This window comes from Salvelinus namaycush, chromosome 1, assembly GCF_016432855.1.
Source record: "Salvelinus namaycush isolate Seneca chromosome 1, SaNama_1.0, whole genome shotgun sequence".
In the NCBI taxonomy this organism is placed as follows: domain Eukaryota; kingdom Metazoa; phylum Chordata; class Actinopteri; order Salmoniformes; family Salmonidae; genus Salvelinus; species Salvelinus namaycush.
The window spans coordinates 29,622,970-29,695,058 of record NC_052307.1 but is presented as its reverse complement, the minus strand read 5'-3'; the positions used below and the strand labels follow the sequence as shown (position 1 = coordinate 29,695,058).

General features: G+C 45.0%; 2 protein-coding genes across 2 annotated transcripts; both read left to right on the top strand.

The window, feature by feature from the left end:
• The first annotated feature begins 23,921 nt into the window (after positions 1-23,921).
• On the top strand, positions 23,922-30,999 carry LOC120054860 (protein limb expression 1 homolog). The gene is made up of 5 exons (XM_039002540.1): positions 23,922-24,229; positions 25,602-25,742; positions 29,108-29,203; positions 29,735-29,812; positions 30,225-30,999. Exons 1-5 carry the CDS (start codon positions 23,936-23,938, stop codon positions 30,522-30,524), a joined length of 909 nt encoding a protein of 302 aa, XP_038858468.1. The 5' UTR covers positions 23,922-23,935; the 3' UTR covers positions 30,525-30,999.
• A 2,835-nt stretch (positions 31,000-33,834) lies between these two features.
• epg5 (ectopic P-granules autophagy protein 5 homolog (C. elegans)) lies at positions 33,835-61,794 on the top strand. The gene is made up of 46 exons (XM_038974785.1): positions 33,835-33,904; positions 34,596-34,694; positions 34,843-35,544; positions 35,672-35,932; positions 36,055-36,253; positions 36,378-36,514; positions 36,632-36,739; positions 36,932-37,005; positions 37,264-37,372; positions 37,816-37,930; positions 38,328-38,478; positions 38,574-38,723; positions 38,896-39,053; positions 39,232-39,383; positions 39,487-39,627; positions 39,784-39,945; positions 40,024-40,146; positions 40,226-40,488; positions 41,133-41,273; positions 41,493-41,637; positions 41,787-41,984; positions 42,138-42,245; positions 42,421-42,543; positions 42,679-42,845; positions 43,376-43,603; positions 43,676-43,799; positions 50,339-50,483; positions 51,328-51,499; positions 51,595-51,760; positions 53,291-53,433; positions 53,530-53,686; positions 53,869-54,063; positions 54,218-54,431; positions 54,525-54,700; positions 54,801-55,008; positions 55,127-55,202; positions 55,411-55,514; positions 55,598-55,773; positions 55,987-56,190; positions 56,385-56,594; positions 56,754-56,898; positions 56,981-57,223; positions 57,399-57,612; positions 57,699-57,911; positions 59,528-59,642; positions 59,731-61,794. Exons 2-46 carry the CDS (start codon positions 34,647-34,649, stop codon positions 59,911-59,913), a joined length of 7,746 nt encoding a protein of 2,581 aa, XP_038830713.1. The 5' UTR covers positions 33,835-33,904; positions 34,596-34,646; the 3' UTR covers positions 59,914-61,794.
• The last annotated feature ends 10,295 nt before the right edge of the window (positions 61,795-72,089 follow it).

The window sequence follows — 72,089 nt, the reverse complement described above, 5'->3', positions numbered from 1 at the left end:
AAACTGAGCTTCCATTGTCAAAATCCAATCCATAACCAAATATCCCTACCAGCGCTGCCTGAAATTGGCACTTTGGCGCACGTTTTTAAGGACACACCTCTGATATTGCCACCTCTGCCACCTCAGCGCAAGCGAGCTCATATAAGACAGGTAAATTGCCAATCCTGGCACTATGGGTTGAAAATAGAAGGGCGCCGGCTTTTACAGGTCGCAAATAGCAAATGAGCGTGCGTTTGACATTTGCGCTGGCTTCACGCCGGCCGAAAATAGAGCCTTAGGTATGTTCAGGATTTCAGATGGGTGAAGCGTTCAGAATGTCACTCAGCCATTCATGTCTATGGCTCCTCTCTCTGCTCTTGTCCCATTCAGCCCTGACACTATGTTGTTATGGGGATATATTTGGTCCTCCTTCCATTGATCATGGTGACCAAATGCTAATGATGGTATGTTATATTGAACACCAGATTGATGAAAACTACTCCACATTTTCTGAATGCTAAATAGTCTACATAGATTTGCAGAAATGACAATGGGCCAAAACAAAGCCTCAAGTTCCCTCGTACAGTGTGTGGTACGGTGTGTCACAGCGCCATCTAGGAGACAGATATGGTACTGCAGCTGGAGTCCATTAGGCATTACGTTTTTTTAAAGCTCTATATATAGGCTACCTGTGAAAAGCTATGCATGACGTGCACACGCACACACACACAAGCTGCTTACCATCACATAGGCCAACACACATGCCTAAGCTGTCAACACATCATGTGTGCCATGACACACATCACAAACATGTATGATGCAGAGTGGTGCACACTCTCACAGACACACAGACACAAACACCTGGTCAACAAATAGACAACCGATACATGATAGATGTTACACAATAAACAACGCTGCAGTGAGAGGTCTAACTTTAGCACATCAGCCGACAGGTAAAGGAAAGCAAACTAAATACTTAACGCACATTAACATACACACACACACTCATACACACAGAGAGACAAGCAAAGACACACACACATAGACAAACACACACACTCACACACAGAAATACACATATGGTCAATGCATGCCTTGCTCCTCTTGGACAGCCACTTGCTGAACCGCAGAATGTTAAATAAACCAGTGGAGGAATTCTACTAAGTCAACACATCCTGGGGATGAGAGCTCTCTGTGTGTGCATGTGTCTGTCTGTCTGTCTGTCTGTCTGTCTGTCTGTCTGTCTGTCTGTCTGTCTGTCTGTCTGCCTGCCTGCCTGCCTGCCTGCCTGCCTGCCTGCCTGCCTGCCTGCCTGCCTGCCTGCCTGCCTGCCTGCCTGCCTGCCTGCCTGCCTGCGTGCGTGCGTGCGTGCGTGCGTGCGTGCGTGCGTGCGTGCGTGCGTGCGTGCGTGCGTGCGTGCGTGCGTGTGGAACTGAGAACAGAGCTGTGCTTGTAGCAGGGCAGTGAGGTAAACACACACACACACACACACAAGCTCTGTTTAGATTCTACCTCCCTCACACACTCTCTCTCCATCTCACTCACACACACACATGGCTGCCTCTGTTTAGATCCTACCTGCCCATGGAATGCTCAGAATCCCGTGGCCATAGCAACATAACACAGCCAGTAAATCTCTCAGTTTTTTAACACACACAGGAGATATGCCTTCAGAATATATTCACACCCTTTGACTTTTTACACATTTTGTTATGTTACAAAGTGGGATTCAAATGTATTTAATTGTTTTTTTTGTCAATGACCCACAAACAATACTCTGTAATGTCAAAGTGGAAGAAAAATGTCAAGATTTGTTTTTATTAATGAAAAATAAAACAATAATATACTGTATCTTTATTAGTTAAGTATTCAACCCCCTACTCAATACATTTTAGAATCACCTTTGGCAGTGATTACAGCTGTGAGTGTTTTTGGATAAGTCTCTAAGAGCTTTGCACACCTGGATTGTACAAAATTTGCCCATTATTATTTTTTGAATTCTTCAAGCTCTGTCAAGTTGGTTGTTGATCATTGCTAGACAGCCATTTTCAAGTCTTGCCATTTAAGTCAAAACTGTAACGAGACCATTCAGGAACATTCAATGTCATCTTGGTAAGCAACTCCAGTGTACATTTGTGTTTTAGGTTATTGTCCTGCTGAAAGGTGAATTTTTCTCCCAGTGTCTGTTGGAATGCAGACTGAACCAGATTTTCCTCTAGGATTTGCATGTGGTTAGCTCTATTCCATTTCTTTTTACACTAAAAAACTCCCTAGTCCTTGCCTGATGACAAGCATATCCATAACATGATGCAGCCAACATGCTTGAAAATATGAAGAGTGGTACTGTGTGTTGGATTTGCCCCAAATATAAAGCTTGGTATTCAGGACAACATTTTTATTTCTTTGCCACATTTTTTGCAGTAGTACTTTAGTGCCTAATTGCAAACAGGATGCATATTTTGGAATATTTTTATTCTTTACAGGCTTCATTCTTTTCACTCTGTCATTTAAGTTAGTATTGTGGAGTAACTACAATGTTGTTGATCCATCCTCAGTTTTCTCCTATCACAGCCATTAAACTCTGTAACTGTTTTAAAATCACCATTGGCCTCATGATGAAATCCCTGAGTGGTTTCCTTCCTCTCCGGCAACAGAGTTAGAAAGAACGCCAGTATCTTTATAATGACTGGGTGTATTGATACACCATCCTCTAGTTTTGTTTAATCTTGATTATTGTCCAGTCGTGTGGTCCAGTGCTGCAAGGAAATACCTAGTTAAGCTGCAGCTGGCCCAAAACAAAGCAGCACGATTTGCTCTTAATTGCAATCAGAGGGCTGATATAAATATTATGCATGCCAGTCTCTCTTTGCTAAGAGTTGAGGAGAAACTGACTGCATCACTTCTTCTTTTTATAAGAAACATTCATGTGTTGAAAATCCCAAATTGTTCACATAGTCAATTTACACACAGCTCTGACACACACACTTATCCCACCAGACATGCCACCAGGGGTCTTTTCACAGTCTCCAAATCCAGAACAAATTCAAGAAAGTGTACAGTATTATATAGAGCCCTAATTGCAGGGAACTTCCTTCCATCTCATATTGCTCAAATAAACAGCAAACCTGGTTTCAAAAAACAGATAAAGCAACATCTCACGGCATAACGGCTCTCCCTTATTTGACCTAGATAGTTTGTGTGTATGCATTGATATGTACACTACGTGTGCCTTTAAAAAAAATGTATGTAGTTCTGTCTTTGAGATGTTCTTGTCTATTGATGTTCTGTATTATGTCATTCTGTATTATGTTTCATGTTTTGTGTGGACCCCAGGAAGAGTAGCTGCTGCTTTTGCAACAGTTAATGGGGATCCTAATAAAATACCAAAAGAAATACCAAACTTCACCATGCTCAAAGGGATATTCAATCTCAGCTTTTTATGTTATTGTCACGACTTCTGCCGAAGTCGTTGCCTCTCCTTGTTCGGGCGGTGTTCGGCGGTCGACGTCACCGGTCTTCTAGCCATCATCGATCCATTTTTCATTTTCCATTGGTTTTGTCTTGTCTTCCCACACACCTGTTTTCAATCCCATCCATTACCTATTGTGTATTTAACCCTCTGTTTCCCCTCATGTCTTTGTCAGAGATTGTTATTTGTCAAGTGTTGTGTTTATTGTGTATAGGTGTGCGACGGGTCATCGTACCCATATTTGTTTTTCCTATGAGTGTTATGGAGCAGATTACTGGGACTATAATTAAAAAACTCCATTCTACACTCTATTTGACTCTCCTGCGCCTGACTTCCCTGCCACTTATACACGCAACTGTGACAGAATCTCTGACCTTTATATATGAAGTCAGCAGGAGAGGACACGACGCCCATGGAGGTGGAAAAGCGCGTTATGGAACAAGCGAAGGAGATTGACTGTTTGAGCGCCGTCATGGATCGCATTGTCCAGAATATGGATCGCTGGGAGAGACAGGAAGTTTCTCCAGCGCCTCCACTGCCACAACTGGGATTTACCGTTAACGCGTTTTCCCCACCTGAACCTAACAAAATCCGTTTACCCCTACCCACGGGTTACAACGGAGATACTGCCGGCTGCCAGGGTTTCCTCCTTAAACTGAACTTATATCTGGCCACGGTCTCCCCAGTACCATCCGACCGGGAGAAGAGTTCCGCCCTCGTCTCATGCCTCACCGGGAAAGCACGGGAGTGGGCCAGCGCTGTGTGTAGAGAGGAGAATGCGGCGTTGGACCATTTTGAGGAGTTCACCCTTTATTTCAGGAGAGTATTCGACCATCCTCCCGAAGGAAAAACGGCGGGTGAGCTCCTCTATCATCTGAGGCAGGAGACGAGGAGTGCCCAGGAGTTTGCTTTGGAGTTTAGGACCTTGGCTGCCGGCGCTGGATGGAGCGACAGGGCCCTGATCGACCATTTCGTTGTAGCCTACGCGAGGACGTCCGTCGGGAGCTGGCCTGTAGAGACACCACCCTCAACTTCGACCAGCTGGTGGACATGTCCATCAGGCTGGACAACATGCTGGCTACTCGTGGACGTCTAGATCGGGGTCTGGTTGTTCCATCCTCCCGCACCCTCTCTCCCGAACCAATGGAATTGGGAGGGACGGTGCGCCGGGAGACCGGAGGGGGTTCCCGCTCGAGCACCATCTATGGTCGCAGAGATCACACTGCTGGTCGGTGCCGGGTTGGTTTCTCTGGGAATAGAGAAGGCAGGCAGGGCACTCTGGCATCACCCCAGGTGAGTAGGCACCAGTCTCATCCAGAGCCCTCTGTTGCACTTATGTTTGTCTCTGTCACTTTTCCGGATTTTTCCCTGCATTCCCAGTATAAGGCGCTAGTAGATTCAGGCGCGGCTGGAAATTTCATTAATAAAAATTTAGCTCATAGTTTAGGGATCCCTATTGTGTCTGTGGATATGCCTTTCCCTATTCATGCCTTAGATAGTCGACCATTAGGGTCAGGTTTTATCAGGGAGGTCACCGCACCGTTGTATATGATAACGCAGGAGGGTCACAAGGAGAAGATTAGTCTTTTTCTTATTGATTCCCCTGCGTATTCTGTGGTGCTAGGTCTACCCTGGTTAGCGTTTCCTAACCCCACTGTTTCTTGGCCAGAGGGCTCTCACGGGGTGGTCGCGAGAGTGCTCAGGTAGGTGTTTAGGGGTTTCCGTTGGTGCTACTACGGTGGAAAGTTCAGACCAGGTCTCCACCGTGCACATTCCTCCAGAATATGCCGATTTGGCTCTCGCCTTGTGTAAAAAGAAGGCGACTCAATTACCACCCCATCGACAGGGGGATTGTGCGATAGATCTCCTGGTAGACGCTGCATATCCCAGGAGTCACGTGTATCCCCTGTCGCAAGCGGAGACGGTGGCTATGGATACATATATCTCTGAATCCCTGCGTCAGGGGTTCATTCAGCCATCCATTTCACCCGCCTCTTCGAGTTTTTTTTTTGTGAAGAAGAAGGATGGCGGTTTACGCCCGTGCATTGATTATCGAGGTCTCAATAAAATCACGGTGAAATATAGTTACCCGCTACCTCTGATAAATACAGTTATGGAGTCAATGCGCGGGGCACGCTTCTTCACAAAATTGGATCTCAGGAGTGCGTATAATCTGGTGCGTATTCGGAAGGGTGATGAGTGGAAGATGGCATTTAGCACCACCTCAGGTCATTATGAGTACCTGGTCATGCCATATGGGTTGATGAATGCTCCATCAGTCTTCCAATCATTTGTAGATGAGATCTTCAGGGACCTGCACGGGCAGGGTGTAGTGGTGTATATAGATGATATTCTGATATACTCCGCTACACGCGCCGAGCATGTGTCCCTGGTGCGCAGGGTGCTTGGTCGCCTGTTGGAGCATGATCTATATGTCAAGGCTGAGAAATGCTTGTTCTTCCAACAATCCATCTCCTTCCTAGGGCATCGGATTTCCACTTCAGGAGTGGAAATGGAGAGCGACCGCATTACAGCCGTGCGTAATTGGCCGACTCCAACCACGGTAAAGGAGGTGCAGCGCTTTTTGGGGTTTGCCAATTACTACCGGAGATTTATCCGGGGTTTTGGTCAGGTTGCGGCTCCCATTACCTCACTGCTAAAGGGGGGCCCGGTGCGCTTGCGGTGGTCGGCTGAGGCGAACAGGGCTTTTGGACACCTGAAGACTCTGTTTACCTCGGTGCCTGTGTTGGCTCATCCGGATCCCTCTTTGCCATTCATGGTAGAGGTGGACGCATCCGAAGCTGGGATAGGAGCAGTGCTCTCTCAGCGTTCGGGTGTGCCACTGAAGCTTCGCCCCTGTGCTTTCTTTTCGAAGAAGCTCAGCCCGGCGGAGCGAAACTATGATGTGGGGGACCGAGAGCTGTTAGCTGTCGTAGAAGCCTTGAAGGTGTGGAGGCACTGGCTTGAGGGGGCTAAACACCCTTTTCTCATCTGGACTGACCACCGCAATCTGGAGTACATCCGGCAGGCGAAGAGAATGAATCCTCGCCAGGCAAGGTGGGCCATGTTTTTCACTCGTTTTGTGTTTACTCTTACTTACAGACCAGGCTCCCAGAACGTCAAGGCAGACGCATTGTCTCGGCTGTATGACACAGAGGAGCGGTCCATGGATCCCACTCCCATACTCCCAGCTTCGTGTTTGGTGGCGCCAGTAGTGTGGGAGCTGGACGCGGACATTGAGCGGGCGTCACGTGCAGAGTCCTCTCCTCCTGAGTGTCCAGCTGGTCGTCTGTACGTTCCGTCTGCTGTCCGCGACCGATTGATCTATTGGGCTCACACGTCACCCTCCTCTGGTCATCCTGGGATAGGTCGGACGATGCGCTGTCTTGATGGGAGGTACTGGTGGCCCACTTTAGCTAAGGACGTGAGGATTTATGTTTCCTCCTGCTCGGTGTGCGCCCAGTGCAAGGCTCCTAGACACCTGCCTAGAGGTAAGCTTCAACCTTTACCTGTTCCTCAACGGCCGTGGTCGCACCTGTCGGTAGATTTTTTGACTGATCTTCCACCTTCACAGGGTTACACCACGATCTTGGTCGTTGTGGATCGGTTTTCGAAGTCCTGTCGTCTCCTCCCTTTGCCCGGTCTCCCTACGGCCTTACAAACTGCAGAGGCCCTGTTTACACACGTTTTCCGGCACTATGGGGTGCCTGAGGATATAGTGTCTGATCGGGGTCCCCAGTTCACATCAAGGGTCTGGAAGGCGTTCATGGAACGTCTGGGGATCTCGGTTAGTCTTACCTCAGGTTTTCACCCCGAGAGTAATGGGCAGGTGGAGAGAGTTAACCAGGATGTGGGCAGGTTTCTGCGGTCCTATTGCCAGGACCGGCCGGGGGAGTGGGCGAAGTTCGTGCCCTGGGCAGAGATGGCCCAGAACTCGCTACGTCACTCCTCCACTAACCTTACTCCTTTTCAATGTGTATTAGGGTATCAGCCGGTTCTGGCTCCTTGGCATCAGAGTCAGACCGAGGCTCCTGCGGTGGACAATTGGTTTCGGCACGCTGAGGAAACCTGGGAGGCAGCCCACGTCCACCTTCAGCGTGCCATAAGGCGCCAGAAAATTGGCGCAGACCGTCGCCGCAGTGAGGCCCCGGTGTTCGCACCAGGGGACAGGGTCTGGCTCTCGACCCGAAACCTGCCCCTCCGCCTGCTCTGCCGGAAGCTGGGTCCGCGGTTTGTGGGGCCGTTTAAAGTCCTGAGGAGAGTGAACGAGGTATGTTATAGGTTACAACTGCCCACTAATTACCGTATTAACCCCTCGTTCCATGTGTCTCTCCTCAGGCCGGTGGTGGCTGGCCCGCTCCAGGAGGCTGAAGTGCGTGAAGTTCCTCCACCTCTAGACATCGAGGGGGTCCCGGCGTATTCTGTTCGATCCATTTTGGATTCGAGACGTCGGGCGAGGGGCCTTCAGTACCTCGTGGACTGGGAGGGGTACGGGCCGGAGGAGAGATGCTGGGTTCCGGTGGAGGACGTTTTAGATCCTTCCATGTTAAAAGAATTCCACCGCCTCCATCCGGATCGCCCTGCACCTCGCCCTCCGGGTCGTCCCCGAGGCCGGTGTCGACGCGCTGCTGGAGCCGCGCGTCAGGGGGGGGGGTAATGTCACGACTTCTGCCGAAGTCGTTGCCTCTCCGTGTTCGGCGGTCGACGTCACCGGTCTTCTAGCCATCATCGATCCATTTTTCATTTTCCATTGGTTTTGTCTTGTCTTCCCCCACACCTGTTTTCAATCCCATCCATTACCTATTGTGTATTTAACCCTCTGTTTCCCCTCATGTCTTTGTCAGAGATTGTTATTTGTCAAGTGTTGTGTTTATTGTGTATAGGTGTGCGACGGGTCATCGTACCCATATTTGTTTTTCCTATGAGTGTTATGGAGCAGATTACTGGGACTATAATTAAAAAACTCCATTCTACACTCTATTTGACTCTCCTGCGCCTGACTTCCCTGCCACTTATACACGCAACTGTGACAGTTATTTCTACTCATCTACCAATAGGTGCCCTATTTGCGAGGCATTGGAAAACCTCCCTGGTCTTTGTGGTTGAATCTGTGCTTGAAATGCACTTCTCAACTGAGGGACCTCAACTAAGGGACAGATAATTATATGTGTGCCACAGATGAGGTAGTCATTCAGAAATCATGTAAACCACTATGATGGCAAACAGTGAGTCCATGCAACTTATTATGTGACTTGTTAAGCAAATTTGTACTCCTGTTCTTATTTAGACTTGACATAACAAAGGGGTTGAATACTTATTGACTCAAGGCATTTCAGTTTTACATGTTTTATTAATTTGTAAACAATTCTAAAAAACATAATTCCACTTTGACATTATGGAGTATTGTGTGTAAATCAGTGACACAAAATCTAAATTGAAACAATTTTAAATTCAGGCTATAACTCAATGTGGGAAAAGTGAAGGGGTGTGAATATTTTCTGAAGGCACTAAGTGATTTAGGAAGGGAATGTGTGTCGATGCTAGAGGTCGACCGATTATGATTTTTCACCGCCGATACCGATACCAATTATTGGAGGACCAAAAAAAGCCGATAACGATTAATCGGCCGATTTATTTATTTGTAATGACAATTACAACAATACTGAATGAACACTTATTTTAACTTAATATAATACATCAATAAAATCAATTTAGCCTCAAATAAATAATGAAACCTGTTCAATTTGGTTTAAATAATGCAAAAACAAAGTGTTGGAGAAGAAAGTAAAAGTGCAATATGTGCCATGTAAAAAAGCTAACGTTTAAGTTTCTTGCTCAGAACATGAGAACATATGAAAGCTGGTGGTTCCTTTTAACATGAGTCTTCAATATTCCCAGGTAAGAAGTTTTAGGTTGTAGTTATAGGAATTATAGGACTATTTCTCTCTATACCATTTGTATTTCATTTCCCTTTGACTATTGGATGTTCTTATAGGCACTTTCGTATTGCAAGTGTAACAGTATAGCTTCCATCCCTCTCCTCGCACCTACCTGGGCTCGAACCAGGAACACATCGACAACAGCCACCCTCGAAGCATCGTTACCCATCACTCCACAAATGCCGCGGCCCTTGCAGAGCAAGGGGAACAACTACTCCAAGTCTCAGAGCGAGTGACGTTTGAAACGCTATTAGCGCGCACCCTGCTAACTAGCTAGCCATTTCACATCGGTTACACCAGCCTAATCTTGGGAGTTGATGGGCTTGAAGTCATAAACACCTTAATGCTTGAAGCACAGCGAAGAGCTGCTGGCAAACGCACAAAAGTGCTGTTTGAATGAATGCTTACGAGCCTGCTGCTGCCTACCATCACTCAGTCAGACTGCTCTATCAAATATCAAATCATAGACTTAATTATAACATAATAACACACAGAAATACGAGCCTTAGGTCATTAATATGGTCAAATCCGGAAACTATCATTTCGAAAACAAAACGTTTATTCTTTCAGTGAAATACGGAACCGTTCCGTATTTTATCTAACGGATGGCATCCCGAAGTCTAAATATTGCTGTTACATTGTACAACCTTCAATGTTATGTCATAATTATGTACAATTCTGGCAAATTAATTACGGTCTTTGTTAGGAATAAATGGACACAGTTCGCAACGAGCCAGGCGGCCCAAACTGCTGCATATACCCTGACTGCTTGCACGGAACCCAAGAGAAGTGAACAATTTCCCTAGTTATAAGAAATTCATGTTAGCAGGCAATATTAACTAAATATGCAGGTTTAAAAATATATACTTGTGTATTGATTTTAAAGAAAGGCATTGATGTTTATGGTTAGGTACACATTGGTGCAACGACAGTGCTTTTTTCGCGAATGCGCTTGTTAAATCATCACAAGGTGGCGAAGTAGGCTGTGATTCGATGAGAAATTAACAGGCACTGCATCGATTATATGCAACGCAGGACACGCTAGATAAACTAGTAATATCATCAACCATGTGTAGTTAACTAGTGATTATGTTAAGATTGATTGTTTTTATAAGATAAGTTTAATGCTAGCTAGCAACTTACCTTGGCTTCTTGCTGCCCTCGAGTAACAGGCAGGCTCCTCGTGGAGTGCAATGTAAGGCAGGTGGTTAGAGCGTTGGACTAGTAACCGGAAGGTTGCAAAAACAAATCCCCGAGCTTACAAGGTAAAAATCTGTCGTTCTGCCCCTGAACAAGGCAGTTAACCCACTGTTCCTAGGCCGTCATTGAAAATAATAATGTGTTCTTAACTGACTTGCCTAGTTAAATAAAGGTGTAAAATAATAATAATAATAAAAATACATTTTAAAAATCCGCCACAATCGGTGTCCAAAAATACTGATTACGATTGTTATGAAAACTTGAAATTGGCCTTAATTGAATCGGCCATTCCAATTAATCGGTCGACCTCTAGTCAATGCCCAGTAAAAACTCTTTCTCAGCCCAATGTTCTGAATTCAACATTAGTGTTTCTCTGTACGTTTTCACCATTGAGAGATATCATAATAAACACCATTTATTAGGGCCGATCAAAAGTTTATGCGCACCACTGCCCTAACTTCACCCTAGTCACCCTAGTTATACTAGCTAGACTGATGTGAGATTATTGCATGTTAATATGTCTACCGTGTAATCCGTATTGGGATAGAGTCAAAGTCTGCAGTGCAAACCCTGAATGGGTCTCCAGGACATACTGATATTTACGCAGAGATTGAAGAAGCCAACATTGGTGGTTTGTGCCCATGATGAGTAGCTACAATTACTGACTTTGAGCACTAGACAGCAGTAGATAGCAATGAAAGTTGTGGCAAAAAGACTGTGGAAGTGTACCTGTTCTCTGAAGCTTTGGTTGTAGCATGAAAAACATTGTGAATGCCAACAAGCCTGGTTAACTAGCTACCAGTATAGCAAATCTATTACTATGTAAAACTGTGGTTAAAGAGATTCTCCCTGTTTATTTGTGTGATACTGACAGTAGCCTACTGAGATTGAGAACCCTAGTTATAATAGCTAGCTATTCTAGCCTACTAATGTTGCTTACTTTTGTCGAATGCCTGATAGTATTCATGGGGTACTTTACGGGTAATTGTATACCTACTGGCGGTAACTGTTACTGTAAATCAAATTTGGCGGTAGTGCTGATCGAGTAACTGAAATATCTATAATTTTTTGGTTTTCAAACAAATAACTGACCGACTCCGGTTCAATTGCATTTGCTTTGGGCTTTTTCTGTGAGCTCAAAGCGCATATTGCGCAGTTTCTCTAGAGATAAATCAGATCACGCCCGAACTGTGTATTGTTGTAATGAGTTGTAGTTTCCAACAGGCCAATATGCTGCATAGTTTATTGCAGAAAACGTGATAATTAACTACAATGACCATAATCCATTTCGCGCCTTCTGCGTTTCTTTTACACCTGCTATGTTAGGTTAGCGTGGGACAGACATTGAGAGCTAGAGAGGAGACAGAAGAATGCGCGATCGCACATCCGCACACAGTTTCTTCGCAAGGTATTTCCACCAGAAATACATTAACTAAGTGATTGGTTGGTATTCTGCAGTCATAAAAGTATGCCTTATTTACTTACTTTGAAGAACTACTAAAATAAGATTTTGTCAGAAAGCATAGTCAGCGGTCTACAGAGATGAAATGATGACTTTGAATGAAATTATGTCATCAAATGAAACAAATGTAATTTACACATCAACTGAAATATTGTATTAAAGTAAAGTAATGTGAATAAATTATGGTTAATAAGTGATAAGCAGTAATGGGCAGTGACTTACATCATGGGACTTTTATTAATTGTTTTATTCTGTTTTGTTACAGCATTCAATCCACATAATGCCTACCGCATTTAATAAACGAAACCTAAATGAACCTACCTCAAAAATCACTAATCGCTCAGCACTACTTGGCGGGCTGTTGGCAAGCTTTTCTCTCTTGACAGTCTCGCAACAACCAACAACTGTGTTGCAAAAGTGTGTCGCTGGGGTGTATTCATTACGCCAATTCTGTTGCAAAACGTTTCGTCTATTGCGAAACCTTTCACGTCACTAGTACCACAGCGACAAAGTCATAGACCCTGCATATTTCTACAATTTATCTTCCTAAAATGTGATTTTAAACCTAACACTTTACCGTAACCCTAACCTTAACCACACTGCTAACCTTATGACTAACCTTAAATAATGACCAAAAAGCAAATTTTTGTTATCATGAATTCCTACGATATAGCCATGTTTGACTTTTAGGCTGTGGTAACTAGTGGAAACCACAGAAACCATTTACTACAAACGGAAAACGTTTTGCAACGAAAACGAAAGTTTCTAGCGGACAATTTCAAGTAGGTTCGATAGAGATGGATAGAGGACTTATCGTGGATATAACCCTTTTTATACTGAACAAAAATATGAACACAACATACAACATTTTCAATGATTTTACTGAGTTACAGTTCATATAAGGAAATCAGTCAATTGAAATAAATTCATTACGCCCTAATCTATGGATTTCACATGATTGGGCAGGGGCGCAGCCATGGGTGGGCCTGGGAGGGCAGTTTTTCTCCACAAAAGGGCTTTATTACAGACAGAAATACTGCTCAGTTTCATCAGCTGTCCGGGTGGCTGGTCTCAGACGATCCCACAGGTGAAGAAGCCGGAGGGGCTACGGTTGTGAGGCCGGTTGGACCTACTGGCAAATTCTCTAAAACGACGTTGGAGGCGGAGAAATGGTAGAGAAATGAACATTCAATTATCTGGTAACAGCTCTGGTGGACATTCCTGCAGTCAGCATGCCAATTGCAAGCTCCCTCAAAACTGCACATTTTAGAGTGGCCTTTTATTGGCCCCAGCACAAGGAGCACCTATGTAATGATCATGCTGTTTAATCATCTTCTTGATATGCCACACCTGTCAGGTGGATGGATTATCTTGGCAAAGGAGAAATGCTAACTAACAGGGATGTAAACACATTTTTGCTAAACATTTGAGAGAAATACGCTTTTTGTGCGTATGGAGAATTTCTGGGATCTTTTATTTCAGCTTATGAAACATGGGACCAACACTTTACCAACACAGTTGCGTTTATATTTTTGTTCAGTGTAACATGGACATTACCCTTGAGGGCTCCGCCATTTTAAAGTAGTCAACTGGGTGGAGATTCCTATGAGTTGGGAACAATCAGCCAATGAAGAAGAAAATGTACTACTTTAAAATGGAGATAGCCTCAATGGCGCTGCCCATGCTGTCACAGACACTATAATGGCACAGATACAAAGCTGAGTCCTCTATCTATCTCTATGGTAGGTCCCTCCCCGTTTTGTTCCGTTTGCTCTGCTTGCTTCCGTTTGGTTCTTAAACGGTAAACGATGTCCGCTGCAAGACTTAATGAACACCCCTGCTAATATACAACAGATATTCAATTAATAGATCTGCAGATAAAAGATATGGACATACGGTAGATTTAATTTAGACCCACTCTAGAATGACATGTCTATGGTGCGCCAACAAATAGTCCTGTCTGAGATGTACACCGAGTATACAAAAATATTAGGAACACCTTCCTATTAAGTTGAACCCCCTTTTGCTCTAAGAACAGACTCAATTCGTCGGGGCATGGACTCTACAAGGTGTCCACAGGGATGCTGGACAATGTTGACTCCAATGCTTCCCACAGTTGTGTCAAGTTGGCTGGATGTCCTTTGAGTGGTGGACCATTCTTGATACACACAAGAAACTGTTGAGTGTTAAAAACTCAGCAGAGTTGCAGTTCTTGACACACTCAAACCGGTGCACCTGGCACCTATTACCATACCCCGTTCAAAGACACTTAAATCTCTTGTCTTGCCCATTCACCCTCTGAATGGCAAACATACAAAATCCATGTCTCAGTTGTCTCAAGGCTTAAGAAGGTGACATCAATAAGGGATCATAGCTTTCCCCTGGATTCACCTGGTCAGTCTATGTCTGGGAAAGAGAAGGTGTTCCTAATGTTTTGTAAACTCAGTGTCAAAACACTACAACACATTCTCACAACTTATTTGCAGGCGAGGAACTGCAATTATTCTAACATGAACAACAAGGTATAAGTGGCTAGAGCATTTCAATATTATTTTTAAAAAGCAATGCGTCTTGTTTTTATGTTGCTCCTGTAAAAAAAAACATTTAAAAAGCTTTAACAACTAGTAGGCCCAGACGTCGTCATGCTCTCAAAAGGTTGGCGCCCCCGGAGAAGACACGTTTCCTAGGTGAGCAGGACGATTATGAGACAGAGTTACGTCGGGATGCCACCGTGCCGCTAGCAAAGCGGGGAGAAGGGCAATATTGGGACAGAGTGAGATGTCCGCCAGACCGAGCTCTGGAGGTGAAATGAAAGTGAATGAGGGAGATTTCGGAGCCCGTGCCTTGCATCGATGAACATGGTTATGATAAAGATGAGTTTGGTCCAGTGGGAGTTAGATTCTTGTAGAAAGTGGATCCAGTCTTTTTGGCTGATCCGTATGTGGTATCAGGTTGGGTGGAGAAGACATTGGGTATTGTTCAATCGGTGAAGGTAACCCAAAGTGTTTCTTCCGCCCAGAGGGAGTGGGCACTCCGTGTCACGCAACTCGGGTCAAGATCTATTTCTTGCTTTGCTCCTAGGAACATTGAAATGAGTTATTTCTGTGGTAGTGTTAAGTGTGACGGTGTAGCAATCGAAGTTAAAGATTCCTGTTGTTTGTGACGCCTGTCGTTTGGTGCCACGTTTATGGTCATGTTGCAGTAGTGTGTAGGAGGGAGATTTCAAGATGTAGGAAATGTGCAGGAGGCCATGGGACAGAGGATTGTGTAGTTTCGGTGGATAAAATTGTGTGGCAACTGTAGGGGTACCCATTTTGCTGGGGATCGGAAGTGTCTGGTGCGAAAGAGGCCAGTTGAGGTTTCCAGAGTCAGTAGTGCAGAAGGTGTCGTATGCTGAGGCATACTTAACCAGGCAAGTTAGTTAAGAACAAATTCTTATTTACAATGACGGCCTACCAAAGGCAAAAGGCCTCCTGTGGGGATGGGGGCTGGGATTAAAAATAAAAATATAGGACAAAACACACATCACGACAAGAGAGACACCACAACACTACATAAAGAGAGTCCTTAGACAACAACATAGCATGGCAGCAACACATGACAACACAGCATGGTTGCAACACCACATGACAATAACATGGTAGCAACACAAAATGGTAGCAGCACAAAACATGGTAAAAACATTATTGGTCACAGACAACAGCACAAAGGCAAGAAGGAAGAGACAACAATACTTAACGTGAATAAGCCACAACTGCCAGTAAGAGTGTCCATGATTGAGTCTTTGAATGAGGAGATAAGACTGTCCAGTTTGAGTGTTTGTTGCAGCTCGTTCCAGTCGCTAGTTGCAGCGAACTGAAAAGAGGAGCGACCCAGGGATGTGTGTTCTTTGGGGACTTTTAACAGAATGTTACTGGCAGAACAGGTGTTGTATGTGGAGGATGAGGGCTGCAGTAGGTATCTCAGATAGGGGGGAGTGAGGCCTAAGAGGATTTTATAAATAAGCATCAACCTTACGATGGGTATACAGAGATGACCAGTTTACAGAGGAGTATAGAGTGCAGTGATGTGTCCTATAAGGAGCATTGGTAGCAAATCTGATGGCCAAACGGTAAAGAACATCTAGCCACTCGAGAGCACCCTTACCTGCCGATCTACAAATTACGTCTACATAATCTAGCATGGGTAGGATGGTCATCTGAATCAGGGTTAGTTTGGCAGCTGGGGTGAAAGACGAGTGATTACGATAGAGGAAACCAAGTCTAGATGTAACCTTAGCCTGCAGCTTTGATATGTGCTGAGAGAAGGAGAGTGTACCGTCTAGCCATACTCCCAAGTACTTGTATGAGGTGACTACCTCAAGCTCTAAGGTAGTAATCTCATACAAGTACGTGGGGAGAGGGGCATTCTTCTTACCAAACCACATTACCTTTGTTTTAGAGGTGTTAATAACAAGGTTAAGGGCAGAGAAAGCTTGTTGGACACTAAGAAAGCTTTGTTGGAGAGCGTCACATCAACACCATTATCCCAGAAACCCTAGACCCAGACCAATTTGCATACCGCACCAACAGATCCACAGAGGATGTCTCTGTTGCACTCCACACTGCCCTTTCACGCCTGGACATAAGGAACACCTATGTGAGAATGCTATTCATTGACTAGAACTCAGCGTTCAACAACATAGTGCCCTCAAAGCTCATCACTAAGCTAAGGACCCTGGGACTAAACACCTCCCTCTGCAACTGGATCCTGGACTTCCTGACGGGCCGCCCCCCAGGTGGCAAGGGTAGGTAACAACACATCCGCCAGGCTGATCCTCAACACGGGGGCCCCTCAGGGGTACGTGCTCAGTCCACTTCTGTACTCCCTGTTCACTCATGACTGCACGGCCAGGCACGACTCCAACACCATCATTAAGTTTGCTGATGACACAACAGTGGTAGCCTGATCACCGACAACAATGAGACAGCCTATAGGAAGAAGGGTTGGAGACCTGACCGTGTGGTGCAAGGACAACAAACCTCTCCCTCAATGTGATCAAGACAAAGGACATGATTGTGGACTACAGGAAAAGGAGGACCGAGTATGCCCCCATTCTCTGTAGTGGAGCAGGTTGAGAGCTTCAAGTTTCTTGGCGTCCACATCACCAACAAATTAACATGGTCCAAGCACACCAAGACAATCATGAAGACGGCATGACAAAACCTATTCCCCCTCAGGAGACTGAAAAGATTTGGCATGGGTCCTCAGAACCTCAAAAGGTTTTATAGCTGCACCATCGAGAGTATCCTGACGGGTTGCATCACTGTCTGGTATGGCAACTGTTCGGCCTCCGAACACAAGGCACTACAGAGGGTAGTGCGTACGGCCCAGTACATCACTGGGGCCAAGCTTCCTGACATCCAGGACAACTATACCAGATGTTGTCAGAGGAAGGCCCTAAAAATTGCCTTGTCATAGACTGTTCTCTCTGCTACCACACGGCAAGCGATACTGGAGCGCCAAGTCTAGGTCCAAGAGGCTTCTAAACAGCTTCTACCCCCAAGTCACAAGACTCCTGAACAGCTAATCAAATAGCTACCCAGACTATTTGCATTGCCCTCCCTTCTATGCTGCTGCTACTCTTATTATCTATGCATAGTCACTTTAATAACTCTACCTACATGTACATATAACTCAATTACCTCAACACCGGTGCCCCCGCACATTGACTCTGTACCGGTACCTCCTGTATATAGCCCCGCTATTGTTATTTACTGCTGTTCTTTAATTATTTGTTATTATTATCTCTTACTTTTTTTGGGGGGGGGGGGTATTTTCTTAAAACTGCATTGTTGGTTAAGGGCTTGTAATTAAGCATTTCACTGTAAGGTCTACACCTGTTGTATTTGGCTCATGTGACAAATACTATTTGATTTGATTTGATTTAACACAAAATCCGGGGAGGGGCCAGCTGAGTATAAGACTGTATCATCTGCATATAATTGGATGAGATAGATTCCTACTGCCTGAGCTATGTTGTTGATGTAAATTGAGAAGAGCGTGGGGCCTAGGATCGAGCCTTGGGGTACTCCATTGGTGACAGGCAGTGGCTGAGACAGCAGATGTTCTGACTTTATACATTGCACTCTTTGAGAGAGGTAGTTAGAAAACCACAGGGCACCATGGAAGCATTCATTTATATAGAGCGGTTATCTCCCGAGTCCACTTTCTTAAAGATCAAAATATATTTTATATCAAAGGCAGTCAATTATTAATCGTCACCTCGATCGATCTCATTCTGATTGTCGTAAGTACTTGGTTATCTGCACGAGCCCTAGGTAATAAGTTGAATCAGCAATACACAAATTGGCTTAATTATTTATTTACTAAATACCTAAATAATCACACAAAATTACATATATATACACAGGATAGATCATACATTGGTTACTAATCATGTCATGAAAAGCCCCTAGTGGGCTAACCCGATATGACGGCTGGTTACACAAAGGAAGGGGGTTGGGTTTGAATGAAAGAGCGGGAAGACTGAGGGACAAAGGGATTGGGTCTCTATCGGACCTTGAGAAGCTATGCTACTGTAAATACAAAATCTTATGCATTCTAATAACCGCCAATTCGGAAAAGGAAAATGCAAGATATATATTTACTCTGAGCTGCGCTTCGATAGATGGGTTGAAGATGGAAGACTGGTTTTCCCAGCAGAGATCGCCATTGTCCTTTGAAGAATCTTTCTGGTCGTAGTGTTGTAGAGCGGATGCGTTAAAGTACCCTGTCGTTCTTAGGAGATTGTCTGTCCTTTGCTAGGCCACGTACGTTTACAGCTGCATCTGATAACTCAACGTCTAGGAGGTATCACTTCTTCTTTGTTGAATAATCGTTCAAAGTTCATACCAAGTTGCCATAATCAACTTGCGCTGTATTCTGGCTGGTCTAGTCGAAATTCACCAATCCAGCGTGGTGATCGTCACCTCCACGTTGATATTCACCGTTTTTAACGTTAGGACAGCAGTCCTAACAATTCTGGAACTCAATGGTAATTGTGTTAGGTTGTAGTTGAAATTAGCCCTTTTAAACGTAGGGACACCAGTCCTCCCGTCATCGGGAACTGAGGTTCACTTCCGTCAACGGGCTTTTGTACTGAGGGAGAGAATGGAGTGTTTCATAGTTCTCAACCAATATCTGTTCACTTGGGTGTGGCCACTGACTAGGCCTAGATTTTACTATGAAACAATTCTCTTATTTAGGAGGCTAAAATTATATTTCATATTTTCACAAATTATTTCATATTTAAACATTTAAATTGCACAACAATTCCATGTGAATCTGACAACTAGAATGTTTAGACTTTCCAAGATACAATTTATGTCGTCCTATCATCAGATATAATGTCCCAGACAACAACTGATCTGACATCATATTCTTTAAGTACCAATGGACAATTTCAACTGGTTGAGAAAGGGAAATATTGTTCCATTCCCCAACCTTTTGATGTTACCATACTTTCTCGGTGGTAACACAGGGCTTTCCAAGAGTCCATTCTGTAGAGTGGAGAGAAAAGGGGGAAAGGTATTAATGGGGGGGTTATAAACCTCACCCAACAGGGCAACGTCATGACAGACACCAATACTCCTTAGCCGGCCCACAAGAATGGAATGGTCTACCATATCAAAAGCTTTGGCCAAGTCAATAAAAATAGCAGCACAACATTGCTTAGAATCAAGGACAATGGTGACATCATTTAGGACCTTTAAGGTTGCAGTGACACGTTCATTCTCTCTACTATTGTTCTGACATTTCACATTCTTAAAATAAATTGGTGATCCTAACTGACCTAAGACAGGGAATTCTTACTAGGATTAAATGTCAGGAATTGTGAAAAACTGAGTTTAAATGTATTTGGCTATGGTGTATGTAAACTTCCGACTTCAACTGTAAGTGATAGGCTATTATTGTAAAGGGTGCATAACTGGTGGCAGGGAAGTCAGACGCAGGAGAGCAGAACTTGGTAATAGCCGGAGCAGTTTAATTGCAAAACCAACGGCATAAAGAAATAACAAACATGGGTACAAAACCCGACGCGCACCAATAAACATGTGCATAAGCACTTACAACAAACAATTCCACACAAAGACATGGGGGGAACAGAGGGTTAAATACACAACAATTAATGAGGGAAATGAAAACCAGGTGTGTAGGAAAACAAGACAAAACAAATGAAAAGTGGATCGACGATGGCTAGGAGACCGGTGACGCCGACCACCGAACGCCGCCCGAACAAGGAGAGGAACCGACTTCGGTGGAAGTCGTGACAATTATTGTCACCCATCAGACTATTCTTGATTTAATCTTGTCTTTACATATACTAAATAATATATGTGTGACATTTGTATCGAAACAGGGGCAGCGGGAAAAAATACATGTCATCTATGCACTTAAATAGAGAATGGAGGACACTTTCCCCGTGGTTTATTTTCATGCCAGCCAGGTAGGTTTTACTCCTGTTGTAAATATAAACAATGTGCTTAATATTAGGAAAGTTGAGAAATAAATATAGAAAGCTGATGGGATCCTCCTCTTTTTATTAGCAGCCATCACTCTGTTTTCTCCTCAAGACTTCCATTCCTCATTTTCAGGTAGTGTGTGAAAGTGTGAGTTTGTGTATGTGTGTGTATTTGTCTTGACTGAGAGCTCATGGGCTCTCAGCCCATGAACACTCATGAAGTATTTGATTAGATTTTCGAAAGCATTTGCATTGATGTCAGAGGGATTAGAGGGACAATAGAGTGCTGAGTACCAGGCAGTTAGCAAGTTTGGTAGGCTACTAATGACCATTAGCAGCATCAGAGCTTGGAGAAGCCTAATTATCGTGACTAAACGGTCATGTGGAATTTGACTGCCTTCATGACTCATGATCGCCGGTGTGGCGGTAATATGGTCACTACAGCAGCCCTCATCAAGCGTCTGTGAGTTAGTTGAGTGAGTGTGTGCGTGCGTACGTGTGTCCGATAACCTGGTCTCCGAGGACAGCAGAAGATGAGGAGAACATGAACCACATTGGAGATGAGAGGAGAAAGACCTATTGGAAGAAGGCCAATGTTCCCAGTGACGATCCCCCAGTGTTGAACTCTCCTGCTCTGTATCTAATGCAGTGTGAACACTTACAATATAGACAACTTTAATATGAATGACAATGAGTCCAGGTGTGTATTCAAAGTATATAGCTACAGTTGTAAGTATTTGTTTTTTAATGGGAGTTTAGAATCGTTGCACATATTGCCTATATCTTCCAAACAAATATTGATTTGCAGACAGACAAAAGGCTGGTAAAAGTAATGGATTACATTGATATAGCGATTTTCCAAGTGCTCAAAGTGCTTTACATTGTAAAGAGAGTACTTGTGTCACTCACTAGCGGATGTGTTCAGAATGGTGTGTGTTAATGATTGTCCTCTAACGCAGCCCCCCCCCCCCCCCCCCCCCCCCCGGGTGTACGTTTTGGTTTTTGCCATAGTACTACACAGTTGATTCAAATAATCAAAGCTTGATAAGTTATTTATTTGAGTCAGTTATGTAGTGCTAGGGGAAAAAACAACAGGGTTTGGGAAATCCTGCCCTAATGGTTCTCGGGTTTGGGAAACCCTGCACCAACCTAAAAATGAGGAATGGAAGTCTTGAGGACAGAATCCCCTCCACTCTGTGATAGTGAGTATATTAATCTGTAATATATTTGGAGGGAGTGAGTGTCTGAGTGAATGCAGAGCTGAACAATGGCCATTCATACACGCAGCCTGAAAGGAGCACAGGCCCTGGATCCACAATAATAGCCAAGAGAAGTCAACAGCATAGCTCCATCCCACCCACCCCCACTCACACGGTCACACACACACACAGCATTCCTCTGAGGATGTGGGTTAGTTGGTGTTTGGCTGGTGGGTTAGGGATTAGGATGGGGGTTATTAACGTTGGTTGGTCAAATGGCACATTTTACTATGAGAAGCTTGAGCACATTTCATGGACAGAGGGACCCAGTTAGGGGTGGGACTATTCTGTCCACTAGGATTCCTGCTGCCAACGGCCCTGGTATGTTTAGGGTGTGACCCAGATCCTGTGTGGCTGTAAGAGAGGAGAGAGGGGCTCCACAGTAAAGTCTGTCTGACCACTCTGGGATTAGGCAGCTGCAGAGGAGAGGTGAGGGGGCTTGGGGGGGGGGGGGGGGTTCACATACCAATAGCAGGCCTCAGTGTATATGCGTGTGAGGGGGCCCCCTAGCTAATTAGCAGAGCTCGTGACAAAAGGTAGAGCGCTCCAGAGGAGAACCCCTGGGGAGGCCTCCATACGAGAGAGGGGAAGAAAGAGGAGCGGGGAGGAGGAGAGAAAAAGGGGGAGTTGAGTTAAGGGGAAGTGCAGTCTTTATCCTCTCATTTTAAAAAGTATTGAGTGGAGCTGTGTTTGGAGTAGTTTCCCACTGCTTGCTGCGCTCTCCATGGAACATGGTTTGAACTAGACTGAGCGTGTGTGTGAGCAGGATTGAGTGTGTGCAGGAAGACTGAGATTGAAGAGGATGAGCCAAGTTTGGGGTTCTCCATACGATAACACGATGTCACACCTTCTGTCCCCAAGTGACTTCGGTACCAGCCTCAAGGACTGTGAGTAGCTAACCATACACAGACACACACACATGGAGACACACAAATACACATCATTCTCAGACATCTGGGCTTGAGCATCTAACTGTGATGTCACCTGCAGTTGAATCAATGTGAGGGCCATACTCAGACCATGCTTTTGGTATTGCATATGGCTGTTTTATATAGGCATGTATTGCATATGGCTGTTTTATATAGGCATGTATTGCATTTAGTTACTCAAAACACACTGACATAGGGCCTGGGAAATCTTCAGTGAATTGCTTTTTATCAATAAGCAGAGTTGAAAAGGCTGATTCATTAGATGCTTGTTTTCCCAGATAGAACATTCAGGTGCTTCTGTTTACTGCATCAGTCATACATGCACACAGTAAAGAACATGACATTGGTTCTGATGCAAATACTTTTGATTTGATTTGACGCAAGCAGTGTTGCGTGGAGATCTACAGTAGGCATAATCACCTTCAAATGCATTTGATTTTAATGAAACTGTTTCACTCAAAGGTAAGCTTGCTCTTGTTCATCAGGCTGCAGGGCTAGCCTGCCATGACCTGAAGCCATCTCAGCCATCTCTGTAGGGAGGTTTAGAGTTGAGTGGTTGGGTGGTGTCCCCTTTTCCTAAATCAGCTCGAACCTAACTCAGCCTGGGAATGTTCAGTTACAGAAACAGGTTATTTCCACAAACATACACACACACATGCACACACTCTCTCTCTCACACACACACACACACACACACACACGCACGTACACACACACACACACACACACACACACACACACACACACACACACACACACACACACACACACACACACACACACACACACACACACACACACACACACACACACACACACACACACACACACAGTGAAGGAATAGGTGTATAACTGTGGCCAAGACTATAGACGGACGTAGATATCAGAAGTTAAACAAGGTTTTGATGGGCTGTCTCTGCATTAATTAAGATAAATATATCTACAGTCCATTCCAACAGTGTCTGCCTCATACCCTTATTAAGTCAGATAGAGGTTCTGTAGAGTAGCTTTGTGGCGCTGAGTATAGCTGACTTCCTGTGTCTAGTTCTGGGCCCTCAATTGCTGTTGTTATTGAAACTCTAAATTGCCCTGACCTCTCTTCATTCCTCATTGTGTTTCTACCACAGGCACAGGACATCTCTGAAACTGTATGGCTTGTTCTAAAGCCCTGAGGACTTTTTTCAGATTTATTTTGATGTGTCAATCATCAGGCCTATATGCAGACTTTCATTATTGCGTGTGTGTGTGTGTGTGTGTGTGTGTGTGTGTGTGTGTCTCCTCAGTGAACATTGTGGCCATGTTGCATAACTTTTGGGAGCAGAAGCAGGTGGAACAAGACAACCGGTCCGACAGCCAATCAGAGGACTCGGTGAAGGGCTCTGCCAGCCAATCAGAGGGCTTGATGTTGTATGAGTCTGCCCCTTCCCCAAGACCCCCTTACATCTACTACGTCACTCTGCCTGGAGGAAGCTGCTTTGGAAACTATAAGGTGACTGCCATCATAACCATCACAACCACAGCTACCTAACCCACCTAAACCAGCACTACTCACAAAACATTTATTTATTTAACTAGGCAAGTCAGTTAAGAACAAATTCTTATTTACAATGACAGCCTACCGGGGAACAGTTAACTGCCTTGTTCAGGGGCAGAACGACAGATTTTTTACCTTGTCAGCTTGGGGACTCGATCCAGCAACCTTTTGGTTACTGGCCCAACGCTCTAACCACTAGGCAACCTGCCACCCCTCACACCATTACCAAATTCCACTGTGGTGGAAAGCTAGGGTTGTTGCGGACAAGGTTATTGGTGGAGTGAGGTAGGTAGTTAGGGTTGGTGGTAAGGGTAGAGGAGAGGAGGGGGTAAGAGTTGGGGGCCAGGTGGTTATTTTCCATATCCCAATGACAGGAGCCCACCGTGGAATAGAGACAGAGTTTCCATAGCGCAGCCAAAGACCACCACTGAACAGCTTTAACAGTGCTCTGTCATTAGTGTGAGTGAGAAAAATACCTGTTTTGACAGGAGTGCTGCTCAGCCTTGCTGTGGGTCTGAATGGTGTGTGGAGGGCCTCATATCTGCACAGCCCCTAAAGAGAGGTCCTTCATCTATACCCGTCAGACCCTGGGCAGTACACACACACAGCCTCTCAACCTGCTTTGATGATTTTATTCAGCTGGAATCCCGTGATACTTTTCAAAGGGCTCATTGTGGCTCACACAGTCTCCCAGAGGTCGAGGCCCCAAATGCCTTGTGATTGGTTCAGAGCTGCCTGTGATGTTATATTCTGACTCCACATTTGATTGCTAATCCCATGATTTGCTTTTATAAACTCTCACATGTTGAAGAAAGTCATGAAACGAACCCAAGTCTTTTCTAGATGACCTTCATTTCTGTTCCAGTCAATCATATTCATGCCAACAGTCATCTCTCGTAGGCAGACTACATAAACATCAATGGTACCGTAAATCTGTCCTGATACAACGGGATGCGTGAGATAACGAGCAGCATTAGTTCCGGTGCTTTGGACTAATCATGATTTCACAGGTGTTAGTATCTTTTGATTTTCGGAAGGGGTGGGGGACATTTGGCCCATAGACTTGTCCCATATTTTGCAAAGAGCTCTTCATTCCGTTTCCGATCCTCGTTCTATCTCTTCTCTGAACACATATGGACCCAGAACAATCCAGAATTTGACCAATTACACAGGACTTTGGTTCTGGGTTAACCGAGATTATGCAAACAGTGATCACCTCAAACCAACAACACTGCAAATATAATTTACATAGTGGGACTTATGTCTCCCTCTTTTCTCTCCACCTCCTCTCTCTGCCAACCTCCCACCTCTTTCTGACTCTCTTTAGGAGTGTGAGACCCAGGCGGAAGCTCGTAGGGATGCGGCGCGTGTTGCTCTGATGAACTCTCTAGTGAACGAGCTGCCATCTAGACGAATCACTCCTCTGTTCATCACACACAGCCTGCAGGAGGCTGCTTCAGCCAGCACCGTGAGTCTAGCACAAGACTAACTCTAGCACAAGACTAACTCTGGCACAGGACTAACTCTGGCACAGGACTTACTCTGGCACAGGACTAACTCTGGCACAGGACTTACTCTAGCACAGGACTAACTCTGGCACAGGACTAACTTTGGCACAGGACTAACTCTGGCACAGGACTAACTCTGGCACAGGACTAACTCTGGCACAGGACTTACTCTAGCACAGGACTAACTCTGGCACAGGACTAACTCTGGCACAGGACTGACTCTGGCACAGGACTGACTCTGGCACAGGACTAACTCTGGCACAGGACTAACTCTGGCACAGGACTTACTCTGGCACAGGACTTACTCTGACACAGGACTGACTCTAGCACAGGACTAACTCTAGCACAGGATTATTCTAGCACAGGACCTACTCTGGCACAGGACGTACTCTGGCACAGGACTAACTCTGGCACAGGACTTACTCTAGCACCGTGAGTCTAGCACAAGACTAACTCTAGCACAAGACTAACTCTGGCACAGGACTAACTCTGGCACAGGACTTACTTTGGCACAGGACTAACTCTGGCACAGGACTTACTCTAGCACAGGACTAACTCTGGCACAGGACTAACTCTGACACAGGACTAACTTTGGCACAGGACTAACTCTGGCACAGGACTAACTCTGGCACAGGACTTACTCTAGCACAGGACTAACTCTGGCACAGGACTAACTCTGGCACAGGACTGACTCTGGCACAGGACTAACTCTGGCACAGGACTAACTCTGGCACAGGACTTACTCTGGCACAGGACTGACTCTGGCACAGGACTTACTCTGGCACAGGACTTACTCTGACACAGGACTGACTCTAGCACAGGACTAACTCTAGCACAGGACTATTCTAGCACAGGACCTACTCTGGCACAGGATGTACTCTGGCACAGGACTAACTCTGGCACAGGACTATTCTGGCACAGGACTTACTCTAGCACAGGACTAACTCTAGCATAAGACATACTCTAACACAGGACTAACTCTGGCACAGGACTTACTCTGGCACAGGACTGACTCTGGCACAGGACTGACTCTGGCACAGGACTAACTCTGGCACAGGACTATTCTGGCACAGGACTTACTCTGGCACAGGACTAACTCTGGCAGAGGACTAACTCTGGCACAGGACTAACTCTGGCACAGGACTATTCTAGCACAGGACTTATTCTGGCACAGGACTTACTCTGGCACAGGACTATTCTAGCACAGGACTATTCTAGCACAGGACTAACTCTGGCACAGGACTAACTCTGGCACAGGACTAACTCTGGCACAGGACTATTCTGGCACAGGACTTACTCTAGCACCGTGAGTCTAGCACAAGACTAACTCTGGCACAGGACTAACTCTGGCACAGGACTTACTCTGGCACAGGACTAACTCTGGCACAGGACTTACTCTAGCACAGGACTAACTCTGGCACAGGACTAACTCTGACACAGGACTAACTTTGGCACAGGACTAACTCTGGCACAGGACTAACTCTGGCACAGGACTTACTCTAGCACAGGACTAACTCTGGCACAGGACTAACTCTGGCACAGGACTGACTCTGGCACAGGACTGACTCTGGCACAGGACTAACTCTGGCACAGGACTTACTCTGGCACAGGACTTACTCTGGCACAGGACTTACTCTGGCACAGGACTAACTCTGGCACAGGACTTACTCTGGCACAGGACTTACTCTGACACAGGACTGACTCTAGCACAGGACTAACTCTAGCACAGGACTATTCTAGCACAGGACCTACTCTGGCACAGGACGTACTCTGGCACAGGACTAACTCTGGCACAGGACTATTCTGGCACAGGACTTACTCTAGCACAGGACTAACTCTAGCATAAGACATACTCTAACACAGGACTAACTCTGGCACAGGACTTACTCTGGCACAGGACTGACTCTGGCACAGGACTGACTCTGGCACAGGACTAACTCTGGCAGAGGACTAACTCTGGCACAGGACTAACTCTGGGACAGAACTATTCTAGCACAGGACTTATTCTGGCACAGGACTTACTCTGGCACAGGACTATTCTAGCACAGGACTATTCTAGCACAGGACTAACTCTGCCACAGGACTAACTCTGGCACAGGACTAACTCTGGCACAGGACTATTCTGGCACAGGACTTACTCTAGCACTGTGAGTCTAGCACAAGACTAACTCTAGCACAAGACTAACTCTGGCACAGGACTAACTCTGGCACAGGACTTACTCTGGCACAGGACTAACTCTGGCACAGGACTTACTCTAGCACAGGACTAACTCTGGCACAGGACTAACTCTGACACAGGACTAACTTTGGCACAGGACTAACTCTGGCACAGGACTAACTCTGGCACAGGACTTACTCTAGCACAGGACTAACTCTGGCACAGGACTAACTCTGGCACAGGACTGACTCTGGCACAGGACTGACTCTGGCACAGGACTAACTCTGGCACAGGACTTACTCTGGCACAGGGCTTACTCTGGCACAGGACTAACTCTGGCACAGGACTTACTCTGGCACAGGACTTACTCTGACACAGGACTGACTCTAGCACAGGACTAACTCTAGCACAGGACTATTCTAGCACAGGACCTACTCTGGCACAGGACGTACTCTGGCACAGGACTAACTCTGGCACAAGACTATTCTGGCACAGGACTTACTCTGGCACAGGACTAACTCTGACACAGGACTAACTCTGACACAGGACTAACTCTGGCACAGGACTTACTCTGACACAGGACTAACTCTGGCACAGGACTAACTCTTGCACAGGACTAACTCTGGCACAGGACTAACTCTGGCAGAGGACTAACTCTGGCACAGGACTATTCTGGCACAGGACTTACTCTGGCACAGGACTAACTCTGACACAGGACTAACTCTGACACAGGACTAACTCTGGCACAGGACTTACTCTGACACAGGACTAACTCTGGCAGAGGACTAACTCTTGCACAGGATTAACTCTGGCACAGGGCTATTCTAGCACAGGACTTACTCTGGCACAGGACTAACTCTGGCACAGGACTATTCTAGCACAGGACTTACTCTGGCACAGGACTTACTCTGGCACAGGACTATTCTAGCACAGGACTTATTCTGGCACAGGACTAACTCTGGCACAGGACTATTCTGGCACAGGACTAACTCTGGCACAGGACTATTCTGGCACAGGACTAACTCTAATTCACCACCACTAAGCATCAGCATGGCAGCATGGATACGATAGGATATCCTGAGTTATTGGTCATGAAAAGCTCTCTTCTATTGGCTGATATCAGATGTGTCAGTGTTCAAGTGTTGTTTTACTGTACGTTCCTTCCAGGTCTCTGTGGAGGATGCCTGTGATCCTAGCACCAGTTTAGGAGCCTATTGTCTCCTGCTCCAGTCATACACTGGCAGAACCATGTTGGAGTTCCAGGTAAGGACAGGATTATCATAGGAATTTGTTATAGGTTAATTACTGTATGTTATAACATATGTTTAATAATATATGTTATTCTCTCTTGCACTGCAAACATGATCTCATACGGACTCTTTTTGAAAACTTTTTGCTGAAACTATTCTTTGACCTCCACCACCTGTTCTAAGCACTGGCACTAGTTCCGTCTGTTTCTGAACATTACCCTTATAATTTTATAACATTGTCTATGGATACATGGCAGCCATCCAGCCAGACCGTATGCTCTCAATCACAACTTCAGCAGACAGGCTTGGAACATAAAGGTCTAACGTAACTTTTCAAACAATCACACACAGTTTGGTTAGGGATTAGAAAAATATTCAGATCATCTATCATCCCTGTCCTGCGTAATTACACAATTCATAATTGTCAAGTTTCACTGATCATTTTTTATGCCGTTCTTTTATTGCTCAGGTCTATTCACTCTCTCTCTCTCTCTCCCTCTCTGTCTCTCTCTCTCTCTCTCTCTCTCTCTCTCTCTCTCTGTAGGAGGGGATGACAGTGTTTCAGTTGTTACACTGGAACGGGACGTTGAAGATTCTAAGGGAAAGACAGTGTTCCCGCCAGGCAAGTCCCTCATCTGGATATTCAATTATATAATTGACCCTATAATCCTCTATTCCAAGGGTGGCCAATCTTTGATTTGAATCAGGTGTATTACTGCTTGGCTGTAACAAAAGTCTGCACCTACACTGGCACTCTGCGGACAAGATGGACACCCCTCTGCTATTCTCAAATCAAATAAATGTATTTATATAGCCCTTCTTACATCAGCTGATATCTCAAAGTGCTGTACAGAAACCCAGCCTAAAACCCCAAACAGCAAGCAATGCAGGTGTAGAAGCACGGAAAGGGAAAGAGGGATACCTAGTCAGCTGTACAACTGAATGCCTTCAACTGAAATGTGTCTTCCGCACTTAACCCAAGGGTGCTACATCAAGCGCACCGCCTGATTGGTTATTACTCTTTGCCCCCACAGAGTGTGATTGGTTATTACTTGCAGCGGGGACTGGATGCCAGCATGCGCAGCAGCATGGCTCTGGATTGGCTGGGCAGGGAGCGGCAGACTCCAAGGCAGCTGAGGATGGAGCTACGAGCAGCACAGAGGGAACTGGACGTGGCTAGGCGTCATGGCAATGAACTCCGCTTCTACAAGGAGAAAACAGAGATACTTAGCCTGGCACTGAGTCAAGAATTCACACACCAACCACACACAGATATACACGGACCACACACAGATTCACAAGAATCACCTGAACCACACATCTACCACCAATGAGTCGCACATACACACACAAACTACATGAACCACTTGAACCACACATAAACTATGAACCATTATCTATCCAGACACAGCATCTGATCCACACATGAAACCGTGAACCACCATACATACACCCAGCTAAGCCTTTTTACATAGAAAGTGAATGTTGTCCCTGGTGGTAGAGAGATCAACTCAACCATAAAACCTGTGGGTTGAATTAGATGAGAACAACAGATACAGTGTTGATGTACTAGTTGGAACTAGGAAATCATTCCAACTAGCATGTAAACAGTGGCAAGAGAAAATAGGTGCTTCATCAAGAGGGACTGAGCAGGTGACTAGGTCAAAGGTCACCATTGACACTGCCAGGCTACCTTCAACATTACACACAGAGAGAACTGTTTACCTTATAGCTGCTGTCAAATTCAAGACACAGCTGAGGAAGCTGACTGCTGTGTCTTCAATGAGTTTTAAAAGGGAATGTGAAATATTTGTGTACATTTGAAATAAATACTTTGTCTGCTATATAATTATATAAAATATTTCCAACTAGTTTTAATTGGGAAGGCAGATAAAGCGTTTTTTATCAAAAGAAAAGCAATCACTTGTGCGTGTGAAAACACCAAATCCTACTCATTACTCCACTGCTTAATTACATCACTTTTGTTTTGAGCGGAATTCGACCTTGGGCTTTGAACAGTGCACCAGGGTGGCTACCTGCGCTGAACAATGCACAGTGGTTCGCTATACCAGGGCTATTCATGTCACAGTTAGAGCAGCAATACTGTTTCCTCCAGCATGTTGTTGGAAGACCAAAGCAAATGTAATATAACGTTTGGGAACACACAAGTTATGTTCATGATAATCACAGATAGATTTAACTACACTATATATGCAAAAGTATGTGGACATCCATTCAAATTAGTGGATTCGGCTTTTTCCGCCATAGGCCTACCCGTTGCTGACAGGGGTATAAAATCGAGCACACCGCCATGCAATATCCATATACATAGATTGGCAGTAGAATGGCCTTACTGAAGAGCTCAGTGACTTTCAACGTGGCACCGTCATAGGATGCCACCTTTCCAACAAGTCAGTTTATCAAATTTCTGCCCTGCTAGAACTGCGGTGGTCAACTGTGGTGTTATTGTGAAGTGGAAATGTCTAGGATCAACAACACTGGGAAGTGGTAGGCCACACAAGCTCACAGACAGGACCACGAGTGCTGAAGCGCGTAGCACGTAAAAATAGTCTGTCCTTGGTTGCAACACTCACTACCGAGTTCCAGAGTGCCTCTGGAAGCAACTTCAACACAATAACTGTTCCTCGGGAGCTTCATGAAATGGGTTTCCATGGACGAGCAGCTGTACACAAGTCCAAGATTACCATGTGCAATGTCAAGCGTCGGCTGGAATGGTGTGAAGCTCGCCGCCATTGGAGCAGTGGAAACATGTTCCCTGGAGTGATGAATCACGCTTTACCACCTGGCAGTCCGACAGATGAATCTGGGTTTGGCGGATGCCAGGAGAACACTACCTGCCGAATGCATAGTGCCAACTGTAAAGTTTGGTGGAGGAGGAATAATGGTCTGGGGCTGTTTTTCATGGTTAGGGCTAGGCCCCTTTGTTCCATTGAAGGGAAATATTAACGCTACAGCATACAACGACATTCTAGATGATTCTGTGCTTCCAATTTTGTGGCAACAGTTTGGGAAGGCCCTTTCCTGTTTCAGCATGACAATGCCCCTGTGCACAAAGCAAGTTCCATACAGAAATGGTTTGTGTGATCGGTATGGAAGAACTTGAATGGCCTGCACAGAGCCCTGACCTCTACCTCATCGAACACCTTTGGGATGAATTGGAACACCTACTGCGAGCCAGGCCTAATTGTCAAACATCAGTGCCCGACCTCACTAACGCTCTTGTGGCTGAATGGAAGTAAATCCCTGCAGCAATGTTCCAACATCTAATGGTAAACCTTCCCAGAAGAGTGGAGGCTGTTATAGCAGCAAAGGGGGGACCAACTCCATATTAATGCCCAATAATTTGGAATGAGATGTTCGAGGAACAGGTGTCCACATACTTTTGGTCATGCAGTGTAATTTTAGCATTTTTCTCCAATAAACAAATTAATTTCATGAACATGTCGTTTTGTAAACATAACGTTTGCAACACAAATCCTTGGGACTTCCATATCCTTAACCATAACCCTTGCCGTAACGATTTTAAATACAAACTTCATAGGGTTAGGGACGTCCTAAGGATCCCGAATAGCACGGACCACATCGATAGGGTAACTAACATGAAGGTAGGCAGGTGTGCACCCGGGTGGCAGAGAGAAGAGAGGCCAACTCAGCGGAAAATCTGTCTCCCTCCAGCAGGTGGCGTTTTTTCGCCCACCAAGCAAGGAGTTTTTGTATGGAGGACAATGAGAGAGTAGATTGAATAGAAATGTCGTAATGCATAAGTTGTTACGCGTCTACTGATATAAGTAGGACTAGAGACATCCCGGCAATTTTGAGAAAAAACACTTTATTTTGGAGTTGTCTCAAGATGGCTATCCGTATTTGATGCATGAGCCTAGTAAGCATAGCGTCTCTCTCCATTGAATACAGGCGTTTGACGTCAACAACCCTCATCGAATATTTAAAAAATATTACAATAATCGACGTATCCACCAATCCAAAGAAAGGATACGCGGGAGTTAGACAGCTTTGTGGACGACTCCCATTTGTTAGGGCAGAGAGACATGTATTATAATTCAATACAAAGAATTTGAAACTATAAAAGATTAAGAAAAAATCTAATATATATTGGGTGAAAAGTTGGCAGCCAAGTATGTGTCCTCCTGCCACAACCTGAGGGACAGCCAGTGAAAAGTGCAATGTAATGTCGATAATATTTCCCATCTTGTTTTGTTTTGTCTTTCATACCATGTCATGTGTCTTCTCAATCATGTTGACACTGGTCTACTACCATTGCTTTAATGTATTGTTGTTCTGATTAATATTGTTGTTGTAGTTGTTGTTAATGGTAATCCCATGTCCACTACTACTATTATTATTGCTGTTGGTCCCACCATTTATTTATATATAAATATATATATATTTTATATATATATAAATATATATATATATTTTATATATGTATACTTTGACAATGTAAGTAATAATTAACTTGCCATGTCAATAAAGTCAATTGAATTGAATTGACATGTATCTTGTCAGTATATCCATCATCTTTGATGTAGGCACTTTTTGTGTTACGTAAAGATAGTGCAGGAGTCATGTGACGAAATATTATCGCGATAACTGTTCCTTCCTGGAGCAAAACAAATAACAGCTGATGTGTTGCCAAATGTCACTTCGCTGGCGTTGATCAAATTGTTTTACAAAGGTAGGTAGGTAGCATTGTAATTTTTTTTAGGGGTTTAGCCTACAGTTTACAGCTGATCATTATAGCTAGCGTTAGCTACACCAAAAAAACTGGTGCTAGCTAGCAATATTATATCATTGTTTTCGCACTCCTCGAGAGCGCTACGTGTAGCTAGCTTGCTTGCTAGCTAGCTAGTAACGTTAACGACAATATGTTTCCCCCAGTTTGTTTAAGATAGCTAGATGGCAGAGCTTATTTGGAATCAACTGACAGGGATAGGTAAACTGGGGTACACTCTGCTAGCCATGATGACCGACGACTGTCATTACACCCTCTCTAGCCATTGCTTTGCTAGTACTATGCGAGGAGAGGGGTGGATGTGTTTCGTTTTCCCGACACCAACTAACTCTAAATAGCTAACCCTTACCCTATACAGCTCGAGACTGGTCTGAAACCACGCCTATTTGCTAACAAGAACCGCCTTCATGTAAAGATAACACAGACATCTAGGTCCTTGTTTATCATCAGTAGTCACGTGAGTAAGTGAGTGGTGTTGTTTTGCTGACGCATGAATGACAGGATTATCATTTGGCCCTGTGTTGGCAGCCAGGACCAAGCTGGCTAATGTGAGATTAGAAAATAATCATGTACCAAAGACTGTGAGTTGACTGTTGTGCTCCCATTTAACAGACCCACTGTTTTCTCCCCTTAGAAACCTTAGGGTGAATGTGGTGAGAGGAACAAGGTGTGAAGGATATGACAGATGGAGGCTGTGAGACAAAAGAAGTCCAAGACCAGTAGCAGGTCTCAGGTATGTACAGTACACTCCTGTGTGTCCCTGAGGGCATACTACTGTCTGTTTATCGAATGATGGTTAAAGCATATGATAGTATGTATTAACCTGTCATTATTCATGAGTAACAACCAGTCAGACTACTGTTGTGTGTTACCCCCAACAGGACAGGAAACAGAGGCAGAGTGGACGAGTGAAGAGTCCCACAGCTCTCTCTGCTGGTTGTGATGAGGAAGCTGGTGCTGCTGCCCCGCCCAGCTCTGAGTTCACAGACATCCCCCTCAGTCTGCCCTACGAGGGGACAGAGCAACAACAGGGCCTGGCAGAGGCATCAGAGACTTTATCAGAGACATCACAACCATCAACACAGATATTACCACAGACATCAGAGGAATCATTACCAGCATCACAAACACTTTCATCATCCACATTATCACAGACATTATCATCAACCTCACCCCAGACACTAGAAAAGCCCTCTGAGACAGAGCCAGAGAAGAGGGATGAAGGGAGAGGAGAGGCCCAAGGGGCTGAGCTCAGAGCTGAACCACCGAGCACTGAGGTGGGGAGAGAGACCCAGAACAAAACCCATATCCAGGCTCAGACCTGCATATCTACGACGCTTGAGACACCCTTGGCTCCCAGCGCCCCTGCCCTCTACCCCTCACTACCCACACTGGAGGAGGGCTCCCTGATGCAGCTGCATGAGGAGGCTCTGCGGGCCTGTGGGACAAGGGGCCCTGCTGTTCTGGCTCTAGGGGAGCAGGAGTGTCCTCCCAGTCTGGAGCCTGTTGTGGAACTAGCTCCATCTGAGGGCTCCAGGACCAGACTGTACCCTGAACTACCCCAGCCCAGCCCAGAACTACAGGTAATCACACACTTACTATGACCCATTGTGGGCTCAAACAGCTTTATATTACAAAGCTATCTATGTTACAAAAGAATGGTGAATAATATTTATTTATAGTGTCGACTGTCTTGTGTTTTTCCTGAAGGCATTCTCGTTGGAGCAGCTGAGTGTGTGGGAGCCGGGTGGGGGGATGTGTGTGTGGGTGGAGGGGGTGGAGGTGTGTGCAGCCCGGTTCGCAGTGTTGGCCCGGCAGGAAGGCCACGAGCTGACAGAACTCCTGCAGAACTACTGGCGCTGCCGCAGACAGCTGACACACGCACACACACAGCTCCACACACACACCTCCGACTGTAACACCACACAGAACCGACTCTGGAGCTTCAGAGATGAACAGCTCACACTTCAGGTATGTGGTTAAATAGATTCTGTTAGTTTACGACTTAGCACATAACACAGAAGCTACAAAGTTATACAATACACTTCTGTTCTTCATCTCTCTCTTTAAACCCTTTATTTCTCTCTCTCCAGGGTGTGTGTGGGGACCAGTCTAAGGTGTATGGCTACCACCGCTTCCAGCAGGCTGACTTCAGTGAGGCTGTGTTGATGGAGCTGCGGAAGCTGTTCGAGGCCCGCTCTGAACTCCTGCACCAGAAGGTGGCGCTGCACGCATACACAGCCCTGCTGTCACGTCTTCAGGTGGAGTCATACTTACACTGCCTGCTCCATGGTGAGAACACACACCGTACATACATATACGCACAGGTGGGATTTCATTTCATATTTACCATATTGTACACATGTTTAGTGTGTTTCTTTGTTTAATTAGTCAAGTGTATGTGTGTGTATTGTAGATATGTGTGGTACCCAGAGCCAGCCCAGCTCCCTCCTCCCTCTGAAGGAGAGCATCAGTGTTCTCTTCAGCTTCACACGGAGAGTCCTGGACGACACGCAGTTCCAGACAGACATCCACCTCTGGCTGCAGAGACTGGTACACACACAGACACACACAGTAAACCTCAACACTAGCCCTGGTACAGCAGTACCTGTTGTCCCACCTGTTGTGCAGTTTAGTCATGCTATGCTGTGGTGTGTGTGTTGTGTATAGGTGGCAGTGTTACTGCGTGTGGGGGGATCAGGAGAACACCTCTACCTGTTGAACCATCTGCTGTGCTGTTCTGCAGGAGTGGGCAAGTGGGCTGCAGCCTTCTTACAGGTGAGACACACCCTCTATCTAGTTTGTTTATTGTTTTGATTTCCTCAAAAGTAGGCCTGGTTTATGAATGAAGGCTCACTCCACTATTTCTGTATGCTTTTTGGCAGGTTATCATATTCGGCTAACAATGGCATCATTGCCAGGTGAAGTTAGCAGTCTTAACTAAAACATGCTTGGGGGTGTGTGTTTCAGATCCAGGTCCTGGGAAACCCCTCAGGAGTACAGCAGTTCATGCAGGCTCTGGCCATCCTCATGTCTCCAGTCAGGTAAAGAACCCTAACTTCTCACTCTGGTCCCTAACCCTACATGTCACCATCCTCATGTCTCCAGTCCGGTAAAGAACCCTAACTTCTCACTCTGGCCCCTGACCCCTAACCCTACATGTCACCACCCTCATGTCTCCAGTCAGGTAGCCCTAACCTTGACCTTTCATCTCTAATCCTTACCTATTTATGTGATTTTTCAACATTTCAAGTTAGCTCCCTATGGGTTTTTCTCTCTGATTGTTGACCTTTCATCTTTAGACACCGGGCTGAGTTCATGAGCCACATGAAGCCCTGTGAGAGTCAGAGTGCTGCAGCCTCCGGCCCTGAGTCTGGCAACTGGACCCTAGTGGATGAAGGTGGAGAGGAGGTAACCGTGTGTGTGATCGGCTATGAAAAGCCAACTGACATTTATTCATGATTATTATTTGACCATGCTTGTCACTTATGAACATTTTTGAACATCTTGGCATAGTTCTGTTATAATCTCCACCCGGCACAGCCAGAAGAGGACTGGCCACCCCTCATAGCCTGGTTCCTCTCTAGGTTTCTTCCTAGGTTTTGGCCTTTCTAGGGAGTTTTTCCTAGCCACCGTGCTTCTACACCTGCATTACTAGCTGTTTGGGGTTTTAGGCTGGGTTTCTGTACAGCACTTCGAGATATTAGCTGATGTACGAAGGGCTATATAAAATAAACTTGATTGATTGATTGTGTGCATGCATGTGTTGGTGTGTGTGGTATTTCAGGGAAGTTGACCCTAGGAGCGTTGGTAGAAGTGTTGTAAGGTTGCTGATGTGCATGTGTGTTTTTCAGGATGAGGATCCAGAGAGCAGCTGGTTGTTACTGTGTGAAGAGGACCTGATCTCTCTGCTATCCCAGTTCCCCTTCCAACAGCTCTTCACACACCTGCTGGAGATGAGCAAGAAGGGTGTGTGTGTGTGTGTGTGTACTTGTTTTCCAACATTATCAGGATCCCAATGTCCGAACATTTCACCCGAATGTCCTGAAAAGGTATGAAAACAATGACTTTTCTGAAAAGTCAGGACCTGAATTTGTTCAAGTGCTATTTTAAGCTTAAGGGTTAGGGTTTTGGGGTTAGGTTAGGATTAGGGACAATAAGATTTTTAATGGTCAAATATTTTTACACTCCAAAAAGTCCTGACATTTCACGAAAGTGAAGCTGTGTGTGTATGCGTGCGCGCGTGTGTTGTCATGTATTTGACTGACGTGGTAATTCTGTTATTCTGGTGCCTGCTTCTTGGCTTCAGATGTGTGTGTAGCTGTGTGACTGTCCTACCATTTTATAACGGATGTTCTTTATCTAGGTGTCTATGAGCCCAAGGCCTGCTCCAGTCAGAAGATGATGCGTGTGTTTGCGTTCGCCTCGTCACTGATCGAGCTGCTAGCTGTGGGTCTGAACACCTACGACAGCGCTCGTTACCGCCAGCTAGTCAAACGCATCGGACACACCATACGGTAAGACACCCACACGCAGTACATTTTAGATGTAGGTCTAGATGTGTTTTGTAAAGGTGTGTAACCGCTGCCTCCTGTGCGCTGCCTCCCTGCAGGATGACGGTGTGTTACGTCAGTGATCACTGGGCCCAGTATGTGAGTGTTGCTGGTTCAGCTCGGCCCAGTACCATCTCTCTGGAGAAACTGCAGCTAGAATACGACCATCTGTTCCTCAGAGCTGTACTACACGTCCTTAGAAACAAGAGGTGCGAGGGGGAAGAAATGTCATGTTTTTGGCTGTCTATTCTTACAAGGCAGTAAGAATATTGATTGGGGAGTGCGTGCATACTTGTGTGTGTGTGTGAGAGAAAGAGAGTGTGTAAAGTGAGAGAGAGGGTGTAAAGTGTTTGTGTATTATCTGACTGTGTGTTCTCCTAGGTTGGGTATCTGGCTGTTCATGTCAGAGATGCCCTATGGAACCCTGTCCAGTTCCATGCTGTGGAGAGTTCTGTACGTGATGCAGTGTGCAGAGACCGCTGCACCGGACACACTCAACTCTACAGACAACACATACACCTGCCTACAGGCCCTCAGAGGTACACACATACACAATGATGATAGGAATGACTTGTATTCATCAAGTACTTTTTCCAAAAACACAATGTACTAAAATAACAACAACACAGAATAGAGCTCAATATCATACATTCACACACATACACAGTGTGTCAGCACAGGAACCATACGTTAATGATGTACTAACGTGTATTGCAGAGCCGAGTCACCAGGAGAGGTTTGAGAAATGGCTGTGTGATGTCAACAGTTCTGATGGAATCTCTCTCCTCACGGCGCTAGCTCACATGGCCATGCCCACCCACCACTCTGACCCCACCTTCATTACCACTATAGCTCTCCTCGTCTTCCAGGTAACACGCACATCATTTTTCACACGGAATGAATAGAGGTCGCAGCAAAGCCGGCTGCCATTTTCTACTGCAGGTCACCCTTTATTTCCATCCCTGCCTCCAGGTGTCCTATGTCAGTGTGTCTACCAGGGAAACCTACTCGAAGGTGGGGCGGGAGCTGCTGGCCGCCATAGCAACCGCTCATCCTTACATCATCTCAGTCCTGCTGGACAGACTCAGAGAGACCATCGAGACAGTCGGCATGGTAAGTGTGTGTGTGTGTGTGTGTGTGTGTGTGTGTGTGCGTGGCGTCTGTCAACACCTGGGGTTGCTGTGGAAAGGATGGGGATGAAGACTTCAAGTGTAAAAGAGGTGGTTCGGTTACGTACACCTGCATGTTGATTAGCCTTGTGTATGTTAGGTGGCACTGTACCTCAGTAAGGAGCTGCCCCTGTTCCTGTGGCGTCCTAGCCCGGAGGAAGTGTGTGTTATCGGTGGCTGGCTGCTCCAACACCCCCTCTCTGCTGTGGAGAACAGCCTGGCCTGTGTTCTACTGGAAGGACTGGACTGGGGCTACACACAGGTACTATACACACACACCTAACCCTTCATTGAGTTTGAGTGTGTACAGCGTGTAATGTTGAGTGCGTGTGTCTTGTAGGATGGGACTCTGGCCCTGCCCTCCTCTCTCCACAGTGAAGTTGCTCTGCTGGTGGCAGAAGCCTATCAGAAATACCTCACAGACAAGCCATACAGTGGACTCATCTCAGAGGGAATCAAACAGGTAACGCAAACACACACATTAGTGCACATCATACACCCTTCTCATCTCTGAGGTTAACACACATCTCTCTGTCGATCAGGTGTCCTACCTGGCTAGTGTTCTCCGTCTGGGTCTGTCTCCTGAGGCTTCCTTCAGCCAGTGGGCCTGGCAACTGTTGCTAAGGCTGAAGCTCCATGGCAACACCCAATATCCTCAAGCAGCTTGGTCCACCCCCGGCTCTGCCCCTAACCCCTCTCCGGAGCTCACGCACGCCCCCAACATGCACCCTGTTCTAAGGGCCGTAAAGGCGGGCCTTCCCATTGGCTGCTACCTGGCCATCGCCATGACATCTGTAGGACACAGGTATGACCATCTGCTCTCTCTCTCACATCAGAATCCCTTTATTCGCCAAGTACATTTCCACATATGTGGAATTAGACTTAATGAACAGGTGCTGCCAGCAATAGACAAATGTACAAACAGAATACAGACAGAGAAATGTACACAAAGTCGACATACAGAATATACAATATAAATACAGTAATCATAAAACCCTAGAGTATAGGCTGAGCTACAGTGAGGATATAACGTTACAATTTACAGTGGGGATATATCTATATATGCAGAGTGAGGGGTGTGTGTGTGTGTGTGTGTGTGTGTGTGTGTGTGTGTGTGTGTGTGTGTGTGTGTGTGTGTGTGTGTGTGTGTGTGTGTGTGTGTGTGTGTGTGTGTGTGTGTGTGTGTGTGTGTGTGTGTGTGTGTACCGTCTTGTGAAGAAGTGTACATGGTGCAAAAGCAATATAGTGCAGTTATTAGTATTACAGGTCAGTGAAGCAAGGTGTGGTGTCCGGCACAGAGTGCAAAGTCACTATCCCTATGAGCCCTCTAGCCGGTTGGTGAGGACCACAGCACAGTTACATACAGACACACTGCACATGTGTTTAAAGTCTCTCTCTGTACTATTGTGTGTAACATCTATTTCTGTCTGTCTGTCTGTCTTATGCCAGTCTGGAGGTGTTTTGCACAGAGGGAGTGGATCTGTTGAAGAACCTGATTCAGTCTCAACATCTGAGAGCTGCTGTCCATCTCCTGGACAACATCCTCCCTCCTACCTACCCTCTCAGCTTCTACCTGCTGAAGAACACACAGTAAGAGATACACACTATGTCCTAGACCCAATTCCTCCGTACTGGACAACATCCTCCCTCTTTTCTGCCCGCTCAGCTTCTACAGTTAACTTTCAGTATCTTTTACCCCTACCTAAACGAAACCTTAAAATCCCACTAAAATCTCACACAACTGAAGGGCTGTGGTATTGCTATGTTTGGACTACGATATATGTTTCTCTCTTCCTCTCTCTGTGCCAGGTTTGTGGGCTGTGTCCAGTTGTTCCTGCAGTGCGACGGTGTGTGTCCTCAGGGTGTAACGCAGCAGGTCACCCACAGGGTGGCGCCACTCTTCACTGGAGGCACCTATGGGGACATGGTACGCCTGCTCAACAGTGTCATACAGGTATGTACACACACCTAATACATCAGAACTGGTGTGAAACATGGGGTTAACCAGATCAGTAGTTTGGCCAGCTGTAGAAGTGGATGTTCCTGCCTCTGAACAGTCCATGAATCTCTTCACGATGAGTGTGTGTTTTTTTTCTCTTTCAGACTCACGTGGTGGAGAGTTCTAGGCCAGGTCGTGTTGGTCCGGCAGCTGTTCTAGAGTTCTGGGTGGGAATTCTAACCCAGCAGAACCTGTGGTACCGAGACAGGACCGTTCTATTCCTGATGGATCAGATCTGTCGTTCCGCCTTCACACACCACCAGGAGGAGTGTGTACAGAGATTACTGTACCAGCAGCACAAGGTACACACACACACAGACAGAAGATGTAGAGTCCCATATATTTCAGCTGTTATGCTTATTTTGATCAGTGTGTGTTATTTTTCTGTGAAGAAAGAGTACACACACACACACACTGTAGATCAATCTGTGATGCTCTCTTTCACCCCTCTGTAGATTGCCTTAGGTTACCATGGAGACCGGGGTCTGCTCTCTTCCCTGGTTGGCTGGATTTCTGGAAATGCCACACCCTCATTCATTGAGGGCCAATCGCTGAGCGGGGAGGTGAGAACTTTAACCTCAGTCCTATCTATCTTGTCGTATCCGTGCTGTCATTCTGTGTGAAACAAAAGAAAACATTTTTGCTGCGTTTTCCCAAAAATTCTGCTAAAAACCACACCTAAACTAAAAGTCTGTGTAGGTGTGGTTTGTATGTGAAATGATAACTGTGTGTGTTTAGGTGTGGTTTGCGTGGCTGGTGTTGAACATGGAGGGGATGTTTGAGGAGGATTCTCAGCTGAGACGCTGTGTGGAGCATGAACTACTGTCTGATCCAAACCTCTCACCTGACCAGGCTCTGAAGGTACACACACACACACTCCAACCTCTCACCTGACCAGCAGAACAATACAACTATGAGAGAGTTATAAGCCTTAATCTGAGATACATAGTGTTTGTGTTTCACTATCTTTGTGTTTCTTGTGTCTGTGTGAGACAGAAGGCCCAGCAGCGGTTGAAGCTCCCAGTGGCTCCATCTCTGCAGCGGCTGCAGGTGTACAGGTGGGCGTGTCAGGCATTGTCCACACCCCCTGACCACCCGCTACTCCCCCTCGTCTGGCAGAGGTTCCTGCAGCTCTACCTGAGACAGCCAGGACCTGAGTATGGGTACGACACACACACACACCATAACCTCTAGGCCAGTGGTTCTATGACTTCGGCGGTGCGTGGCTGGACGAACCCAGTCTCTGGCCCTGGGAATTAACATTTTAGAGTCCTGCGTCTTGACATCAGTGAGAGAATGTTGCAGTTTACAAGATCATTTCCTGCAATTCTACACATTTGTCGATGTGGCAGAGAAAGAACTTGGGAGTTTTACAGCTTAAGTTACAGTGCATTTATGTAAACAAATGAATCAATTGGGGAAATACTTGGTGGAGTACTGTGGATACCGATATCCCTGTGAGCCTCCCAGGCCCATGTTGCCCAGGGTTAAGAATATAAATTGTAGATGAATAATATTACATTGTACTACACCCTCTAAACTTATTCCACGGTTCTTTTGGCCCAAATTAGTTTAATCTGTTAGTTTATTTATTTATTTTGAGATTTGACCGCGGACCCCACTTGGAGAACCCTGCTCTAGGCTGGTATAAATTCAGTAATGTTCTGTGTCCCCCTGTTTCTGGTGTCTGCAGTCTGGATGCAGGGGGCTGTATTGGTCGTCGGTTCTTCCAGGGCTCGTCTCAGGCGATGTTACTGAGAGATCTGAGACAGAGACTACAGGAGGTGTCTGACTTCCACCACACCGCCAGCCAGGCCCTGAGGGTGCTCCCAACATACACCCCCAGCCAGGGAGAGGACCGCCCCAACTCCCCTCCACATCTCTTCCTCACTTCCCCACAGATACACACAGAGCTGGTCAGGTACGTACAGCTACTAGCCCCTCCCCTTTGTGACGGGCTGTTTCCCAGGCTGATCTGATTGGTTGTTCACAGGCTGTTTGGTGTGTTTGCCGTGTGGTTGGACGATGAGACTCTTCAGAAGAAGGAAGTGTATCTGCCCTCTCTCCCACCACAGTATGACCCCCAAAGACTGGCCAAGGTCATGCACAAGCAACAGGTGTGTGTCGTGTGTTTTTCCTTGCCACTGTTGCCTCTGCTTTGCCTTTGATGTATTGGTTGATAGATGTGTCATATTGTATTGCTTGATAGATGTCATATTATATTGCTTGATAGATGTCATATTATATTGCTTGATAGATGTCATATTATATTGCTTGATAGATGTGTAATGTTGTATTGCTTGATAGATGTGTCGTATTGGTTGATAGATGTGTCGTATTGGTTGCTATACGTGTCGTATTGGTTGATATACGTGTCGTATTGGTTGATATACGTGTCGTATTGGTTGATATACGTGTCGTGTTGGTTGATAGACGTGTCGTGTTGGTTGATAGATGTGTCGTATTGGTTGATAGATGTGTCGTATTGGTTGATAGATGTGTCGTATTGGTTGATAGACGTGTCGTATTGGTTGATAGACGTGTCGTATTGGTTGATAGACGTGTCGTGTTGGTTGATAGATGTGTCGTGTTGGTTGATAGATGTGTCGTATTGGTTGATAGATGTGTCGTATTGGTTGATAGATGTGTCGTATTGGTTGTTAGATGTGTCATTGGTTGATAGATGTGTCGTGTCATATTGGTTGATAGATGTGTCGTGTTGGTTGATAGATGTGTCGTATTGGTTGATAGATGTGTCGTATTGGTTGTTAGATGTGTCATTGGTTGTTAGATGTGTCGTATTGGTTGATAGATGTGTCGTATTGGTTGATAGATGTGTCGTATTGGTTGTTAGATGTGTCATTGGTTGATAGATGTGTCGTGTCATTGGTTGATAGATGTGTCGTATTGGTTGATAGATGTGTCGTGTTGGTTGATAGATGTGTCGTATTGGTTGATAGATGTGTCGTGTTGGTTGATAGATGTGTCGTATTGGTTGTTAGATGTGTCATTGGTTGATAGATGTGTCGTGTCATATTGGTTGATAGATGTGTCGTATTGGTTGATAGATGTGTCGTATTGGTTGATAGACGTGTCGTATTGGTTGATAGACGTGTCGTATTGGTTGATAGACGTGTCGTGTTGGTTGATAGACGTGTCGTGTTGGTTGATAGACGTGTCGTATTGGTTGATAGATGTGTCGTATTGGTTGATAGATGTGTCGTATTGGTTGTTAGATGTGTCATTGGTTGATAGATGTGTCGTGTCATATTGGTTGATAGATGTGTCGTATTGGTTGATAGATGTGTCGTGTTGGTTGATAGATGTGTCGTATTGGTTGATAGTTGTGTCGTATTGGTTGTTAGATGTGTCATTGGTTGTTAGATGTGTCATTGGTTGTTAGATGTGTCGTATTGGTTGATAGATGTGTCGTATTGGTTGATAGATGTGTCATTGGTTGATAGATGTGTCGTGTTGGTTGATAGATGTGTCGTATTGGTTGATAGATGTGTCGTATTGGTTGTTAGATGTGTCATTGGTTGATAGATGTGTCGTGTCATATTGGTTGATAGATGTGTCGTATTGGTTGATAGATGTGTCGTATTGGTTGATAGATGTGTCGTATTGGTTGATATATGTGTTGGTGAATGATGTATCATATTGTATTGGGGGCTAGATGTATCATATTGTATTGGGGGCTAGATGTATCATATTGTATTGGTGGCTAGATGTATCATATTGTATTGGGGCTAGATGTATCATATTGTATTGGTGGCTAGATGTATCATATTGTATTGGTGGCTAGATGTGTCATATTGTATTGGTGGCTAGTTGTGTCATATTGTATTGGTGGCTAGTTGTGTCATATTGTATTGGTGGCTAGATGTATCATATTGTATTGGTGGCTAGTTGTATCATATTGTATTGGTGGCTAGTTGTGTCATACTGTATTGGTGGCTAGATGTATCATACTGTATTGGTGGCTAGATGTATCATATTGTATTGGTGGCTAGATGTATCATATTGTATTGGTGGCTAGATGTATCATATTGTATTGGGGCTAGATGTATCATATTGTATTGGGGGCTAGATGTATCATATTGTATTGGGGGCTAGATGTATCATATTGTATTGGGGGCTAGATGTATCATATTGTATTGGGGCTTGATGTATCATATTGTATTGGTGGCTAGATGTATCATATTGTATTGGGGGCTAGATGTGTCATTGTATTGGTGGCTAGTTGTGTCATATTGTATTGGTGGCTAGTTGTGTCATATTGTATTGGTGGCTAGTTGTGTCATATTGTATTGGTGGCTAGTTGTATCATATTGTATTGGGGCTAGATGTATCATATTGTATTGGGGGCTAGATGTATCATATTGTATTGGTAGCTAGATGTATCATATTGTATTGGAGCTAGATGTATCATATTGTATTGGTGGCTAGATGTATCATATTGTATTGGTGGCTAGTTGTATCATATTGTATTGGTGGCTAGTTGTGTCATATTGTATTGGTGGCTAGTTGTGTCATATTGTATTGGTGGCTAGTTGTGTCATATTGTATTGGTGGCTGGTTGTGTCATATTGTATTGGTGGCTGGTTGTGTCATATTGTATTGGGGCTAGATGTGTCATATTGTATTGGTGGCTAGATGTATTGGTGGCTAGATGTATCATATTGTATTGGTGGCTAGTTGTATTGTATTGGTGGCTAGATGTATCATATTGTATTGGTGGCTAGATGTATCATATTGTATTGGGGCTAGATATATTGTATTGGTGGCTAGATGTATCATATTGTATTGGTGGCTAGATGTATCATATTGTATTGGTGGCTAGATGTATCATATTGTATTGGTGGCTAGTTGTATCATATTGTATTGGTGGCTAGATGTATCATATTGTATTGCTTGCTAGATGTATCATATTGTATTGCTTGCTAGATGTATCATATTGTATTGCTTGCTAGATGTATCATATTGTATTGGTGGCTAGATGTATCATATTGTATTGGTGGCTAGATGTATCATATTGTATTGGTGGCTAGATGTGTCATATTGTATTGGTGGCTAGATGTGTCATATTGTATTGGTGGCTAGATGTATCATATTGTATTGGTGGCTAGATGTGTCATATTGTATTGGTGGCTAGTTGTATCATATTGTATTGGGGCTAGATGTGTCATATTGTATTGGTGGCTAGTTGTGTCATATTGTATTGGTGGCTAGATGTGTCATATTGTATTGGTGGCTAGTTGTATCATATTGTATTGGTGGCTAGATGTATCATATTGTATTGGTGGCTAGTTGTATCATATTGTATTGGTGGCTAGATGTATCATATTGTATTGGTGGCTAGATGTATCATATTGTATTGGTGGCTAGATGTATCATATTGTATTGGTGGCTAGTTGTATCATATTGTATTGGTGGCTAGATGTATCATATTGTATTGGTGGCTAGATGTATCATATTGTATTGGTGGCTAGATGTATCATATTGTATTGGTGGCTAGATGTATCATATTGTATTGGTGGCTAGATGTATTGGTGGCTAGATGTATCATATTGTATTGGTGGCTAGTTGTATTGTATTGGTGGCTAGATGTATCATATTGTATTGGTGGCTAGATGTATCATATTGTATTGGGGCTAGATATATTGTATTGGTGGCTAGATGTATCATATTGTATTGGTGGCTAGATGTATCATATTGTATTGGTGGCTAGATGTATCATATTGTATTGGTGGCTAGATGTATTGGTGGCTAGATGTATCATATTGTATTGGTGGCTAGATGTATTGGTGGCTAGATGTGTCATATTGTATTGGTGGCTAGATGTATCATATTGTATTGGTGGCTAGATGTATCATATTGTATTGGTGGCTAGATGTATCATATTGTATTGGTGGCTAGATGTATCATATTGTATTGGTGGCTAGATGTATCATATTGTATTGGTGGCTAGATGTATCATATTGTATTGCTGGCTAGATGTATCATATTGTATTGGTGGCTAGTTGTATCATATTGTATTGGTGGCTAGTTGTATCATATTGTATTGGTGGCTAGATGTATCATATTGTATTGGTGGCTAGTTGTATCATATTGTATTGGTGGCTAGATGTATCATATTGTATTGGTGGCTAGATGTATCATATTGTATTGGTGGCTAGATGTATTGGTGGCTAGATGTATCATATTGTATTGGTGGCTAGTTGTATTGTATTGGTGGCTAGATGTATCATATTGTATTGGGGCTAGATATATTGTATTGGTGGCTAGATGTATCATATTGTATTGGTGGCTAGATGTATCATATTGTATTGGTGGCTAGATGTATCATATTGTATTGGTGGCTAGATGTATCATATTGTATTGGTGGCTAGATGTATTGGTGGCTAGATGTATCATATTGTATTGGTGGCTAGTTGTATTGTATTGGTGGCTAGATGTATCATATTGTATTGGTGGCTAGATGTATCATATTGTATTGGGGCTAGATATATTGTATTGGTGGCTAGATGTATCATATTGTATTGGTGGCTAGATGTATCATATTGTATTGGTGGCTAGATGTATCATATTGTATTGGTGGCTAGTTGTATCATATTGTATTGGTGGCTAGATGTATCATATTGTATTGCTTGCTAGATGTATCATATTGTATTGCTGGCTAGATGTATCATATTGTATTGCTTGCTAGATGTATCATATTGTATTGGTGGCTAGATGTATCATATTGTATTGCTTGCTAGATGTATCATATTGTATTGCTTGCTAGATGTATCATATTGTATTGGTGGCTAGATGTGTCATATTGTATTGGTGGCTAGTTGTGTCATATTGTATTGGTGGCTAGATGTATCATATTGTATTGGTGGCTAGATGTATCATATTGTATTGGTGGCTAGATGTATCATATTGTATTGGTGGCTCGATGTATCATATTGTATTGGTGGCTAGTTGTATCATATTGTATTGGTGGCTAGATGTATCATATTGTATTGGTGGCTAGATGTATCATATTGTATTGGTGGCTAGATGTGTCATTGTATTGGTGGCTAGATGTATCATATTGTATTGGTGGCTAGATGTATTGTATTGCTTGCTAGATGTATCATATTGTATTGCTTGCTAGATGTATCATATTGTATTGGTGGCTAGATGTATCATATTGTATTGCTTGCTAGATGTATCATATTGTATTGCTTGCTAGATGTATCATATTGTATTGCTGGCTAGATGTATCATATTGTATTGTTGCTAGATGTATCATATTGTATTGCTTGCTAGATGTATCATATTGTATTGCTTGCTAGATGTATCATATTGTATTGCTTGCTAGATGTATCATATTGTATTGGTGGCTAGATGTATCATATTGTATTGGTGGCTAGATGTATCATATTGTATTGGTGGCTAGATGTATCATATTGTATTGGTGGCTAGATGTATCATATTGTATTGGTGGCTAGATGTATCATATTGTATTGGTGGCTAGATGTGTCATATTGTATTGGTGGCTAGATGTGTCATATTGTATTGGTGGCTAGATGTGTCATATTGTATTGGTGGCTAGATGTGTCATATTGTATTGGTGGCTAGATGTGTCATTGTATTGGTGGCTAGATGTATCATATTGTATTGGTGGCTAGATGTATTGTATTGCTTGCTAGATGTATCATATTGTATTGCTTGCTAGATGTATCATATTGTATTGGTGGCTAGATGTATCATATTGTATTGCTTGCTAGATGTATCATATTGTATTGCTGGCTAGATGTATCATATTGTATTGTTGCTAGATGTATCATATTGTATTGCTTGCTAGATGTATCATATTGTATTGCTTGCTAGATGTATCATATTGTATTGCTTGCTAGATGTATCATATTGTATTGGTGGCTAGATGTATCATATTGTATTGGTGGCTAGATGTATCATATTGTATTGGTGGCTAGATGTATCATATTGTATTGGTGGCTAGATGTATCATATTGTATTGGTGGCTAGATGTGTCATATTGTATTGGTGGCTAGATGTATCATATTGTATTGGTGGCTAGATGTATCATATTGTATTGGTGGCTAGATGTGTCATATTGTATTGGTGGCTAGTTGTATCATATTGTATTGGGGCTAGATGTGTCATATTGTATTGGTGGCTAGTTGTGTCATATTGTATTGGTGGCTAGATGTGTCATATTGTATTGGTGGCTAGTTGTATCATATTGTATTGGTGGCTAGATGTATCATATTGTATTGGTGGCTAGTTGTATCATATTGTATTGGTGGCTAGATGTATCATATTGTATTGGTGGCTAGATGTATCATATTGTATTGGTGGCTAGATGTATCATATTGTATTGGTGGCTAGTTGTATCATATTGTATTGGTGGCTAGATGTATCATATTGTATTGGTGGCTAGATGTATCATATTGTATTGGTGGCTAGATGTATCATATTGTATTGGTGGCTAGTTGTATCATATTGTATTGGTGGCTAGATGTATCATATTGTATTGGTGGCTAGTTGTATTGTATTGGTGGCTAGATGTATCATATTGTATTGGTGGCTAGATGTATTGCTTGTTAGATGTATCATATTGTATTGCTTGCTAGATGTATCATATTGTATTGGTTGAGTGTAGGAGCTGTGGGTGGAGTATGTGGACCAGGAGCGTGTCCAGTATGATGAGAGGGAGGTGCTGGATCTCTGGGACAAAGTGAAGAATGAACCCACCTTCATACAGAGCAACAACCCTGCCTTCACTGACTATACCAACCCCAGCGCAGGTACACGCACATGAACACAGCCTCAGCACATAGCAGTTGTGACTGAATTAATAACGTTTTATTCTTGTGTCAACTCGCCTGGTTGGCAGCCCATTCCTTATGGGATTAATTGACACATTACAATAATTCACAGTGATAATTCTTCCGGTGTTCTGTGCAGGATGCAGCAGGTAAAGAGTGGAAAAATAAACCCATATATAATAGTAAATAAGGTTATCCAAGCAATAATTATTATCCCTAGAGTACTAAAAATAACACAAATAAATACAGTTAAATACAGAAAAAATACACGGAAGGCGTTGGAACCAAGTCTCACACAGAGAAGACAGAGAGAGAGACAAGCCTACAGAGAGACAAGCCTACATACAATCTATATACATAGGTGCCCTTCGCTATGTGGGAACAGAATATTTGTATAATTTAATTATAGGTCAACCTTTTTCTTTTATTCCAGGCTTTATCAAAAGATTCTGCAAATGGAAATACATAATTGACAGAAAAGAACATTTCAGTTTTTCCTCATGGCTCAGCCACATAATTCCAGGGTATATCTGGTGGGCTTTCTGGAGTAAGGACAAGCGTATATCATGGTAGAAAGGGCATTAGAGGATCAAATGAATTTCATTCTTTATTTCATCAAGGTCACTATTTACATTAGTCTTTCCTCTTACATTTCACCATTACACCGACCTGTTTCAATACGCAGGGGCAATATCCCTGATCTTACTTGTGCACAAAGCGATCGCTCGCTTTTAGGTAGGGTGTACATTGGAAATGATTCTAGTGCTAACAAACCAAGTGGCCTTGTTATTGTTGTTGTTGTAACCCTTTTGTGTGTGTGTAGCGAGGAAGCGTATCCAGTCTAACCTGCAAAAGCACGCTATCCCTCGGCCGCTCCCAGAGCTGCAATCACAGAGAGCTCCGGTACCAGAGGTCCCCTCCGCCTGCCTCGCTGACCCTGCTGCTGCCTCTACTCTCCTCCAGCAGGACCTCCGCTGTCTGCAGGAGCAGGCCAGGTACACACACCCACACACACCAACCGTCATTCCATTGATGTATACCTGTATGTGATGTTTTGGGACATGGCTCACAGTGTGCTTGGTGTGTTTAGGTTTGCAGTGTCTCGGGAGGCCCAGCAGGTGGCGTTGGAGTCAGAGCTGCTGGAGAGTCTTCCTCTACTCTACAGGAACAGGCCAGAGCAGGTTACCATGGCGCTTGAGTGCAGAGGGCAGAGGGGGGGCCAGCCCTGCCAGGGAGCGGCACACATCACTGTCACGGTAGGACTTTTATATTCTGTTTTGATTTAATTTTCAGAATGGGCTGATTCTGCTTGAAAATTCCACTAAGAAAGGGTGACGCCATGATTAACTGACTGTTCAAATAATCGAATCAAATGGTATTTGTCACATGCGCCGAATACAACAGGTGTAGACCTTACAGTGAAATTTTTACTTCCAAGCCCTTAACCAACAATGCAGTTTTAAGAAAATACAAAAAAGTAAGAGATAAGAATAACAAATAATTAAAGAGCAGCAGTAAATAACAATAGTGGGGCTATATACAGGGTGTACCGGTACAGGGTCAATGTGTGGGGGCACCGGTGTCGAGGTAATATGTACATGTACATGTTGTTGTGAAATTGTTAGGATAGATTACTCGTTGGATATTACTGCATTGTCGGAACTAGAAGCACAAGCATTTCGCTACACTCGCATTAACATCTGCTAACCATGTGTATGTGACAAATAACATTTGATTTGAAACCATGTAGGTAGAGTTATTAAAGTGGCTATGCATAGATAATAACAGAGAGTAGCAGCAGCGTAGAAGAGGGGGGGGCAATGCAAATAGTCTGGGTAGCCATTTGATTAGCTGTTCCGGAGTCTTATGACTTGGGGGTAGAAGCTGTTTAGAAGCTTCTTGGACCTAGACTTGGCCATTTTTAGGGCCTTCCTCTGACACCGCCTGGTATAGAGGTCCTGGATGGCAGGAAGCTTGGCCCCGGTGATGTACTGGGCTGTACGCACAACCCTCTGTAGTGTCTTGCGGTCGGAGGCCGAGCAGTTGCCATACCAGGCAGTGATGCAACCCGTCAGAATGCTCTCGATGGTGCAGCTGTAAAACCTTTTGAGGATCTGAGAAGCCATGCCAAATCTTTTCAGTCTCCTGAGGGGGAATAGGTTTTGTCATGCCCTCTTCACGACTGTCTTGGTGTGCATGGACCATGTTAGTTTGTTGGTGATGTGGACACCAAGGAACTTGAAGCTCTCAACTTGCTCCACTACAGCCCCGTCAATCAGAATGGGGGCGTGCTCGGTCCTCCTTTTCCTGTAGTCCACATGTCCTTTGTCTTGATCACGTTGAGGGAGAGGCTGTTGTCCTTGCACCACACGTCCAGGTCTCTGACCTCCTCCCTATAGGCTGTCTCATCGTTGTTGGTGATCAGGCTTACCACTGGTGATCAGGCCTACCACTGTTGTGTCATCAGCAAACTTAATGATGGTGTTGGAGTCGTGCCTGGCCGTGCAGTCATGAGTGAACAGGGAGTACTGAGGGGCCCCTGTGTTGAGGATCAGCGTGGCGGATGTGTTGTTACCTACCCTTACCACCTGGGGGCGGCCCGTCAGGAATTCCAGGATCCAGTTGCAGAGGGAGGTGTTTAGTCCCAGGGTCCTTAGCTTAGTGATGAGCTTTGAGGGCACTATGGTGTTGAACGCTGAGTTGTAGTCAATTAATAGCATTCTCACATGGTGTTCCTTTTGTAAACATGCATCCTCCTCCCCTCATTCCCGTCTCTGTGTGTGCAGTGTGAGTGTGTACAGAAGCAGGAAGCCGTGGAGACTCAGATCGTGTCTCTGAGAAGCGACATTAAGCAGCTGCAGACGGAAGCCAAGACTCCTCCCCCTCAGAGCCTTGCCCAGGCTGCAGTACACACTGAGAAGTTCATTACGTCAGTACACACACATACCTGTATCAATTATTTCTCAATTAGAATTGTTGATAGTCATATTTGCCATAAAGTAAAAAAATGTGTGGGTGTGTGTAGTGCTCTGGTGAATTTGTACAAGGCCAAGCCGACGGCAGCAGTGCAGAGTGTAGGAGTGGCTGCCTTCTACAAGGTGGTCTCTTTCGTCTGTGAGGACACACTCCGCCACCCACCCACTCGCCAGTACCTCTCTTCCTGCGTCGAGATACTGGGACAGGTACTACACACACACACACACACAAACTAATTTCATACACATAGGACGTAACTGTGTGTAAGTGTTAATCCAGTTTGTGTGTGTGGGTGTTAATCAAGTTTGTGTGTAGGTGTTAATCCAGTTTGTGTGTGTGTAGGTGTTAATCCAGTTTGTGTAGATGTTAATCCAGTTTGTGTGTGTAGGTTTTTATCCAGGGCAACCAGGCAGAGTGCGGGCGTGTCCTCAGCACTATCCTGGAGCAGAGACGTCTGTGTCCCCTCCTCTCCCCCTTCTTCACCCCAAACGCAGCACCCAATCAGCTTGTCTCTCTCTACAAGGAAGTGGTGACATCACTGCACCCTGACAGCGCTGACGTCATCTTCATGCTGCTCACTAAGGTCAGCCGCAACCTTCAGAAACATACACAACAGCTACACACACCACCCACACAGAACACACTTCCACACTTCCACCTCGACACATCACACAGAGAACTGGAGGCCTGTGGTATTCCTGTGTTAAGATGACCAGATTCTCTCTCTCCCTGTGTAGTTTGACCTGAGTGCGTGGCTGAGTAAGGCCGAGCCAGTGTTCTCGGAGCGTAGCAGACTGGTAGAGCTGGTCCACACTGCTCTGTGTTCCTGTGGCCGTGACCCCGAGGCTGACCTCCTCACGCCCTTTCACCTCTTCACACGACACTGGACCCTGTTGCTCAGACACCACTTCCCTGACCACTACAGCGACTGCCTGCGCCTGCTCATGACCAGTGAGACTGTTTTGTTTGTTATCTCTTATTGCGGACTTCAACGTGCAACGTGTGTGCGGACGTCGAACGTGTGCTTGTGTGTGTCATTGTCAGGTTCGACAGAGCAGTTGCTGAGCCCAGAGTGTTGGAGGGTGACTCTGTGTGTGCTTGGCGTCTCTCCTCTCCCCTCCAAAACCAAATCCACAGCAGAGCCTTCCGGGACCGCAGATACCCCCAAACCCACATCCATCTCCCCCAGCCAAGCCCCCATCACACTCTCTCCTCAGCAGGTGAGTGCTGAAAGTCCTCCCTAAATCTTCATATTCAATACTGTTAATTTCCAGTCCAGTTTATTTAACCCTGCCTTGTCTCTTGATTGGCCCTCCTCAGGTGGAGGAGACGGTTGATTGGCTGTGTGAGTATTTTCAGCGCTGTCGTCTCAGTAAGTCGGACCTCCGTAGCTTTGGCCTTTACTCCGCCTGGGCGCCATACGTCAGTGAGGTCACCACGTTCTGGGGATATCTGGTTGGCTACCTCATCGACCTGCAGCTCAGCGCCTGCGCCAGGGAGCCACTAGGGGGAGACAGAGTGCTGAAAGGTACCAGACACAGTTTAGGCTGTTTTTCACTAAGACATTCTGCTTTTCCCCCCCCAGTCGCTGTTGACATATCTCCTCCTCCCCACCTCTCATCTCTTCCTCTTTCTGTCTCTCTCAGCCCTGCAGGATCTACACGGTAAGATGGTCCGGCTGTTTAAGCCCTGGATCCTGGTTCTGGAGACAGACGATGTCAGGTAAACACACCTCTCTATCCCTCCGTCTATTTCTCTCTTCTTCTCCATCTTTGCCACTGTCTTTCTATCTCACTCCCCCCTTTCTTACTTTGCCTTGCATAACGCTAACAAAACTACAGGCCTGTGGCATTGCGCTGTTTGGACTACAATATTTTAACGCTCTCTCCTATCTTCTCTTACTCTCTCTCCTCCTTTCTGTCTCTCTCAGTAATCCGAGGTGTTATCCCTGGTTGGAGTCAGATGCCAGCGCTGCAGGCTGTCTTGTGGATCTCTACACCCAGCTGACCCAAACACTACACCACAAGTTCAGAGGTTTGCGTGTGATGTTAAATGTAATGAAAGTCATTCATGTGTTTGAGCCTACATTTTAAGGTGTGTGTGTGTGTGTGTTCCAGACCGCCTCCTCCCCGGGCAGCGTGGAGCTCTGTGGCTGTGTCTGATGCAGTACTGTGACAGCTGCAGCTCTCCTCGTACACCAGAGTACCTCCTCTACCTTTACCACACACACCTCGGCAGCCTGCCCTGGACACACCTGCACCCCGATACACACCTCATGGAACAGCTGTTCAATGTAAGACCCTGACCCCTTACTCTGACCCCAGACTCCTTAATCCCTAACCTCAACCCACAACTCATTGGATTCCTAAAACATTGGATTCCTAAGACTCATCGTACACTTTGAGTATCACAGTCTACAGGACTTGTTTGCGGGTAGTGCTCTGCGATGTAGCATTAGGGAGGTGTAGAGTTATTATTTACCCAAGGTTAATCTGTTCCTCTGCAGGTGGAGAGAGGTAGTCCTAAGAGCTGCTTCCTGTTCCTAGGGGCAGTCCTCTGTAAGGTCAACTGGGTCAGCGTTCTGAGTGACAGCCTGCAAACTCCGGCCAGCTCTAACACTAACATACACACAGACTCACACAAGATGCTGGTCTATCTACTCTACATGCTGGTGTTCCTCACTAAAGAAGAGCAGCTTCTCAGCCAACCGGTGAGGGAGAATTAGGACACTGGATAGCTGTGTTTGTACACAACTTCGTATTCGCTTTGTTTATTTCTTCATGTATTACCTCATTATGACTGGTGTGTAGCTCTGTTAACTCCCCATGTCTGTGGGTATTATGTGGGTGATGGAATTGTTGAGGGTCTGTCCCTGGTTTAGCTTATTTTCCCTCTGTCCTCCAGGACTCCCCTCTCCTTAGTCTGTTGGTCCAGTCCGCCTCCCTGCCATGGCACCAGGTGGACCATTCCTCCTACCAAGGGATCATGGGATATGTAGGCACCCACTACCCTCACGCTCTGCTGCTCAGCGCAGACTCCGCCCCTCAGACGCTGCTCCTATCACTACGCAGCGCTGCTGGGCTGCAGCCACGCCCCCATAGGATGCCATACTGGGTGAGAAAGAGGGAACACAACAGAATGTCACCCTCCCTCTCTTTCTCTAGTTTTATCATTAACAGACAGTCAATCTCTCCTCACTCTAATATAGACAGACTGTCTCTCTCATTACCACAGACAAAATTAATGCATTAATCTCCCTCTCTCTCTGTGTAGGAGGAGACGTTGAAGGCCGGTGTGTGTGTGCGCTGGTGTGTCCAGTGTCTGGTCTCGCTGGAGCAGAGTGGTAGCATCAGTCTGGCTAACCTGGAGACGCAGTTAGAGGCACTACTGGAGAGCATCATCACCTTCAACCCACCTGGTAAGAACTCTTCATAGTCATCATCATCACCTTCATCAATAACCTCTGTCTCTCTCTGTCTCTCTGTCTCTTGTGTGTGTAGAGGTGGGCTTGGAGCAGAGACACATGGCGTTCTCTAGTCTGTTCTGTGATTCGTTGGCTCTGCTGAACGGAGTGGGCGTGTCTACAGGCGAGGCCTTGGCAGCTCGTGTCATTGGCTGGCTGGACAGGAAGGGGCAGGGTTTCCCAGTGCTGCCGCTCCTGACAGCCTGCTCCCGTTGCCTAGCGTCCGTACGCCACATGACCCGCATCACCGAGGCTTGCATCACCGCCTACTTCACCCACGGTAACCACGGAGACAGTAACCATGGGGAGGGGTCCCATGGGGAGGGTCTATGTCAGGGTTTGTCAGCAGGGGGTACTGGTGATGGACAGATGTATTTTATTTCAGACATGCAGTGAAAACCTCACGCTATCGCTTGCTCTCCCCTCCCTCCGTCTCTTCATTTTTCTCTCTCTAGCGGAAGAGGAGGGTGTCGGGTGGGGTCCTGTGTTGGCGTCCCTGCAGGTGCCTGAGCTGACCGTGGACGACTTCCTGTCTGAGAGCCAATCAGGAGGCAGCTTCCTGACACTCTATGCTTACATCCTGCAGCGCCTCAACACGGAACACACAGTGGCCAATGAGAAGAGGACGCTCGCTCTACTCAACACATGGAACAGTCAGGTCTTCCCCAGGTCTGACCCCCCCTCCCCTCGTGTGTGTGTGTGTGTCTCTCTCTCTGTGTGTGTGTGTTGGTAATATCGTTTTTTCTCTCTCCCAGTGGTCCCTATGATGAGGCTAAGTTGTTCCTCTGGTGGCACAAGGCCCTGTGTGTGTATGTAGAGCATCTGCAGCAGGGGCTGGGGGAGGTTCCAGCCGTGGTAGCGGGGCTACTGAGGCTGCAGACACGGCTCTCTCAGATGGGAGAGGAGAGACTCGGCTCAGGACTGCTGGGGGCTATAGGATTGGGCCGCCGATCACCACTATCCAACAGGTACTCACACTCACAGACATACTGGATATATACAGTACCTTCGGAAAGTATTCAGACCCTTTGACTTTTAACACATTTTGTTACGTTACAGCCTTGTTCTAAAATGGATTAAATAAAATTAAAAATATTCACCAATCTACACACAATACCCCATAATGACAAAGCGAAAACAGTTTTTTAGAAAAACAGAAATACCTTATTTACATAAGTATTCAGACCCTTTGCTATGAGACTGAAAATTGAGCTCACATGCATCCTGTTTCCATTGATCATCCCTGAGATGTTTCTACAACTTGATTGGAGTCCACCTGTGGATTTGGAAAGGCACACACCTGTCTATATAAATGTCCCATAGTTGACGGTGTATGTCAGAGCAAAACCCAAGCCATGAGGTTGAAGGGAGATCCGAGACAGGATTATGTGGAGGCACAGATCTGGGGAAGGGTACCAGAACATTTCTGCAGCATTGAAGGTCCTCAAGAACACAGTGGCCTCCATCGTTCTTAAATGGAAGAAGTTTGGAACCACCAAGACTCTTCCTAGAGCTGTCCGCCCGGCCAAACTGAGTAATCAGGGGAGAAGGGCCTTGGTCAGGGAGGTGACCAAGAATCCGATGGTCACTCTGACTGAGCTCTAGAGTTCCTCTGTGGAGATGGGAGAACCTTCCAAAAGGGCAACCATCTCTGGAGCACTTCACCAATCAGGCCTTTATGGTAGAGTGCCCAGACGGAAGCCATTCCTCAGTAAAAGGCACCTGACAGCCAGCTTGGAGTTTGCCAAAAGGCACCTAAAGACTTTCAGACCATGAGAAACAAAAATCTCTATGGCTTGAATGCCAAGCGTCACGTCTGGAGGAAATCTGGCACCATCCCTACGGTGAAGCATGGTGGTGGCAGAATCATGCTGTGGGTATGTTTTTCAGTGGCAGGGACTGGGAGACTAGTCAGGATCGAGGCAAAGATGAACGGAGTAAAGTACAGAGAGAGCCTTGATGAAAACCTGCTCAGGACCTCAGACTGGGGCAAATTTTAATCTTCCAACAAGACAAGGACCCTAAGCACACAGCCAAGACAATGCAGGAGTGGCTTCGAGACAAGTGTCTGAATGTCCTTGAGTGGCCCAGCCAGAGCCCGGACTTGAACCCAGTCGAACATCTCTGGAGAGACCTGAAAAAAGCTGTGCAGCGACGCTCCCCATCCAACCTGACAGAGCTTGAGAGGATATGCAGAGAAGAATGGGAGAAACTCCCCAAATACAGGTGTGCCAAGCTTGTAGCATCATACCCAAGAAGACTCGAGGCTGTAATTGATGCCAAAGGTGCTTCAAAAAAGTACTGAGTAAAGGGACTGAATAATTATGTAAATGTGATTCTTTTTTTTTTATACGTTTTTTTAAACGTTTCTGAAAACCTATTTTTACTTTGTCAGTGTGAGTTATTGTGTGTAGATTGAGGGGAAAAATAAAATAAAAAAATCCAATCAACTTTAGAATAAGGCTGTAACCTAACAAAATGTGGGAAAAGTCAAGGGGTCTGAATACTTTCTGAAAACACTGTATATTCATCATCGGTGTTTACTGTGTGATTCTTTTGGTAACTCCGGTGTGTGCATGTTTAGGTTCAGGGTGGTGGTGCGCAGTCTGTCTGCGTTTCTCTCAGTCCAGATTCCCTCAGAGGACCAGGTCCGCCTCCAGCCCAGCACCGACCAGCAGCTGACTGCTAAAGCACAACAGGTACACACACATACATACACACACATACATATATACACACACACACACACACACAGTTGCTCAGCTTGTGTGTTTCGTGTGTTTCTAGGCTCTGGTTGTGTTGGAGTCCATGCCCAGCAGTAAACAGTATGCTGACCTAAAGGACTCAATAGGAAAAGCTGTCCAGTTCATCTACTACCCAGGACACTGTCTTAGAGATGGACCTTGCCTCCTTTCTCTGCTGGCCAACCTCCTCTACCCAGACCAAGGATACCTCAACATCATACGATAGCAGCGCCAGTTAGCATCGGCTAGCACTGTAACACAGTATGCTAAACAGGAAAAGTTAGAAACAGCAGTCTATCCTGTGGTGAAAGTAGGGAACTACATGGGGAATATAGTGTCATTTGAGATGTGCACCGATATGCTAGTAGCCTACTAGCCATCGAATGCTGGAGCTGGACTGATAGCCATAATGGACTGGATCTCAACAAAGAACATGATTTGACTGCTAGTGATTGTGGCACAACTATAAGTTTATCAGTTAAATGTCTAGTTTATTAGAGTGTGATACTTAGGCATAGATTCAATCAGATCAAGCGTTATCTGGCAATAGCCGACAACCGCATAGCTGATGTTTTGGCCGTGTGTGAAGTGTAACTGCGTTGGAGCTGTCAAACCGGTGAGTAGCTGCTCTTGATCATTGTCACGAAGCCACACCAGTCCCACTCGCATTAGTTCAGAACGAAAAGGTCTAGGCTATATAGAAATAATTACGCTCAAATTGAAAATCATTAAATAAAATAATAAGGATTTCTATCTTGCATCTCACATTCCAGTGTTTGATCTTGTAAAAAGGCTGCATGGGATTTCTCTTACTGGTAATGCCTGCTTTAGGTATAATGCCAGGAGCCACTTGTGGATTTGACAGCAATAAAGCAGTTCCACCTCAGACACTGTCAAAATGACCGGATGTCGGCTAAATCGGATCTGATTAAATAGAGCCCTTACTCTCTCTGTTCGGCTTCCTATTTCTCTCTCTCTCTCTCTCTCTCTCTCTCTCTCTCCACAGATCTATTTGCTGCGAATTAGCTTTTTTTTCTTAAAGGGTGTTGCCTTTTATTTTTAATTACTTGAGCAGGTTCCTTCACATTTTGCCTATGGCTGATGTTGCAAGTGCTGGATGACAATTATGAAGCAGAGTTAGTATGAGAAACAAACTCCCAGACATTACCATAAACCAGTGCCACTAATTTCACTTATTCTCTGTGATCAACATTTAATGATGGAGATTATAACTCGTGATGTTTAAGTTATTTAGAGCTCTTTTAAGTTCATCCCCAGTGGTGCATGTGGAGGAAGATTTTACATACCAGTATTAAATTGCCCATATTGAATGCCAGGGGATCAACCCATCAGTTACATGGCCTGCTATGACTGAAGGTAGAATGGTTGAATTGGCTAAAAGTGCTTTTATTGTTTGTGCCAAATACACTCAACTTATCAATTAGCCTTAGGAAAAACCACCTTGACTTCTATGCTTTGTAGAAGCACACTTGGTTATTAGTCATTTATTCAGGGTGTCTCCCAAATGGCACCCTATTCACTTTATAGTGCACTAGTTTCGACCAAGACCTATGGGACTCTGGTCAAAAGTATTGCACTATATAGGTAATTGGATGCCATTTGAGATGCAGTCATATATTCCGGAGTACTATGGTATGACGCAGCAGCAGGAACAACAGCAGTGATATGATTGTACAGCATGTAAACTGCCTTACTGCCAGCCTGACTATGGGCTGCCAGGGGCTTGCTCAGGGGGGAGCAATGTTACAGGGTGATCAGATAGAAATGTAAGGTGTAAAACAGACATGACTCCTTGTTCAGTAGTCTAGAATGGGGAAGTGTGCCAGGTCTTTCCCCCCCCCCCCCCCCGAATGTACTCCTCGCTGGCTGGCTGTGTGTATATGATCAGCCTCGTCTACAGGCAAGCCTAGCAGAGGATCATAATATACAGATAGGTAATGTTGGGGGGGGGAAATAATCACTAAGGAATTCACTCTGGGAACAGTGTTTACACATATTCTCCCCCAATTCCACCCCTGGTGATATGGTGTTTAGAAGTGTGATAACGCAATTTGGATCTGGAATAAATGATTTTTCTGAAATGAAACCGTGTTTAAGTCTCATCAATCATGTGTTAATGTCTGGCACCTCGTCTGTCTGTCTGTGAAAGGAGCATGCTGCACTTCAGATGCCGGCTGTCTCCATGGAAATGGGATAGATAGATCTTAGAGGAGAGAGAATGGTGTGTACAGTACTGAGCCCATCAGATGGAGGCGAGAACTTACACACATACAGTCTGTCACTCCAGACTCCATTAGGTCTGTATATGAGTAAAGCGAGTCAGTCAGGTTTACACCTTCACAATAAATGTTTTTAAGAAAATGTAACTCTCTAATCAGGGAGTCATACTGAGAACACGGCCTCTTTTTTACAGATGAGCCCTGAATTACAGAAATTACACAAAATACACACATCAATATAAATGCAAGCAGAAAGAAAAACAAGGTAAAAAAAACCACATTCATCAGTAATGATGTTCTCAATCAGCTTTCTGAATTGCCCTGGAGGCACCAGAACATCACATTTAAGAACATTTTGAAGATCCACAAATGTGCAAGAACTAAAAGCTGATTTTCCTAACTCAGTAGAGACCAAAGGAATTTCCAGTTAACCATCCCTGAGACCGGGTGTGGTAACTCGTATGTCTAAAGATGTTAGGTAAAGTGGAACTTAAAAGACAACATGGCATTGTATCAACCTACGTGACATCAAAGAGGGCCAACCAACTTTCTGGCAGAGAATGCAGTGATGAGTATGAAAATTGTCACCTGTAATAAAGCGCAGGACACTGATAAACTGCATCTAACAGCTTTAATGAAGTGGCAGCTGTGTTCATATAGATGATGTCGCCATAGTCTAGGACCGATAGGAACGTCGACTGAATAATCTGCTTTCAACTATTTAGAGCAAGGTAGGACCCATTTCTATAGAAGTCCGTTTTTATTCTCATCTATTGAACTAAATCATCTATGTTTTTGTTTTTTTATACTTCATACATTTTCAAATTTGAGAACATGGAGAGATTGACATCAATACAACATCCACCAAACTTATCCTTCCCACCAAGGCATCATACAAAACAATTAAACAAGAAGAATGACTGAAACAAAAAATAAAACATTACAATATATATACATGCAACAGTTTAAATAAAAGACATAAAAGAGAAAATAAAATTAACCAAAAAAATGTGGATTCTGTTATTGTGACACCTATCTGCACATTGTAACCATTGACATGACATAACTGCCTATACTGAAACAAAATAAACAATAGCCATTCTCCATTAGCAGCTCAAACACCATCTGGCCCATGAATGCCTCCCCAAACCCCCTCAGAAATTGGCATTACCAAAGCATATGCCCCACAGTTGCTGGACTCTGATGGCTGATGAATATAACAGGTGGACACCTTACAGTGAAATGCTTACTTACAGGCCCTTAACCAACAATGCAGTTAAGAAAAAATAAGTTAAGTAAAAAATAAAAATAACAAACAATTAAGGAGCAGCAGTAAAATAACAGTAGCGAGGCTAGAAGCTGTTAAGAAGCCTCCTGGACATGGACTTGGCGCTCTGGTACTGCTTGCCGTGCTGTAGCAGAGAGAACAGTCTATGACTTGGGTGGCTGGAGTCTTTGACAATTTTTAGGGCCTTCCACTGACACCGCCTGGTATAGAGGTCCTGGATGGCAGGAAGCTTGGCCTCAGTAATGTACTGGGCATTACGCACAACCCTCTGTAGTGCCTTGCGGTCGGTTGCCATACCAGGCAGTGATGCAAACAGTCAGGATGCTCTCATTGGTGCAGCTGTAGAACTTTTTGAGGATCTGAGGACCCATGACAAATATTTTCAGTCTCCTCAGGGGGAATAGGCTTTGTCGTGCCCTCTTTACGATTGTCTTGGTGTGCTTGGACCATTATAGTTTGTTGGTGATGTGGACACCAAGGAACTTGAAGCTCTCAACCTGCTCCACTGCAGCCCTGTCGATGAGAATGGGGGCGGCCTCGGTCCTCCTTTTCCTGTAGTCCACAATCATCTCCTTTGTCTTGATCACGTTGAGGGAGAGGTTGTTGTCCTTGCACCACATGTCCAGGTATCTGACCTCCTCCCTATAAGCTGTCTCATCGTTGTCGGTGATCAGGCCTAACACTGTGTTGCCAACCGTGTTGAGGATCAGCGTGGCAGATGTGTTGTTACCTACCCTTACCACCTGGGTGCGGCCCGTCAGGAAGTCCAGGATCCAGTTGCAGAGGGAGGTGTTTAGTCCCAGGGTCCTTAGCTTAGTGATGAGCTTTGAGGGCACTATGGTGTTGAACGCTGAGCTGTAGTCAATGAATAGCATTCTCACATTTGTGTTCCTTTTGTCCAGGTGGGAAAGGGCAGTGTGGAGTGCAATAGAGATTGCATCATCTGTGGATCTGTTAGGGTGGAATGCAAATTGGAGTGGGTCTAGGGTTTCTGGGATAATAGTGTTGATGTGAGCCATGACCAGCCTTTCAAAGCACTTCATGACTACAGACGTGAGTGCTACGGGTCGGTAGTCATTTAGGCAGGTTATCTTAGTGTTCTTTGGCACAGGGACTATGGTGGTATGCTTGAAACATGTTGGTATTACAGACTCAGTCAGGGACAGGTTGAAAATGTCAGTGAAGACACTTGCACGTTGGTCAGCGCATGCTCGGAGTACACGTCTTGGTAATCCGTCTGGCCCTGTGGCCTTGTGAATGTTGACCTGTTTTAAGGTCTTACACACATCGGCTACAGAGAGCATGATCACACAGTCGTCCGGAACAGCTGATGCTCTCATGCATGTTTCAGTGTTGCTAGCCTCGAAGCTTGCATAAAAGGAATTTATCTCATCTGGTAGGCTCGCGTCACTGGGCAGCTCACAGCTGTGCTTCCCTTTGTAGTCTGTAATAGTTTGCAAGCCCTGCCACATCCGATGAGCGTCGGAGCCGGTGCATTATGATTCAATCTTAGTCCTGTATTGACACTTTGCCTATTTGATGGTTTGTCAGAGGGTATAGCGGGATTTCTTATAAGCGTCCAGGTTAGAGTCCCGCTCCTTGAGAGCGGCAGCTCTACTCATTTGCTCAGTGTGGATGTTGCCTGTAATCCATGGCTATTGGTTGGGGTATGTACGTACGGTCGCTGTGGGGACGATATCATAGATGCACTTATTGATGAAGCCAGTGACTGATGTGGTGTACTCCTCAATGTCATCAGAAGAATCCCAGAACATATTCCAGTCTGTGCTAGCAAAACAGTCCTGTAGCTTAGCATCTGCGTCATCTGACCACTTCTTTATTGACCGAGTCACTGGTGTTTCCTGCTTTAATTTTTGCTTGTAAGAAGGAATTAGGAGAATAGAATTATGGTCAGATCTGCCAAATGGAGGGCGAGGAGAGCTTTGTACGCGTCTCTGTGTGTGGAGTAAAGGTGGTCTAGAGTTTTTTACCTCTGGTTGCACATTTAACATGCTGGTAGAAATGAGGTAAAACAAAATTAAGTTTCCCTGCATTAAAATCTCCAGCCACTAGGAGCGCCGCCTCTGGATGAGCTTTTTCCTGTTTGCTTATGGCCTTATACAGCTCATTGAGTGCAGTCTTAGTGCCAGCATCGGTTTGTGGTGGTAAATAGACAGCTACGAAAAATATAGATGAAAACTCTCTTGGTAAATAGTGTGGTCTGCAGCTTATCATGAGATACTCTACCTCAGGCGAGCAAAATCACAGGACTTCCTTAATATTAGATTTCGTGCACCAGCTGTTTACAAATGTAGTCCATATTGTTAATATGTCCATATTTTTAAGTCCACATTGTTAATGTAAACAGTAAAAAGTAATGTAAACAGTAAAAAGTACGGAACCCAGAATCGACCCCTGCGGAACACCTTTTGAATATCCAGGAAACCTGATTCAACACCATCAGTAGATACACACTGAGTTCTGTCTGTCAAGTAACTTTTTAAACCAGTTACATGCAGTCTGGTCTAGGTCGGCCAGTTGAGGAAAGCCTCTAAATTAGCAGTGAGTGATCAACAGTATCAAAAGCCTTTGACAGGTCAATGAAGAGGGCAACACAATGTTGCTCTTATCCATACAGTTTACCACAACTTCTATAACTAGGGATGCAGCAGAGATAGTGCTATGACCTGAACTAAATCCTGACTGATGTACATTTAGAATACATTTCAAAGATAAGCAAGATCTTAGCTGAGAATTAATCAAGGATTGTAATATTTTAGCTCGGCAAGAAAGTTTAGAAATAGGGCGATAATTATTTAAGTCACAAGGGTCTCCACCTTTATGAAGGGGCAGTACGTGGGCCGCCTTCCAAGCTTAAAAATATTGATTAATGATTCAGCAATCAGGGGGGCAGAGAGCTGCAGAAAAAACTGGTAAAGTAGATCAGCCCCAGTGGATTTGTTTTACATAAATCTTAAGCAAGGCATCTAGTACATCACAAATAGTAAATTGTTGAAATGAAAACAAAGATTCACTAGAAGTTGACGGGTTAACCGTTGAGTCAGCTCGAGGCTGGCAGAGGGAAGAGCAGTCGATTGACTGACCAGGGCTCCCGAGTGGCACAGCGGTTTAAGGCACTGCATCTCAGTGCTAAAGGCATCACTACAGACACACTGGTTCGATTCCAGGCTGTATTACAACCGGCCGTGATTGGGAGTCCCATAGGGCGGCACACAATTGGCCCAGTGTCGTCCTGGTTTGGCCAGTGTAGGCCATCATTGTAAATAAGAATTTGTTCTTGACTGACTTGCCTAGTTAAATAAAGGTTATATTTAAAATAAAAAAAGTTTATTAAACCACAGTTTCTCTCAAAGAAAAAGCCTACAGAGATAAAATAATGATTAAAAGCATCACTTATCCCATTCTTCTCAGTTATGATTTCAGAGAGGTTGGGTTAAATGCGGAAGACACATTTCAGTTGAATGCATTCAGTTGTACAACTGACTAAGTATCCGCCTTTCCCTTAGACAAGGAAGAAGAGGAATTTGTACGCTTCAGCGCATTTACTGTTTTCCAAAATTTAGAAGGATCACCAGCAGAGTTAGAGATGAAAAAATAGCTTGATTTGGCTCTCTGTATCGAGATAGTACATCTGTTTTTCAATTGTCTGAAAGATTGCCAGTCCACTACAGAGTCAGTTTTCCTTGCTTTGGCCCAGACTTGATTTGTCATTTGAGTGAGGTCAGATGAAAACCAAGGGTTAGATCTATCTTTGACTCTGAATTGTTTAAAAGGGGTGTGTTTTATCTGCCAGAGGAATAAACATGTAGGATACATTTTCTAGAGCCAACTCAGGGTCAGGAATACTGATATCAGAGTAGAACATGTCATGTAACAACCTTTGAGGAGATACATTTTCAAATGTATCTTCTTAATTAAACGAGGATTAGTATTTTTGTTGTTTCATATCTCTAATACATACTGTTCTATGGGACAATGATCACTGAGATCATATGCAAATACTCCACTAGCCAAATATTTATGGGGATTATTAGTAAGTTATTATTAGTAAATCAATTAATGAGTTAACAGGATTTTTTAAATTTAGCCATGTGGGTTTTGAGATCAATTGAGTCACATTCAAATGCATATACTCTTAAATTGATTTGAGGCCGGAGATAGCCAATCCAGAGTCAAATCCCCTAAAATGACCAACTCCGAGGACAGAAAAAGTGTGAAGCACTCAGATATAGCACAAATAGCATCCGCCATGACAGCAGGGGGTGGTAAATCCCAGTAACAAATACATACGTATTCTGGTTTATGGACACATCTACAGTACAACAAGGAGCTAAAATTTCTTGGGAACAGAAATATTTAAAGATTGGGACTATGAAATTTGATTTTACTTACAGTATATGGCCACTCCTCTCCCTTTCTGTAATATGTCACATCTAAATACATGAATAATTTACTTCAATGTCTTTATCAGCGACAGAAGCATTTAACCATGTTTCAGAGAGAGCCAGAATGTCAGGACACGAGTCCTGTACCCAAATGGCAATTGTGTCCATTTCTTTATTCATGTTTCGCGCATTAGATGCATTAGCCCAAGCACCCTGAGAGATTTAAAGTCAGAAGGGCTATTCAGCTCATAAGAGCTAACAGGCATAGGGTCATCTGCAGTTATTTGTTGAGTGAGCTGAGACTTTGCCAAGGTCCCCGACCAACCACGTGAGAGCAGAGCAGACTGAGCATTTGACAGACCTCTCTCAAGTCGCTCGTTGCAGGGGCTGGGGCAGGAACTGGGAGTGCAGTGTTGGCAGAGCTCAGTCCACCCGACCGAAGTGGCTGCCAATGCTCTATTCTAGCTCCTGTTGCAGGGTTGGGGCTGACATGGGGGGCAGGAGTGTCCCAGGCCTGCCCTGGGGATGGGAGTAGAGAGGGTAACCAAAACTAGCCTGGGAGGGAGGGTGTGGGGGGAATTGAGGAGGGTGGTGTGGAGGGCAGTGTGGCTGGCGAAGCTCCAAACTTTCAGCATACAAGGGCTGATGATGTGAATGATACATGGTGTGGACTGCATCATGTGGTGCAATAACCTCAACAGTGTTTTGCCAGACCCTAGGGTAGAAGTCGGTGCTGTGTAGAGCTGTGCTGAGGTGGGCCTGGTAGAGCTGTGCTGAGGTGGGCCTGGTCTGGTAAAATGTGAGGGAGGTTGTAGGGAGAATTGAAGAGGGTGGTGTGGAGGGCAGTGTGGCCGGCGATGCTCCAAACTCTGCGTGGGGCCTCTTTGACTGCGTATGACTTGGTCATAGCTCAGTGTGTCTGCATGCAGTTCCTGGGAGAGAAGTGGTAGATGGTGGTGTGGGGGGCAGTGTTGCTGGCTGTTCTCCAGTTTCTGTAAGGCACCACTGGATGCATGTCTAAAGGAGCATCTGATTTGTCTCAGAGAGTTGGTGGCTGTTCTGTTGCTCTTGTGGGGTGAGGTGGACTGGCCACCCAGAGCAACATCCTTTAAGGTCCTGGAGAAGGTGGGGACTGCCTCTTTGTACAGGTGTACATTGTCGTAAAGACAGTCCAATGGTGGCAAGGTGGAAATCGCAGGAGGCTGCTGAGGGGAGGAGGGCTCATAATAATGGCCAGGAAGAAATGGAATGGCATCAAACCATGTGTTTGTATTTGCTACCATTCCACCCATTCCGCTCCAGCCATTACCATAAGCCCATCCTCCCCAATTAAGGTGCCACCAACCTCCTGTGGTAGAAATCTCTCCTCTGGAGCAAGGTAGATATTACAATATTCGCGATGGGGAAGATGGTGGCCCTGTCAATCACTCCTCTTAGTTATGTGGCCACTCTCTCCTGTTGGGCACGCAGGTCATTGGTCCCCGTGTGAATGTTGGGGAGACAAGCTGAGCCGCAGTCAAGAGCTCCATACCTCTCTCTGTTGTGGGGCACCATCATTTTGCCACCTATTTATTTGGGAAAAGTTTAATATAAACTTTCCATTGGAGTCCATCGTTAAAATAATGTCTTGTTTCTCATCAGATCTGTGGAGTATGTCAGGAGTGATGGGAGTAATTACAGGCCGTGTGATGGGGATGGAGGGTGTCAGCTGGGTTGGTGCAATGGTTGGTTGTTTTGGTTGGTTGGTTCTGATTCAGCTGTTGGCTTGGTCCTGTGTTTTTGTGGGACTCTTTGTAGAGTGGATGGTGGTGGCTGGTGGTGGCCTGCCTCAGCTCATGTAGCCCTTTATGCAGGTCGTGCATGTGGCTGGTGTTGACTGTGCTGGACAGTTCCTCTCTAAGTCTACAGACTTCCAACCTGAGAGCCTGGTTGTCCTCCTCAACATTTTTCATTGCACACTGCAGCTCCCGGATCTCGTCCCTATGCTGACGCACCAGGCTGATCTCGTCCCTATGCTGACGCACCAGGCTGATCTCGTCCCTATGCTGACGCACCAGGCTGATCTCGTCCCTATGCTGAAGCACCAGGCTGATCTCGTCCCTATGCTGACGCACCAGGCTGATCTCCTCCTCTATAATATTCTGTGGTACTGCAGGTGTCCCGTGTGAGAGAGGCTTGCTCAGGGCTGTATCTGCTGCAGGCGAGGGAGGGACACTGGGGACTACATATTGGGGCACAGAGGGAGTGGAGGCTGTTGTAGGTAGTGACAATGGAGAGGTTTTAAGTTCATCAACAAGAGGTTTTATTTGGTCGAAGTTGTGGACAAATTGATCCAGACTTGGCCTCCGAACCTTGAATCATCACAGTGCCGTTATTATAAATATGCATGTTAAATTTGGGGGTGGAATCAATGTACAGTTGCCTCATTGTTCTGTTTCCTGACATTTTAAGTTCATTATTGTTCTTGTCGAGAGCTGTGTGCCAAGCATTAGGATCATCTGCTTTTAGAATTAAGTCTGCCCTCAGAGTCTCTGGGGATTCTCTTAGCAATTTATTTTTTCCTGACTCACTTTTAACATTTTCAAGATATGTGATGGCAAGGTCTCTGAAACAATGCTTAGAGAATGCATTCATTTTCATCTCCATTGTGACCTCATTAAACAATGCAGTCTACTCTAGACTGATGTGCTTGTGCTTCTTGATGAAAGCACTTATTTCAATAATGCACCTATAGATAAATGCATTTTTTAAACAATGCACTTTTATGAAAAATACAAATAAAAATATGAAATGTGTTTTTCAATGAAACAACCCATTGCACATAAATTAAGATACTCCCTCAGTGTTCAGAATGTTCCCACCGCCTTTCCAAGTGCTATTTTTCTTGTTTGTTCGTCTAAATGCTTGTTTCGCTGTCAAGGCCTGAACTATATTCCAGAAATTCCTCAGAAATCCTTCCTCTTTCTCCCTTTGTTGGTTTTGTGTTTGTTTATCTATGTCCTAATTCTTCTTGTTGTCCATGTTGGGTTTTTAGTCCCCCTATCCTCTGTTATCTGATGATTCAGCACTGCAGATGAGTCTTGCAAGACCAAGTCGATCAATCTCTCAAAATCTCCAAACTATTTCCACAAAAGAAAAGCATCTTCCAAGTCACAGCAATGCACAGCAATGCACCAAAATAATTCAACTGTTAACATATAATACACATTTCTTACAAAAATGTGCAATTTAAGGAGGAGCTCTTCTTAAGTGCTGCTGCTCATGGAATTGGTTGCTAGTAGATCCACGTGTGAGACTTTGTGACAGGTTCTGCTAACACTTCTGCTGGGACACACGCTCACCACCCTCACACACGCAGGACCAGGATGAGACAGAGACCAGGATGAGACAGAGGACCAGGCTGAGACAGAGACCAGGCTGAGACAGACAGCGGACCAGGCTGAGACAGACAGAGGACCAGGCTGAGACAGACAGCGGACCAGGCTGAGACAGACAGAGGACCAGGCTGAGACAGACAGCGGACCAGGCTGAGACAGACAGAGGACCAGGCTGAGACAGACAGAGGACCAGGCTGAGACAGACAGAGAACCAGGCTGAGACAGACAAAGGACCAGGCTGAGAGAGGACCAGGCTGAGAGAGGACCAGGCTGAGACAGACAGAGGACCAGGCTGAGAGAGGACCAGGCTGAGACAGACAGAGGACCAGGCTGAGACAGACAAAGGACCAGGCTGAGAGAGAGACCAGGCTGAGACAGACAGAGGACCAGGCTGAGAGAGAGAGCAGGCTGAGACAGACAGAGAGCACTCAGAGGGCTCCACTGTTGGCAGCTCCTTCTGTTGTCATGGAAACAAACATTGGGTCAGCAGTCAGTACATGTAGTGTCTAGAGCCTTCCTGTGTACAATCACAGAAATATTACACTCACAGAAATATTACACTCACAGAAATGTTACCCAATGTGTTAATCCCTTTATAGGATTAATAACGTTTATTCAATTAAATCAATGCAAATTAATCTATTGCACTCACACTCACTTTTAATGTCTATAGTAAAACACACCTACACACACAATTGACAGCTGTACATGGTATCTCTGCTGCCACAGGGAAACCCAGCTGGCCACAGGGGAATGTCTCAGGAAATGTCAACAGAAAAAAACTGTACTGTATGGTATGTGCCCTTACACCTGACACCAGTGTACAGTGCCTTCAGAAAGTATTCAGACCCTTTGACTTTTTCCACATTTTGTTATGTTACAGTCTTATTCTAAAATGTATTACATCTTTTTTTACACACAATACCCCATAATGACAAAGCGAAAACAGGTTTTTAGAAATGTTTGCACATTTCTTAAAAATGTTACAACAGAAATACCTTATTTACATCAATATTCAGACCCTTTGCTATGAGACTCATAATTGAGCTCAGGTTCCTCCTGTTTCCATTGATCATCCTTGAGATGTTGCT

Coding starts and splice junctions, on each gene's coding strand:
- epg5 (XM_038974785.1), top strand. CDS start 34,647: ATGGAGGCTGTGAGACAAAAGAAGTCCAAGACCAGTAGCAGGTCTCAG. Junction 38,479..38,573: donor CGCATCGGACACACCATACG/GTAAGACACCCA, acceptor GCCTCCCTGCAG/GATGACGGTGTGTTACGTCA. Junction 41,985..42,137: donor TACTGTACCAGCAGCACAAG/GTACACACACAC, acceptor ACCCCTCTGTAG/ATTGCCTTAGGTTACCATGG.
- LOC120054860 (XM_039002540.1), top strand. CDS start 23,936: ATGTGTCAATCATCAGGCCTATATGCAGACTTTCATTATTGCGTGTGT. Junction 24,230..25,601: donor GCTGCTTTGGAAACTATAAG/GTGACTGCCATC, acceptor GACTCTCTTTAG/GAGTGTGAGACCCAGGCGGA. Junction 25,743..29,107: donor AGGCTGCTTCAGCCAGCACC/GTGAGTCTAGCA, acceptor CGTTCCTTCCAG/GTCTCTGTGGAGGATGCCTG.